The sequence below is a fragment of the Salmo salar genome, chromosome ssa22, assembly GCF_905237065.1.
Source record: "Salmo salar chromosome ssa22, Ssal_v3.1, whole genome shotgun sequence".
In the NCBI taxonomy this organism is placed as follows: domain Eukaryota; kingdom Metazoa; phylum Chordata; class Actinopteri; order Salmoniformes; family Salmonidae; genus Salmo; species Salmo salar.
Genome location: NC_059463.1, coordinates 51,180,494 through 51,242,080, shown reverse-complemented (window position 1 = coordinate 51,242,080; position 61,587 = coordinate 51,180,494). Strand labels below are relative to the sequence as shown.

Below are 61,587 nucleotides of genomic sequence, written 5' to 3'. Positions count from 1 at the left end.
ATGCTTCACCGTGAGGATGGTGCCAGGTTTCCTCCAGACATGACGATTAACTTTCAAGCCAAAGAGTTCAATCTTGGTTTCATCAAACCAGAGAATCTTGTTTCTCATGGTCTAAGAGTCCTTTAAGTACCTTTTGGAAAACTCCACGCAGGCTGTCATGTGCGTTTTACTGAGGTGTGGCTTCTGTCTGGCCACTCTACCATAAAGGCCTGATTGGTGGAGTGCTGCAGAAATGGTTGTCTTTCTGGAAGGTTCTCCCATCTCCACAGAGGAACTCTGGAGCTCTGTCAGAGTTCTTGGTCACCACCCAGGCCAAGGCCCTTCTACCCCAATTGCTCAGTTTGGCTGGGCGGCCAGCTTTAGGAAGTCTTGGTGGTTCCAAACTTCTTACATTTAAGAATGATGGAGGCCACTGTGTTCTTGGGGACCTTCAATTCTGCCGACATTTTTTGTTACCCTTCCCCAGATCTGTGCCTCGACACAATCCTGTCTCTGAGCTCTACGGACAATTCCTTCGACCTCATTGCTTGTTTTTTTGGTCTGACCTTTATAAGGTCCCACACTGTCAACTGTGGGACCTCTTAAAGACAGGTGTGTGCCTTTCCAAATCATGTCAAGTCAATTGAGTTTACTACAGGTGGACTCCAATCAAGTTGTGGACACATCTCAAGGATGATCAATGGAAACACAGGATGCACTTGAGCTCAATTTCGAGTTTCATAGTAAAGGGTCTGAATACTTACGTAAATAAGGTATTTCAGTTTTTTATTTTAATACATTGGCCTAAAATGTCTAAAAAACGCTTTGTCATTATGGGGTATTGTGTGTAGATTAATTAGGAAAATAATGAACTTTATCCAGTTTAGAATAAGGCTGTAACGTAACAACGTGGAAAAAGTAACGGGGTCTGAATACTTTACGAATGCACTGAATATCATTGGTTTATATATATCTTTGCGTAACACCCGTACCTATCATTACCGCAGATGTAGTATTCGCCCCGATGCCGTAGAGGGCGCTAAATATGTCAAGCACGATAAGGTAACCGGATGTAGATGACTATACACTTCCTATTTTGGTACGCACACGTGTTGGAACAGGCATAGATTCAACTGGTTAACACCCGCTAGCTAGCATTGGGTAGCCGAATCACTGTTTTCTGTGGAGCTCAAGCTAGTTAACACGAACCGAACCATGCTGTCAGATTTGGACCTGGTCGGGACAATTCAGGACCATGACGATGTTCCCGAGGAGACTGATTCAGAGTCTAACGACGAAGATGTAAGTTTGGAAACAAGCGTGCCAGACAGTCAGTTATACTGATCAAAGTGGCTAGCTTGCTGCATATCTCACGTTAGTAACCTGAGTGGTAGTTGTTCTATTGCATTTAGGCAATCATTCACTAGCTAGTTAATTTCCTCCAGGATAGAAGTGTCACTGCATAAGAAAAATAAATTAGACCCTGATTAACTTTCTGGTGTATTTCTCTTGAAAGTTAATGTAAGTTATAATACCAGACATTGTGTTTCATCCCTCCACTCTATGCTAACAGGAACAGCCAATAGTACTCAACAAGAAGAAGAAAACATTGAAGGGCCATGGCGCTGGAGACTTCAGCGCTGACTTTGAGTTTGGAGAGAGGGATGGACTCTACAGCGAGGACTGGGCTATGGCAGATGTGATGGCACAGCTGAAGAAGAGGGTAGGTTGCCAGTCTAAGAGTATGCAATTTGGCAAAAACTTGGTCAAGACTCAAAGCCTGGTTGCCAGTCTTGTGCTTCAGCCAGCTCCTTTGTCATTTTGTAGCAAACATAACTGTCAAATTAGTTGGCCTAAGCGGAGACAGGCTGACATCCAGGCTACTTGCTGATTCAACTCTGAAAAAGACTGAACTACTGTTACTCTGATTCTGCACCAACTCATACAACACTGAACTAAATGTGTTATTGTGCTGCAGAAAGCCCCCACCACCTTGGATGAAAAGATTGAGAAAGTACGCAAGAAGCGCAAAACAGAGGTAAGATGTCCTGTAGTTTGAAAAGGTAAATGAACATAGTTGTTGTATTATGGAACCTGCAGACAAGACACATGACATTTCCTGTGATGACTGCTTCAGTGTTTGTCAATAAGGGCACGTTCCCTTTCCTTCAATGTCTATATAGGAGAAGGCAAAGACGACAGAAAAAACAGAGATTCCCTCAGAGGACGCTGAAGAGGAAGATGACGACGATGATGAAGATGAGGAGGAAGAAGCTGAGAAACCTGATATCGCTGAAGATGGGGCTGAGGTATCCAATGACGAAGACCAGAGTGATGATGATGATGGGGAGGAGTTTACATCGGGGGATGAAGAGGTTCTCACCAAAGCAGGTGGGTAGAGCTTGAAGCATTCATTGTTTTACTTTCGGTATTGACACTCAGTAACTTTTAAACTTGGTTTTACTCTCACAGATACGGTGAGGGACAAAGGTAGAAAGAAGACAAAGGCAGAAGAGGTGAGCGTTGAACAGATGGATTGTAAGAAATACTTTTGAGTTTCCCACATTTATGCTGTAGAGGGATTATCCGTGGCACTGTTTCTATTGCTAGGACCCTGCTATTGCTGCTATAATAGCAGTATGTTTTACTCATTCTCTACCTACAGCCTCCAGAGGCCTTCTTTGAAGATGCCTCAAACTATGACGACAAACTCATGTTTCCCGACATGAACCTCTCCAGGCCTATTCTTAAGGTGGGTGAAGTTAACTTGGAAATTGGTTGGAAAATGAAATTGTACCAAGCAGAGCAGTAGTCCTGCATTTATTTGACTCGGACTATAGTTGAATAAAAAACAAAAAATAGCACTCTGTAATTAAAATGTTATCTAAATATCAGTTGTATGTGTAATTTATGACCGTGTTGGCCAGAAATTGAGAAGTCAGACAAGTTATTTCACAATGTGTGTCCTCAGGCTATCACTGCTATGGGTTTCAAGCAGCCCACTCCCATCCAGAAGGCCTGTGTACCTGTGGGGCTTCTGGGCAAAGACATCTGTGCCTGCGCTGCTACCGGCACTGGTAAACGAGACGTGTCAGGACACACACTCACACACAGATAGGCACATACGCACCGGAAGTGTCCATCAGACCTTTACTGCATTAACGACAGCAGTTACGTGTGTGTTATTTTATGTTAGTAGATTGCCGTGTTTTGGCACAGAGCTGCAGCACTCAAGTTTGCTCCCTGCAAGCGCACAGGCTCACACACACCATATTTACAATGGTATTGTGAAAAGGTCCACCTGTTAAACCTTCCTCTGCCTCTCCCCCTCCCATTCCCCTCTTTCTCCTTCTCTCTTTCTCCCTCGTCCCCCTTCCTCTCTCTTTCTTCGGCCCTCCTGTGCTTCCTCCTCTTCCTCCCTCTTCTTCTTTTAGGTAAGACGGCAGCGTTCATGCTTCCTGTGCTGGAGCGTCTCATCTACAAGCCCAAACAGGCAGCGGTGACCCGTGTGCTAGTCCTGGTGCCCACGCGTGAGCTGGGCATCCAGGTGCACGCCGTGGCCCGCCAGCTGGCCCAGTTCACAAGCATCACCACCTGCCTGGCTGTGGGTGAGTGAGAGAACCGGACCACTTGATCCAAAATGGCCCACGATTTTAGAGCCATATGGCCGACGTCTGTGATCTCGTCTCTGGTAGTATGAAGCTGGTTGGCAGCAGTTGTGCAGCATCCTATTCTGCTCCCAGACCATAGTAGTTGGCTGTTCGGTGCTAATTAATCGTGGATTCGTTTAATATACTTTTTGGTTTACTCCATGGCGTTATTCAACTGGAGATATTGTCATACATTAGTTGTGAATGCAAATATTTAGTTGCATGGAATATAACCAATGAATGTGTGACGTATTGATGTAAAGACAAAGGGTCAGGAATCTTTGTGTGTGTGTGTGTGTGTGTGTGTGTGTGTGTGTGTGTGTGTGTGTGTGTGTGTGTGTGTGTGTGTGTGTGTGTGTGTGTGTGTGTGTGTGTGTGTGTGTGTGTGTGTGTGTGTGTGTGCGCGGGGGATGCCTTGTAGGGGGTCTGGACCTCAAATCCCAGGAGGTGGCATTGCGGATGGGCCCTGACGTCCTGATCGCCACGCCAGGTCGACTGATTGACCACCTGCACAACACGCCCTCTTTTGAGCTCAGCCAGATTGAGATCCTCATCCTGGACGAGGCTGACCGGTAAGACGGTTAGGCTGATCCATCCATAGGAATGAATGAGACGCAGTTTTCATATGTTGGTCGAGTTGTTAATGCATTGGGAAAGTATTCAAACCTCTTGACTTCTTCCACATTTTGTTACGTTACAGCCTTATTCTAAAATGGATGAAATTGTTTTTCCCCTCATCAATCTACACACACTACCCATAATGACAAAGCAAAAACATTTATTTTTTTAAATTATAATTTGTATTTTTTTTTTTTTATATCATATTTACGATAGTATTTTGCCTCTTTACTCAGTACTCAGTACTCAGTACTTTACTCAGCAACTTTGGCAGCGATTACATCCTTGAGTCTTCTTGGGTATGTCGCTAGAAGCTTGGCACACCTGTATTTGGCGAGTTTCTCCCATTCTCTGCAGATCCTCTCCAGCTCTGTTAGGTTGGATGGGGAGCTAATTTTTCTGTCTCATAGCAAAGGAATATTTATGTAAATAAGATGTTTTTTTTATATACATTTGAAACATTTCTTAATCTTTTTTCACCTTATCATTATGGGTATTGTGTGTAGATTTAAGAAAAATATATATTTTATACATTTTAGAATAAGGCTGTTATGTAACAAAATGTGTAAGAAGGGGTCTGAATACTTTCTGAATGCACTGTCTATGGCCAAACCCCATACGTCTGGACCATCTCCCAAACAGATACAGTATTGAGAAGGCCTATCGTTTACAGGCTATATACATTTTCAACACAGGATAGTTATAATTATTTACACAGCAATTCAGGGTGGTGTTCATCAGTAGGCACCAAATGGACGAAAACAAACTTTAACGGGGAGCAACCTGGCCTTGTCTGATAAACAGTCATTTTCGTTTTTTGTTGCAAAACTTTTTAACCTCTCTGGGCTAGGCGGGACGAATTCGTCCCACCTACGTAACAGCCACTTGCAGCCTGTGGCGCGATTTTCAAAACCTTAAAAATCCTATTACTTCAATTTCTCAAACATATGACTATTTTACAGCTATTTAAAGACAAGACTCTCGTTAATCTAACCACACTGTCCGATTTCAAAAAGGCTTTACAACGAAAGCAAAACATTAGATTATGTCAGCAGAGTACCAAGCCAGAAATAATCAGACACCCATTTTTCAAGCCAGCATATAATGTCACCAAAACCCAGAAGACAGCTAAATGCAGCACTCACCTTTGATGATCTTCATCAGATGACAACCCTAGGACATTATGTTATACAATACATGCATGTTTTGTTCAATCAAGTTCATATTTATATCAAAAACCAGCTTTTTACATTAGCATGTGACGTTCAGAACTAGCATACCCCCCGCAAACTTCCGGGGAATTTACTAACAGTTTGCTAAATTACTCACTATAAACGTTCACAAAAAGCATAACAATTATTTTAAGAATTATAGATACATTACTCCTCTATGCACTCGATATGTCCGATTTTTAAAATAGCTTTTCGGATGAAGCACATTTTGCAATATTCTAAGTACATAGCCCGGCATCACAGGGCTAGTTATTTAGACACCCACGCAGTTCAGCCTTCACCAAAATCCTATTTCCTATAAGAAAAATGTTCTTACCTTTCTTGTTCTTCGTCAGAATGCAGTCCCAGGACTTCTTCTTCAATAACAAATGTAGGTTTGGTCCCAAATAATCCATCATTATATCCAAACAGCGACGTTTTGTTCGTGAGTTCTAGACACTATCAGAATGGTAATCCACGGTCACGAGCATAGCGCATGGCGTGACAAAAAATGTCTAAATATTCCATTACTGTACTTCGAAGCATGTCAACCGCTGTTTAAAACCAATTTTTATGCCATTTATCTCGTAGAAAAGCGATAATATTCCGACCGGGAATCTGCAATAAACTAAACAGCCGAATTAAAATACTCCACGGGGGCTAATCGCGCACGCGCCTCACTCCATTGTCACCTAATGGGACACTTGAATAAGATGATAATCTGTTTCAGCCTGAGGCTGCCTCGTCAACCTTCATGATTTTCCCGCGTCCTGAGAGCCTATTGGAGCCCTGGGAATTGTCACGTTACAGCTAAGATCCTTACTTTTCAATAAACAGATGCAAGACGCACGACTCCTTGTCAGACAGGCCACTTCCTGCATGAAACCTTGTCAGGTTTTTGCCTGCCATAGGAGTTCTGTTATACTCACAGACACCATTCAAACAGTTTTAGAAACTTTAGGGTGTTTTCTATCCAAACCTGAACAATAATATGCATATTCTAGCTTCTGAGTTGGTGTAGGAGGCAGTTAAAAATGGGCACATATTTTTTCCAAAATTCTCAATACTGCCCCCTAGCCCAAACAGGTTAACGCATTTTCCGTTGTGTGCCCTAATGAATACGGCCCAGATTTCACAGATTTTCCCTTATATACATTAATGTTCCCCTAAATTGCAGGATGCTGGACGAGTACTTTGAGGAGCAGATGAAGGAGATCATCAGGATGTGTGCCTACCAGAGACAGACCATGCTCTTCTCTGCCACCATGAGTGAAGAGGTGAGGACACAACCTGCATTCCTTTTTTAACCCATTGGTCACCAAACCTGGTCTAGGATAGATACAGGCTGTGTTCCAGTTCTGTGCTTACCCACCCGATTCCACTTGTCATCATGTATGATTGGCTGATAAATGGAGTCATGTGTTAGTGTCTGGTCACGGTTTGTGTTGACATACTGCTTATTATTCCATTCTCATCACTATTGCTTCGTTTTCCATTCCTTTTCTGTGTCGTTTATTGAAATAGTGTTCACTCACTCACACTCTCGCTATCTCTCTCTTTTTCTCCTCTCCAGGTGAAAGACTTGGCGTCGGTCTCTCTGAAGCAGCCGGTTCGTATCTTTGTGAACAGTAACACAGACGTGGCGCCCTACCTCAGACAGGAGTTTGTCAGGATCAGACCAGCCAGGGAAGGAGACAGGGAGGCTATTGTGGCCGGTGAGTGGTCTGGACGACTATCACAGTCCATTTGTTCTGTAGACTGTAAAGTATAGTACTACGTGTAGAAAAACGTTCACTGTGGTACGACATGTAGCAGAAGGTTCACTGTGAAGTATAGTACTACGTGTAGAAAAACGTTCACTGTGAAGTATAGTACCACATGTAGCAGAAGGTTCTCTGTGAAGTATAGTACGACATGTAGCAGAAGGTTCTCTGTGAAGTATAGTACGACATGTAGCAGAAGGTTCACTGTGAAGTATAGTACCACATGTAGCAGAAGGTTCTCTGTGGTACGACATGTAGCAGAAGGTTCTCTGTGAAGTATAGTACCACATGTAGCAGAAGGTTCACTGAAGTATAGTACCACATGTAGCAGAAGGTTCACTGTGGTACGACATGTAGCAGAAGGTTCACTGTGAAGTATAGTACCACATGTAGCAGAAGGTTCACTGTGAAGTATAGTACCACATGTAGCAGAAGGTTCTCTGTGAAGTATAGTACCACATGTAGCAGAAGGTTCACTGTGAAGTATAGTACCACATGTAGCAGAAGGTTCACTGTGAAGTATAGTACCACATGTAGCAGAAGGTTCACTGTGAAGTATAGTACCACATGTAGCAGAAGGTTCACTGAAGTATAGTACCACATGTAGCAGAAGGTTCTCTGTGAAGTATAGTACCACATGTAGCAGAAGGTTCACTGTGAAGTATAGTACCACATGTAGCAGAAGGTTCACTGAAGTATAGTACCACATGTAGCAGAAGGTTCACTGTGGTACCACATGTAGCAGAAGGTTCTCTGTGAAGTATAGTACGACATGTAGCAGAAGGTTCACTGTGAAGTATAGTACGACATGTAGCAGAAGGTTCACTGTGAAGTATAGTACGACATGTAGCAGAAGGTTCACTGTGAAGTATAGTACTTTTCCATTTCTCTTCCAATCTGGTGAATAACTTTGTGTGTTGTCTCCTGGGTCTGTGTCTCAGCCCTGCTGACACGGACCTTCCAGGACCATGTGATGCTGTTCACCCAGACCAAGAAGCAGGCCCACCGGATGCACATCCTCCTGGGCCTGATGGGGCTGAAGGTGGGAGAGCTGCACGGGAACCTGTCCCAGACCCAGAGACTGGAGAGCCTCAGGTATCTAGACTCATAAAAACAAACGTAGTGTAACAGAGCCCGGCTGTATGGTACTGACCTGGTTACACTTCCACACCATAGTTGCCCATAGTTGCTGGAATGGTGCTGTACAGGACAATGTGAAAGGGAACAATCTGAGCCAGCATAGTAGGATTTGGGTCGGCCCTACAGTGTGAATCAGACTTATTTAAAATAGTAACAAGTATAGTACATACCCAGCCATCACCATGCCTTGAGACGTCTTCAGACAGGTGATGACTGAGTATGCAAGTACCCTGTGACTCAATACAGTTGCTGGATTGATCTATTCATAAGAACAGAGATGTGCAGTATGAAGATGCATTAAAACCCAAACCAGGGTTATGTAACATGGAGTAAATAGTTTGTGTATCCATCATAGTAAATCGTTTCTTGTGTCTCATCATAGTAAATAGTTTGTGTCTCATCATAGTAAATAGTTTGTGTCTCATCATAGTAAATAGTTTGTGTCTCATCATAGTAAATAGTCTGTGTCTCATCATAGTAAATAGTCTGTGTCTCATCATAGTAAATAGTTTGTGTCTCATCATAGTAAATAGTTTGTGTCTCATCATAGTAAATAGTTTGTGTCTCATCATAGTAAATAGTTTGTGTCTCATCATAGTAAATAGTTTGTGTCTCATCATAGTAAATAGTTTGTGTCTCATCATAGTAAATAGTCTGTGTCATCATAGTAAATAGTTTGTGTGTCATCATAGTAAATAGTTTGTGTCTCATCATAGTAAATAGTTTGTGTCTCATCATAGTAAATAGTTTGTGTATCATCATAGTAAATAGTTTGTGTATCATCATAGTAAATAGTTTGTGTATCATCATAGTAAATAGTTTGTGTCTCATCATAGTAAATAGTTTGTGTCTCATCATAGTAAATAGTTTGTGTATCATCATAGTAAATAGTTTGTGTCTCATCATAGTAAATAGTTTGTGTCTCATCATAGTAAATAGTTTGTGTCTCATCATAGTAAATAGTTTGTGTCTCATCATAGTAAATAGTTTGTGTCTCATCATAGTAAATAGTTTGTGTATCCATCATAGTAAATAGTTTGTGTCTCATCATAGGCGGTTCAAAGATGAACAGATTGACATCCTTGTGGCCACAGATGTTGCGGCTAGAGGTCTGGATATCGATGGCGTGAAGACGGTAAGGGCTCTCTGTAAAGTGTTTATGTGCTAGGAAAATATGTTTCTAGGAAAAATGCTTTACAAGAACACTTGACATTATTGAACTGCTTTCATCACTGATTAGTTTGTTTATGTCACAGATTAGTTGGAAATATCACGATTTCGCAAGTGTGCACTTCTTACGAAGTTCTGAAAGGGAGGGGACATTTAGCCCAAAGACTTGGCTGAAACTTGCGGGGGGGGGGGTGGAGCTACCGCCTTGCAGAGAGAAGGGGGGTGGAGCTACCGCCTTGCAGAGTGGGGGCGGCGCTACTGCCTTGCAGAGTGGGGGGCGGCGCTACTGCCTTGCAGAGAGGGGGGGGGGGGGTGGAGCTACCGCCTTGCAGAGAGGGGGGGGGTGGAGCTACCGCCTTGCAGGGGGGGTGGAGCTACTGCCCTGCAGAGAGAGGGGGGGTGGAGCTAGCGCCCTGCTTCCACCATTTGTTCTAGTCTTTTCTCCTCCCTGAACTCAATCGAGTAGCTGGCAGAAGACTAGTAGAAATGAACACATTCTCCTCAGCTGGTCACCATGCCGAAGAAGCCATTTTGTGATTATTGAGATGCACCCGCTAACGTCCTCGTTCTCCTCCCCAGGTGATTAACTTCACCATGCCCAACACAGTGAAGCACTACGTCCACAGGGTGGGCCGCACGGCCCGTGCCGGCAAGGTCGGTCGCTCTGTGTCCCTGGTGGGCGAGACTGAGAGGAAGATGCTAAAGGACATCGTCAGGAAGGCCAAGACCCCCGTGAAGGCCCGCGTCCTGCCACAAGGTAAAAGCTCAATACCACGACCCTGTTGAAATACTGCAGAAATACATCCTTGTTTCCTTGAGGTGAGATCTTAGTGTTTGGATCGGTGTTAGCAAGGATATCACCCCGTTACTTTTACCAATCCAACCAATTCATATCGGCAATTAGTTCAAGGAAGGATTCATTTCTAAAATATTCAAAAGGCGATTAATATCTCAATGGGTATCACCTGGGTAAATGAAGAAGAAATAAAACATAAGGATATTCAGTGTGCTTACCACTCATTCAACATACTGTGTGTTGTTCATTTCAAGGGAGAGTCTAGTCCACCAAAATTATACAGTTGAATGTTAAATGATTTTATTCAATTTCATGGCCACTAGGTAAATGGTGTTAGGTTCTGAACAAACTAAGTAAAAACTCAAACGGACAACAAGAAAAAAATCTCAAACCATGTTTTTTCACCCACTAGGTTGTACAGCTGCAAAGTCAAGGCATGATTACACAAGCACATATATTTCTAACCTTCTGATAGGCGTGGTCAACTCCTTACACATCTAGACAACCAATACATCTCTGTTTCTAGGCAGGAATTTAATTGGTTCCTCTCACTGGTGTACTCACAGCCCTGCCTGTCACATTCCACGCCCATGAAGGTTTTAGTATGTGAGAGAGAGTACTGCAGCAGGAGAGGCATTGTGGTGGACCTCTCAGGCCCCTCTCTGAAAAGGTTTCTTCTCACTTCATCTATTGATTTGACTTCGTGACACATTCCTCACTCCTCCTTCAGAGGTGATGTTATTTGTCACATGCGCCGAATACAAGAGGTGAAGACCTTACTGTAAAATGCTTACTTACAAGCTCTTAACCAACAATGCAGTTTAAGAAAATATTTACTAAATATACTAAAGTAAAAAAAAAAGTAACAAGAAAATTAAATAACAATAATGAGGCTATATACAGTGGTTACTGGTACAGTGTGTGTGTGGGGGGGGGTCAATGTAAATTGTCCGGGTGGCCATTTGATGAGTTGTTCAGGAGGCCATAAGCCTGGGGGTAGACGCTGTTGAGGAGCTGTAGCAGAGCGAACAGTCTATGACTGGGGTGACTGGAGTCTTTGACAATTTCTCGGGGCCTTCCTCTGACACGCCTAGTATAGAGGTCCTAGATGGCAGGAAGCTTGGCCCCAGTGATGTACTGGGCTGTACGCACTACCCTCTGTAGCGCCTTACAGTCAGATGCCGAGCAGTTGCCATACCAGGCGGTGATGCAACCGGTCAGGATGCTTCTTGATGGTGCAGCTGTAGAACCTTTTGAGGATCTGAGGACCCATGCCAAATCTTTTCAGCCTCCTGAGGGGGAAAGGTGTTGTTGTGCCCTCTTCACGACTGTCTTGGTGTGTTTGGACCATAATAGTTTGTTCTTGATTTTCGCCCCAGAGGAACTTGAAACTCTCGACCTGCTCCACTTCAGCCCCGTTGATGTTAATGGGGGCGTGTTTGGCCCTCCTGTAGTCCACAATCAGCTCCTTTGTCTTGCGCACATTGAGGGAGAGGTTGTTGTCCTGGCACCACACGGCCAGGTCTCTGACCTCTTCCCTATAGGCTGTCTCATCGTTGTCTGTGATCAGGCCTACAACTTTTCTCTCCTCCAGAGGTGATTCTGAAGTTCAGAGACCTGATTGAGAAGCTGGAGAAGGACGTGTACGCCGTGATGCGTCTGGAGAGAGAGGAGAGGGCCATGTCTCACTCAGAGGCTCAGGTAAAAAGCTGCGTATTTTGTGTGTATGTGTGGGTACTAGTGTATTCCTATGCTTATGTGCACGTGTCATTCAGATCAGCGTGGCACAGAAGCGGCTGGCACAGAACGCAGACGAAACGGATCCCCAGAGGACGTGGTTCCAAACGCACGACGAGCGCAAAAAAGACCGCAGTGAGTAGCACAGACCAACACGCATTATAGGCCTGCCAACCTCCGTACTACGCTCCTCACTACTGCTAGGTGGCGTCTTCCTATCCCAGCATGCCTTAGATGGGAAACTACATAAAGTGCATTACCATGGACATAATATCTTCTCACTGCAACCAATGCACATGAGCTTGACTACAGCTCAACTAAAACAGGCCCTTGCCTAAGACCCAGCAAGGGTCAGAACTTTGTATGAAAATGAGCCTTTTGGGGCCAACTGTCTGTAATTGTTTTCCTTGATCTGCTTGTGAGCACATTGTAAAGGTGGGCATATGACCCCTAAAAGCACAGGGACAATTCAGCCCCATCTGCATCATTCATGATTTAACCCTTTCACCCTTGTCTCTGCCAGTGACCAAAGCGCTGGCTGACTTTGACTTGGCCCTGAGAGGAAAGAAGAAGAGAGAGAAGTTCATCAAAGAGGGGAAAAAGAAAGTGTTATCGGTATGTGTGCTCCTTTTCTGGTAGACTACGACTGTTTTTGATTTTGTCCGTTTTGTTTTCCTTGATCTTCTGTCTTTTCTCTGTGCACTGAAAAATGTTAACAGAATTCCCAATGTAGGCTGTTTCCACTCAGGAATCTTGATTTGATCATTTTCATATTTTATAGCATCACAACCATTACATTTGACAAGTCTGCCATTTATGACCTCTGTTCACTAATTATTATATTGAACTAGGTATAAACCCATGAGGCATGCTGAAAGTCCAACTCAGGCTAGCTGTCTCCAAGCTTAAAGCTGTCAGTCCTGTCATATATAGACATTTATGTTTACTTTGCATTCTTCTGCAATCATTCTTTGTAGTTCTCCGGGTCTACATCGGTCCATATAATCTGAGCTTTATTACTTTGACCATGCATTTAAAACTAGTGAGCTCTTTTCTTCCCTTAGTTTTCACCACTGAAATTAAATTAGCTGTGGTGACATTTATTGTGTTGTGAATGACCACATATCCCTATCATGTCTATGTAACTTATAATACATGGTCATATACATCTTAAATATACAGGATATCATGTATCAGGGTTGAGGTACATTTTTTGGAATAGGAAATTCAGTTATCTTCCTGAATTTATATGATTTGACCCCGACCCTGTTCTGCGTACACACATTATTCGTCATATTTTTGTTGAGCGCTATTCCGGTTAGCTATGTGTCTTTCCAGTCACTGTTTTCTCTCTGTGTTGTTCTCAGTCTGAGGATAGAGCAGAGTTTGAGATCCTCAAGTCCCAGATGTACGCTGAGCGAGCAGCCAAGAGGGACCGGAAACCCAAACGAGCCAGGGCCATGCCAGAGGACGAGCCTGTCCAGAAAGGTGGGACTCATATATAAAGAACTGGGCACATATTTACAAAAAGTGCTGATCTGGGATCAGTTTAGATCACAATGAATTGGATCATAATGAATAATGTTACATGGACAGCAGGTGGGGAGCCTGATCCCAGATCAGCACTCCGACTCTGAGACACTTTATGAATACAGGCCCTGGTCTTTAATTTTCTATGCTCCCAAGTGGCTTGTAAGACTTCCACGGCCACCACTATCATCCTGATGTGGACATGAACCAGAATAAGCACTTCTGGAGTTTCATATCTGATTGCAGTATGCAGGCTCACCTCTTCCTGTTTTAACCAGCAGCGAACAAAATACAATTGTTCATATTTTTGGTGTGTGAAGCAGTTTATTTAATTTTTTGCTGCATGCGTTGGAACCCTTGTTTCGTGCTCTGTGTGCTTTAAGATGTATAAAACAGTTTACAAGGTGCCCCTCCTTACAACTGTTAGGCCAATTCACCTCTGTTCTCCAGCCCCATACCACCCTGCTGGCTGCATAAATACTGGGTCCTACAACATAACTAAATACTGGGTCCTACAACATAACTAAATATGGGCCTCCCGAGTGGTCTTAGGCACTGCATCGCAGTGCTTGAGGCTTCACTACAGACCCTAGTTAGATCCCAGGATGTGTCGCAGCCTGCCGCGACCGTGAGGCCCATGAGGCGTCGCACAATTGGCCCAGCGTCATCCAGGTTAGGGGAGGGTTTGGCTGGCTGGGATGTCCTTGTCCCATCAAGCTCTAGCAACTCCTTGTGGCGGGCCGGGCGCATGCACGCTGACACGGTCGCCAGATGTACGGTGTTTCCTCCAACACATTAGTGAGGTTGGCTTCTGGGTTAAGCGAGCAGTGTGTCAAGAAGCAGAGCGGCTTGGCAGGGTCATGTTTCGAAGGACGCGTGGTTCTCGACCTTCGCCAATCCCGAGTCCGTACAGGAGTTGCAGCGATGAGACAAGACTGTAACTACCAATTGGATATCACGAAGTTGGGGAAAATTAGGATAAAAATACTTGACTAAATACTGGGTCCTACTAAACACTGGGTCCTACTAAACACTGGGTCCTACTAAACACTGGGTCCTACTAAACACTGGGTCCTACTAAACACTGGGTCCTACTAAACACTGGGTCCTACTAAACACTGGGTCCTACAGCACAACTAAATAAATCAAATCAAATTGTATTAGTCACATACACATATTTAGCAGATGTTATTAAATGTGTAGAGATGCGGGGTCCTACTACACAACTCATGGATTGTCTGTATTTCTTTGCGTTTAGGTACAAAACAGAAAGCTGGTAAACCAGCCAAGAAGTCTGTATTTGACAAAGAACTTACAAACACCAGTAAGAAAGCACTCAAGCAGTACAGAGCTGGGTAAGTGTCTTTCCTAAATGTAGTTAATACCCGTAACTGCATTGAAACGTTGACAACCACACAGGAAATGTGTCTGTATGGAGGTGACGTGTAATGTCTTTTATTTCACCCTCAGACCCTCCTTTGAGGATAAGAAGAGGCTTGGAATTCCAACGAACAAGAAAGGAGGCGGCGGCTTCAAGTCCAAGGCCAAGTAAGTGATGTCATATTTAGTGGGTTCCTCTTCAACGTAGTCTGGTGGATATTGTGCTATCAGCTCATGTTTATCCATGCTTTTCTGTAGATTTTTGCTGTGACACTTAAATTTGAAATATTACCAGTGGTATGATGAGTACAACCGCGACCCGTCATTATGACCAATGGATGTTCCCAGATTTTGGGTTTCCGGGGAGGGGCAGGTGTTTGAGTCACTGTTCAGATTACCATAACAGCTGCTCCAATGCCATCTCAATGTGTACTGCAATAATGTTTTGATATGTTGGTTCTGTTACAGGTTTAACTCCATGTGTACTGTAATAATGTTTTGATATGTTAGTTCTGTTACAGGTTTAACTCCATGTGTACTGTAATAATGTTTTGATATGTTAGTTCTGTTACAGGTTTAACTCCATGTGTACTGTAATAATGTTTTGATATGTTAGTTCTGTTACAGGTTTAACTCCATGTGTACTGCAATAATGTTTTGATATGTTAGTTCTGTTTCAGGTTTAACTCCATGTGTACTGTAATAATGTTTTGATATGTTAGTTCTGTTACAGGTTTAACTCCATGTGTACTGTAATAATGTTTTGATATGTTAGTTCTGTTTCAGGTTTAACTCCATGTGTACTGTAATAATGTTTTGATATGTTAGTTCTGTTACAGGTTTAACTCCATGTGTACTGTAATAATGTTTTGATATGTTAGTTCTGTTTCAGGTTTAACTCCATGTGTACTGTAATAATGTTTTGATATGTTAGTTCTGTTACAGGTTTAACTCCATGTGTACTGTAATAATGTTTTGATATGTTAGTTCTGTTACAGGTTTAACTCCATGTGTACTGTAATAATGTTTTGATATGTTAGTTCTGTTACAGGTTTAACTCCATGTGTACTGTAATAATGTTTTGATATGTTAGTTCTGTTTCAGGTTTAACTCCATGTGTACTGTAATAATGTTTTGATATGTTAGTTCTGTTTCAGGTTTAACTCCATGTGTACTGTAATAATGTTTTGATATGTTAGTTCTGTTACAGGTTTAACTCCATGTGTACTGTAATAATGTTTTGATATGTTGGTTCTGTTACAGGTTTAACTCCATGTGTACTGTAATAATGTTTTGATATGTTAGTTCTGTTTCAGGTTTAACTCCATGTGTACTGTAATAATGTTTTGATATGTTAGTTCTGTTACAGGTTTAACTCCATGTGTACTGTAATAATGTTTTGATATGTTAGTTCTGTTTCAGGTTTAACTCCATGTGTACTGTAATAATGTTTTGATATGTTAGTTCTGTTTCAGGTTTAACTCCATGTGTACTGTAATAATGTTTTGATATGTTAGTTCTGTTACAGGTTTAACTCCATGTGTACTGTAATAATGTTTTGATATGTTAGTTCTGTTTCAGGTTTAACTCCATGTGTACTGTAATAATGTTTTGATATGTTAGTTCTGTTTCAGGTTTAACTCCATGTGTACTGTAATAATGTTTTGATATGTTAGTTCTGTTACAGGTTTAACTCCATGTGTACTGTAATAATGTTTTGATATGTTAGTTCTGTTACAGGTTTAACTCCATGTGTACTGTAATAATGTTTTGATATGTTAGTTCTGTTACAGGTTTAACTCCATGTGTACTGTAATAATGTTTTGATATGTTAGTTCTGTTACAGGTTTAACTCCATGTGTACTGTAATAATGTTTTGATATGTTAGTTCTGTTTCAGGTTTAACTCCATGTGTACTGTAATAATGTTTTGATATGTTAGTTCTGTTACAGGTTTAACTCCATGTGTACTGTAATAATGTTTTGATATGTTAGTTCTGTTACAGGTTTAACTCCATGTGTACTGTAATAATGTTTTGATATGTTAGTTCTGTTACAGGTTTAACTCCATGTGTACTGTAATAATGTTTTGATATGTTAGTTCTGTTTCAGGTTTAACTCCATGTGTACTGTAATAATGTTTTGATATGTTAGTTCTGTTACAGGTTTAACTCCATGTGTACTGTAATAATGTTTTGATATGTTAGTTCTGTTTCAGGTTTAACTCCATGTGTACTGTAATAATGTTTTGATATGTTAGTTCTGTTTCAGGTTTAACTCCATGTGTACTGTAATAATGTTTTGATATGTTAGTTCTGTTACAGGTTTAACTCCATGTGTACTGTAATAATGTTTTGATATGTTAGTTCTGTTACAGGTTTAACTCCATGTGTACTGTAATAATGTTTTGATATGTTAGTTCTGTTACAGGTTTAACTCCATGTGTACTGTAATAATGTTTTGATATGTTAGTTCTGTTTCAGGTTTAACTCCATGTGTACTGTAATAATGTTTTGATATGTTGGTTCTGTTACAGGTTTAACTCCATGTGTACTGTAATAATGTTTTGATATGTTAGTTCTGTTACAGGTTTAACTCCATGTGTACTGTAATAATGTTTTGATATGTTAGTTCTGTTACAGGTTTAACTCCATGTGTACTGTAATAATGTTTTGATATGTTAGTTCTGTTACAGGTTTAACTCCATGTGTACTGTAATAATGTTTTGATATGTTAGTTCTGTTACAGGTTTAACTCCATGTGTACTGTAATAATGTTTTGATATGTTAGTTCTGTTACAGGTTTAACTCCATGTGTACTGTAATAATGTTTTGATATGTTAGTTCTGTTACAGGTTTAACTCCATGTGTACTGTAATAATGTTTTGATATGTTAGTTCTGTTTCAGGTTTAACTCCATGTGTACTGTAATAATGTTTTGATATGTTAGTTCTGTTACAGGTTTAACTCCATGTGTACTGTAATAATGTTTTGATATGTTAGTTCTGTTACAGGTTTAACTCCATGTGTACTGTAATAATGTTTTGATATGTTAGTTCTGTTTCAGGTTTAACTCCATGTGTACTGTAATAATGTTTTGATATGTTAGTTCTGTTACAGGTTTAACTCCATGTGTACTGTAATAATGTTTTGATATGTTGGTTCTGTTACAGGTTTAACTCCATGTGTACTGTAATAATGTTTTGATATGTTAGTTCTGTTACAGGTTTAACTCCATGTGTACTGTAATAATGTTTTGATATGTTAGTTCTGTTACAGGTTTAACTCCATGTGTACTGTAATAATGTTTTGATATGTTAGTTCTGTTACAGGTTTAACTCCATGTGTACTGTAATAATGTTTTGATATGTTGGTTCTGTTACAGGTTTAACTCCATGTGTACTGTAATAATGTTTTGATATGTTAGTTCTGTTTCAGGTTTAACTCCATGTGTACTGTAATAATGTTTTGATATGTTAGTTCTGTTACAGGTTTAACTCCATGTGTACTGTAATAATGTTTTGATATGTTAGTTCTGTTACAGGTTTAACTCCATGTGTACTGTAATAATGTTTTGATATGTTAGTTCTGTTACAGGTTTAACTCCATGTGTACTGTAATAATGTTTTGATATGTTAGTTCTGTTACAGGTTTAACTCCATGTGTACTGTAATAATGTTTTGATATGTTAGTTCTGTTACAGGTTTAACTCCATGTGTACTGTAATAATGTTTTGATATGTTAGTTCTGTTACAGGTTTAACTCCATGTGTACTGTAATAATGTTTTGATATGTTAGTTCTGTTACAGGTTTAACTCCATGTGTACTGTAATAATGTTTTGATATGTTAGTTCTGTTTCAGGTTTAACTCCATGTGTACTGTAATAATGTTTTGATATGTTAGTTCTGTTTCAGGTTTAACTCCATGTGTACTGTAATAATGTTTTGATATGTTAGTTCTGTTACAGGTTTAACTCCATGTGTACTGTAATAATGTTTTGATATGTTAGTTCTGTTTCAGGTTTAACTCCATGTGTACTGTAATAATGTTTTGATATGTTAGTTCTGTTACAGGTTTAACTCCATGTGTACTGTAATAATGTTTTGATATGTTAGTTCTGTTACAGGTTTAACTCCATGTGTACTGTAATAATGTTTTGATATGTTAGTTCTGTTTCAGGTTTAACTCCATGTGTACTGTAATAATGTTTTGATATGTTAGTTCTGTTACAGGTTTAACTCCATGTGTACTGTAATAATGTTTTGATATGTTAGTTCTGTTTCAGGTTTAACTCCATGTGTACTGTAATAATGTTTTGATATGTTAGTTCTGTTACAGGTTTAACTCCATGTGTACTGTAATAATGTTTTGATATGTTAGTTCTGTTACAGGTTTAACTCCATGTGTACTGTAATAATGTTTTGATATGTTAGTTCTGTTACAGGTTTAACTCCATGTGTACTGTAATAATGTTTTGATATGTTAGTTCTCTTTCAGGTTTAACTCCATGTGTACTGTAATAATGTTTTGATATGTTAGTTCTGTTACAGGTTTAACTCCATGTGTACTGTAATAATGTTTTGATATGTTAGTTCTGTTACAGGTTTAACTCCATGTGTACTGTAATAATGTTTTGATATGTTAGTTCTGTTACAGGTTTAACTCCATGTGTACTGTAATAATGTTTTGATATGTTAGTTCTGTTACAGGTTTAACTCCATGTGTACTGTAATAATGTTTTGATATGTTAGTTCTGTTACAGGTTTAACTCCATGTGTACTGTAATAATGTTTTGATATGTTAGTTCTGTTTCAGGTTTAACTCCATGTGTACTGTAATAATGTTTTGATATGTTAGTTCTGTTTCAGGTTTAACTCCATGTGTACTGTAATAATGTTTTGATATGTTAGTTCTGTTACAGGTTTAACTCCATGTGTACTGTAATAATGTTTTGATATGTTAGTTCTGTTACAGGTTTAACTCCATGTGTACTGTAATAATGTTTTGATATGTTAGTTCTGTTACAGGTTTAACTCCATGTGTACTGTAATAATGTTTTGATATGTTAGTTCTGTTACAGGTTTAACTCCATGTGTACTGTAATAATGTTTTGATATGTTAGTTCTGTTACAGGTTTAACTCCATGTGTACTGTAATAATGTTTTGATATGTTAGTTCTGTTACATGTTTAACTCCATGTGTACTGTAATAATGTTTTGATATGTTAGTTCTGTTACAGGTTTAACTCCATGTGTACTGTAATAATGTTTTGATATGTTAGTTCTGTTACAGGTTTAACTCCATGTGTACTGTAATAATGTTTTGATATGTTAGTTCTGTTTCAGGTTTAACTCCATGTGTACTGTAATAATGTTTTGATATGTTAGTTCTGTTACAGGTTTAACTCCATGTGTACTGTAATAATGTTTTGATATGTTAGTTCTGTTTCAGGTTTAACTCCATGTGTACTGTAATAATGTTTTGATATGTTAGTTCTGTTTCAGGTTTAACTCCATGTGTACTGTAATAATGTTTTGATATGTTAGTTCTGTTACAGGTTTAACTCCATGTGTACTGTAATAATGTTTTGATATGTTAGTTCTGTTTCAGGTTTAACTCCATGTGTACTGTAATAATGTTTTGATATGTTAGTTCTGTTTCATGTTTAACTCCATGTGTACTGTAATAATGTTTTGATATGTTAGTTCTGTTACAGGTTTAACTCCATGTGTACTGTAATAATGTTTTGATATGTTAGTTCTGTTTCAGGTTTAACTCCATGTGTACTGTAATAATGTTTTGATATGTTAGTTCTGTTACAGGTTTAACTCCATGTGTACTGTAATAATGTTTTGATATGTTAGTTCTGTTACAGGTTTAACTCCATGTGTACTGTAATAATGTTTTGATATGTTGGTTCTGTTTCATGTTTAACTCCATGTGTACTGTAATAATGTTTTGATATGTTAGTTCTGTTACAGGTTTAACTCCATGTGTACTGTAATAATGTTTTGATATGTTAGTTCTGTTACAGGTTTAACTCCATGTGTACTGTAATAATGTTTTGATATGTTAGTTCTGTTTCATGTTTAACTCCATGTGTACTGTAATAATGTTTTGATATGTTAGTTCTGTTACAGGTTTAACTCCATGTGTACTGTAATAATGTTTTGATATGTTAGTTCTGTTACAGGTTTAACTCCATGTGTACTGTAATAATGTTTTGATATGTTAGTTCTGTTACAGGTTTAACTCCATGTGTACTGTAATAATGTTTTGATATGTTAGTTCTGTTACAGGTTTAACTCCATGTGTACTGTAATAATGTTTTGATATGTTAGTTCTGTTTCAGGTTTAACTCCATGTGTACTGTAATAATGTTTTGATATGTTAGTTCTGTTACAGGTTTAACTCCATGTGTACTGTAATAATGTTTTGATATGTTAGTTCTGTTACAGGTTTAACTCCATGTGTACTGTAATAATGTTTTGATATGTTGGTTCTGTTACAGGTTTAACTCCATGTGTACTGTAATAATGTTTTGATATGTTAGTTCTGTTTCAGGTTTAACTCCATGTGTACTGTAATAATGTTTTGATATGTTAGTTCTGTTTCATGTTTAACTCCATGTGTACTGTAATAATGTTTTGATATGTTGGTTCTGTTTCAGGTTTAACTCCATGTGTACTGTAATAATGTTTTGATATGTTAGTTCTGTTACAGGTTTAACTCCATGTGTACTGTAATAATGTTTTGATATGTTAGTTCTGTTTCAGGTTTAACTCCATGTGTACTGTAATAATGTTTTGATATGTTAGTTCTGTTACAGGTTTAACTCCATGTGTACTGTAATAATGTTTTGATATGTTAGTTCTGTTACAGGTTTAACTCCATGTGTACTGTAATAATGTTTTGATATGTTAGTTCTGTTTCAGGTTTAACTCCATGTGTACTGTAATAATGTTTTGATATGTTAGTTCTGTTACAGGTTTAACTCCATGTGTACTGTAATAATGTTTTGATATGTTAGTTCTGTTACAGGTTTAACTCCATGTGTACTGTAATAATGTTTTGATATGTTAGTTCTGTTTCAGGTTTAACTCCATGTGTACTGTAATAATGTTTTGATATGTTAGTTCTGTTACAGGTTTAACTCCATGTGTACTGTAATAATGTTTTGATATGTTAGTTCTGTTTCAGGTTTAACTCCATGTGTACTGTAATAATGTTTTGATATGTTAGTTCTGTTACAGGTTTAACTCCATGTGTACTGTAATAATGTTTTGATATGTTAGTTCTGTTACAGGTTTAACTCCATGTGTACTGTAATAATGTTTTGATATGTTAGTTCTGTTACAGGTTTAACTCCATGTGTACTGTAATAATGTTTTGATATGTTAGTTCTGTTACAGGTTTAACTCCATGTGTACTGTAATAATGTTTTGATATGTTAGTTCTGTTTACAGGTTTAACTCCATGTGTACTGTAATAATGTTTTGATATGTTAGTTCTGTTACAGGTTTAACTCCATGTGTACTGTAATAATGTTTTGATATGTTAGTTCTGTTACAGGTTTAACTCCATGTGTACTGTAATAATGTTTTGATATGTTAGTTCTGTTACAGGTTTAACTCCATGTGTACTGTAATAATGTTTTGATATGTTAGTTCTGTTACAGGTTTAACTCCATGTGTACTGTAATAATGTTTTGATATGTTAGTTCTGTTACAGGTTTAACTCCATGTGTACTGTAATAATGTTTTGATATGTTGGTTCTGTTACAGGTTTAACTCCATGTGTACTGTAATAATGTTTTGATATGTTAGTTCTGTTTCATGTTTAACTCCATGTGTACTGTAATAATGTTTTGATATGTTAGTTCTGTTTCAGGTTTAACTCCATGTGTACTGTAATAATGTTTTGATATGTTAGTTCTGTTTCAGGTTTAACTCCATGTGTACTGTAATAATGTTTTGATATGTTAGTTCTGTTTCAGGTTTAACTCCATGTGTACTGTAATAATGTTTTGATATGTTAGTTCTGTTACAGGTTTAACTCCATGTGTACTGTAATAATGTTTTGACACGTTGGTTCTGTTTCAGGTTTAGGAGAAAGTAAGAGCTGCCTTGATGGGAAAAAGACAAGATATGCAATTTGGATGGATGGATTCACCGGTCTTTTTGTTTTAAGTGTCTGTCTTCCTAAATCAGTGCTTTCCCACTTTTCAGTGGGGGCATAATGGAAATTGACTGGAAAGGATTTGGCTGAAATCATTTTATTAGTCTCAGATTGCACTATGCACCCTCTCTTAGTTTTTATATCAGACATACAGGTTGCAGTGTGTAACCATACTGTGGTTTTATGTAACCTGTTGTAGCTTCACTTAAAAATATGTAATGCTAAGAAACATATGTTCTTTTGAAGATAATAAAAGTTTAATATGTATTATTCTGAGCGATGGGTTTTTCATGAGTCTCGAATGGCCATCATCGTCCTTGCAATAGTGAAATCCATGTAGGGATTATGTTGGTTTTTGTTGCAATAGTGTATCAATAAAGTTACAAAATGGTGACGCATGGCCTGTTTTCATAAGACCGCTAGTTAGCCCACTATAAATCCTCATCCCCAGGCTCAATTGCTACAACAGAGAAGTCTGAAGTTTACATAGACCTTAGCCAAATGCAATTAAACTCAGTTTTTCACAATTCCTGACATTTAATCCTAGTAAAAATTCCCTGTCTTAGGTCAGTTGGGATCACCACTTTATTTTAAGAATGTGAAATGTCAGAATAATTGTAGAGAGAATGATTTCTTTCATCACATTCCCAGTGGGTCAGAAGTTTACATACACTCAATTAGTATTTGGCAGCATTGCCTTTAAATTGTTTAACTTGGGTTAAACGTTCTGGGTAGCCTTCCACAAGCTTCCCACAATAAGTTGGGTGAATTTTGGCCCATTCCTCCTGACAGAGCTGGTGTAACTGAGTCAGGTTTGTAGGCCTCCTTGCTCGCACATGCTTTTTCAGGTCTGCCAGAAATGTTCTATAGGATTGAGGTCAGGGCTTTGTGATGGCCACTCCAATACCTTGACTTTGTTGTCCTTAAGCCATTTTGCCACAACTTTGGGTCATTGTCCATTTGGAAGACCCACTTGTGACCAAGCTTTAACTTCCTGACTGCTGTCTTGAGATGTTGCTTCAATATATCCACACAATTTTCCTCATGATGCCATCTATTTTGTGAAATGCACCAGGCCCTCCTGCAGCAAAGCACCCCCACAACATGCTGCCACCCCCGTGCTTCACGTTTGGGATGGTGTTCTTCAGCTTGCAAGCCTCCCCCTTTTTCCTCCAAACATAACGATGGTCATTATGACCAAACAGTTCTATTTTTCTTTCATCAGACCAGAGGACATTTCTCCAAAAAGTACGATCTTTGTCCCCATGTGCAGTTGCAAACCATAGTCTGGCTTTTTTATGGCGGTTTTGGAGCAGTGTCTTCTTCCTTGCTGAGCGGCCTTTCAGGTTGTCGATATAGGACTCGTTTTACTGTGGATATAGATACTTTTGTACCCGTTTCCTCCAGCATCTTCAAGGTCCTTTGCTGTTGTTCTGGGATTTATTTGCACTTTTCCTACCAAAGTACGTTCATCTCTAGGAGACAGAATGCGTCTCCTTCCGAGCGGTATGACGGCTGCGTGGTCCCATGGTGTTTATACTTGCGTACTATTGTTTGTACAGATGAATGTGGTACCTTCAGGCGTTTGGAAATTGCTCCCAAGGATGAACCAGACTTGTGTAGGTCTAAAAATAAATTCTGATGTCTTGGCTGAGTTCTTTCGATTTTCCCATGATGTCAAGCAAAGAGGGCACTGAGTTCGAAGGTAGGCCTTGAAATACATCCACAGGTACACCTCCAATTGACTCAAATTATGTCAATTAGCCTATCAGAAGCTTCTAAAGCCATGACATAATTTTCTGGAATTTTCCAAGCTGTTTAAAGACACAGTCAACTTAGTGTATGAAACTTCTGACCCACTGGAATTGTGAATTATAGGTAAAATAATCTGTAAAAAAAATTTGAAAAATGACTTGTCATGCACAAAGTAGATGTCCTAACCGACTTGCCAAACTATAGTTCGTTAACAAGAAATTTGTGGGGTGGTTGAAAAACGAGTTTTAATGACTCCAACCTAAGTGTATGTAAACTTCCTACTTCAACTGTTCATAGGCAGTGCAGCGGTATCTTTTAAGTTCCGAAGTGTTAATGATAAGCCATACTGACAAAAAAGAGCACCTTTGTGTGGCTCAATATACACTACCAGCCAAGTTTTAGAACACCTACTTATTCAGTCCCTAGCCCCTACTCCATTGCTGTGGTGGAAAAAGTACCCAATTGTTGTACTTAGGAGTAAAAGTAAAGATATCTTCATAGAAAATGACTCAAGTAAAAGTGAGTCACCCAGTAAAATTCTACTTGAGCAAAAGTCAAAGTATTTGGTTTTTAATATACTTATGTATCAAAAGTAAACCCCACCTCTTTAAGGAATACCTAGGATAGGATAAAGTAATCCTTCCAACCCCCCCCCTAAAAGATTTAGATGCACTATTGTAAAGTGGTTGTTCCACTGGATATCATAAGGTGAATGCACCAATTTGTAAGTCGCTCTGGATAAGAGTGTCTGCTAAATGACTTAAATGTAAATGTAAAAGTAAATGTAATTTGCTAAAATATACTTAAGTAATTTCAATCATCTTATAATGCAAACCAGAGCATAGTTTTCTTGTTTTTTTGTGTGGAAAGCCAGGGGCACACTCCAACACTCAGACATAATTAACAAACAAAGCATGTGTTTAGTGAGTCCGCCAGATCAGAGGCAGTAGGGATGACCAGGGATGTTCTCTTGATAAGTGTGGGAATAAGGCATTTTCCTGTCCTGCTAAGCATTCAGAACTTTTGGGTGTCAGGTAAAAAGTAAATGATTTTCTTTAGGAATGTAGTGAAGTAAAAGTTGGCAATAATATAAATTGTACAGATACACAAAAAAAACTACTTAAGTCAAAATACTTGAAAGTACTTAAGTTTTTGCACAACTGCTCAATTGCTACAACAGAGAGAGAGAGAGAGCCAGTGCAGCGGTATGTGTATCTTGTGTGTGTTTGATTATCCATGCAGACAAAAAGAGCACCGTATTATTGCTCAATATGTATTTTCGTAAACATAAATGATGACTCTCCAAAATATTGTACCAACAAGTAGGGCGTGTAGTTTCATTTCTGACTCACTTGCACTTCATATCATTTTGGAACGCGAAACTGGCAGCAGATCACTCTAAAGTATTGTCAACGTGATATTTTATAAACAGTAGGGCGTGTGGTTTCATTTCTGACTCACTTGCACTTCATATCATTTTGGAAAGCGAAACTGGCAGCGAACAGGCCTGGGCCCATTTTAAAGAGCAGCTCACGGAATTCCCCGACACTGATCCGCAGAGACGAGGACTGTAACACAGCGAATCATTACTGTCAACCAGACAACAAGGACTACAGAAATACGCGTATGTAAAAGTTTTATGTAATCTGCAATTGGACCCTAAATCCCATCAAAAATATTCACACGTTCAGCAAAGGTAAGCAATTCTATTTTACTATGTAGAATAAGAATGTATCACATATGAACACCCTATTTCGACAAGTAAATACAATACTGGATAGGATGTCACGTCTGTCACACTGCTTGGTTTATATACACTTGGGGAACAGGTCAAATCGATTTCCTTGTTTCAAAATGTGCACTGCTTGTCTTTGTGAGAGGTACTGACATGTTTAAATCATTGACCTATCTGTTTTAAGCGACTAGCGCACAGCTCAGACGTCCATACATACCCCCACAATACATGCCACCAGATCTCTTCACAGTCCCCAAATCCAGAACAGACAACGGGAAACGCACAGTACTACATAGCGCCATGGCTATTTGGAACTCAGTCAAGCAGTAGAATCAGATAAAAAAAAACGGATAAAACTACACTTTATGGATCAGCGCGGATTGTGAAGAGACAAACACATGCTAACACACGCACTCTACACACATTTGAATATTGTTATTTTTTCTGTGTTATTGAGTTTGTATTGTAGATATGTTATAGTTGTTTTATTGTATGTAATTGTGATTGGACCCTTAGGAAGAGTAGCTGCAGATCCGGAATAAAATACAAATTATTCACTATTCATTTACATCATTCAATGACTGTCCTAAAACACTGACATTTTGGGGTGAAATATTCACCTTTGGTTTCGAGGGATCCAGATTGATTTCGATACATTGTAACAGTCATATATATAATTTATTCACAGTATCCAAGTGACGTAATTTTAGTAGAAATGAAACCTACACCATTTCCGCATAATAAAACATTTATAAAAAAAATGTCCACGTAATAATTGTCTGTGTCCAATAGATGGCGCACGGCATCCACCACAATGTACAATAGTCACGCATCAAGATTAAGTTTGCCTCTGTTTTGGAATAATTTTTAACAAATTGATTATTGCCATTGTTATAAAAATTAATTATGTGTTTTGCTGGGTTTCATTTCTTGTCCTATTGGACCAATAGTAATTCAGCCTGAATGGAAAACCCAAACAGGGGCAGGAGATGGAGAGGTAGAGGAGCCAACCATGTCGATCACAGAATAGGTAAGGAGATTCATTTTTTGTTTTGTATAAGTAAGACATGATTGGCATTTCCTCCATTAAATTGATATACATTTCCTATGTTTGCCTCTCAGGTGCTGAGGCTGGTCAGAGAGAAGAGGAAGGGATAGCCAACCGAGGGAGAGGGGGAAGAGGTAGGGGGGCCAGGGGAGAGAGGAGAGGTGTTAATGGGGGGAACCCAAGGGAGGATAGGAGAGCACGAGATGCAGGGGGAGGAAGAGGAGGGGAGGGTGCGAGGGGTTGGGGAGGAAGAGGAGGAGGAGGAGGAGGAGAAAGAGTGGAAGGCAGAGGAGGAGGGAGAGGAGGAGGGAGAGGAAGAGATGGAGAGAGAGGGGGAGGGAGAGGGAGAGGAAGAGCTGCAGACGGTGACGCTCCTCATGTTCGTCCAATGGGGTACAAAACATTGGAGGAGCTCTCAGGGAAAGACCCTTCAGAAATAGCCATTACTCTTGCCTCCAGTTATGGACTGCAAGCTCTACTCGACGAGAGAGAGATGCGAAAGGACCTCGTTCAGCTCCTCTGCCAAGTCCTCTGCAAGGCGTTCTTGTCCAAAACTGACCGTCAAACTTTACAGCACTTGGCTGGCTTAATCAAGCATTCTGGATTCCTCCGAACCATCCTGCCCCATTATGTGATGGGAATGGGGTCAGAGTTCGACCTCACTCGCCGGGAACAGTACCCCCAGCACTTGGACAACATCATGACCCTTCTCGCTTCGGTGCTCCGGATATTCCCGGCTAGCTCGATCCAGGCCGTGTCCATGATAGTGGCCCTCTTCAGACCAGTCATCAACAGCCTGCGAGCCGTGGGGGTGGATGTCCTGGAGCAGACGGAGGAGAGCCTGGAGAGGATCCAGGTCCTGGTGGAGCACCTCCAGGAGAGAGCCAGGGAGGGCACCCTGAAGTCGGACAACTACTCCTTCATCACCCCCCAGGAGGACGCCCAACCTGGGGAGGCCGACTTCAGGACCCTGCCCATCTACCCCACCCCCGAGGAGTTCCACCAGGAACAGAGGCCCTTCCTCAGGCCCAATCTCATCTTCAAACGCTATGCCAGCGGACTGCTGTACCTGGACACGCACTTCCGGCTCATGCGAGAGGACTTTGTGAGACCTCTTCGAGAGGGCATCCAGCAGCTGCTTCAGAGCCAGCAGGACCTGGGCAATAAAGACGTCCCTTTGAGGAAGAGGCGCTTCGATGACATCACAGTGTACTTTGACACGCGACTAGTGGTTCCAATGTGCACCCGGTCTGGCTTGGCCTATAAGGTCCAGTTTGACTCCAAACCTCTTAAGGTCAGTCAGTTCTATTGAGTATTTGAACAGAAAAAATATAACTTACCAAGACTTGCCAACATTGTGTAGTAGAGTGCATTCAATATATGTTCGTTATTCTCTGTCCCACACAGTTTGTCCGCTGGCAGAACTCCAAGCGGCTGATATACGGGTCCCTGGTCTGCATGTCCTGTGACAACTTTGAGACCTTCCTGTTTGCCACTGTGTCAGACCGGGACCCCAAGGAGCTAGAGAAGGGCTTTGTCCAGATAATTTTCTCAACGGAGAGCAGGCGAGCCCTAGCCGGAGTGGAGGCCCACCAGTCCTTCCTCATGGTGGAGACAACCGCCTACTTTGAGGCCTACCGCTACGTCCTCGAGGGACTGCAGGACCTGGAAGTAGAGGATCTGCCCTTCCAGAGGTCGGTGTACTGTCTGTCGTTGTTCAATTCAATCATTAGTCAGCCCTACGTATGTACTGGCTATCGCACCGGGGATGTTGATGCTATGAGAGAGAGTTGGCAAAATATTTTTTTCCACCATGTTTTTTTGATATTGAGAATCGCAGATTGCGTTCATACAGTTCCATACTTCTGATCTTAAAGTGCTTAACATGGTTTGAGGGTGACTTACCTCTTCCACCAGCTGCTAGATGATATTTAGCAGATATTTTGTGACAGAACATTTACCGCATATCAATTATTGTAATGAAGAATGAGAACTTTCTGACTAACAAAAATTATATTTTTGATTTATGACAACATGTAAATTGCAGGTATATAGTGGAATGTAGCTCAGAAGTCCACCCTCCTGCCTACCTGCCAATGGGGGATACGTATGACCTGTCTGCTATTGCGGTGCCTGAGTTTAAGAGCAGCCGCTTCCACACCCTGGATCCTGAAGCCTGGCCCCCCATGGAGCAGCTGGGATTGGACGAGTCCCAGATGAGAGCCCTTCAGCTCGCCCTCACCAAGGAGCTGGCAATCATCCAGGGACCCCCAGGCACAGGTGGAATACATATAGAAAAAATCATACATATTGAATTAGATCATGTTTATGTACACTACCATTCAAAAGTTTGGGGTTAATTAGAAATGTCCTTGTTTTTGAAAGAAAAGCAAATTCTTTGTCCATTAAAATAACATCACATTGATCAGAAATACAGTGTAGACATTGTTAATGTTGTAAATGACTATTGTAGCTGGAAATTGCATATTTTTTTATGGAATACAGTTGAAGTCGGAAGTTTACATACACTTAGGTTGGAGTCATTAACCTCTCAACAACCAGTGAAATAGCAGGGCGCCAAATTCAAAACAACAAAAATCTCATAATTCAAATTTCTCAAACATACAACTAATTTACACCATTTTAAAGATGAACTTCTCGTTAATCCAACCACATTGTCCGATTTCAAAAAGGCTTTACGGCGAAAGCATAGCATTAGATTATGTTAGGACAGTGCCGAGACAAGAAAAACCACACAGCCATTTTCCAAGCAAGGAGAGGCGTCACAAAAACCAGAAATACAGCTAAAATGAATCACTAACCTTTGATGATCTTCAACAGATGGCACTCATAGGACTTCATGTTACACAATACATGTATGTTTTGCTCGATAAAGTTCATATTTATATCCAAAAACCCCATTTTACATTGGCGTGTAATGTTCAGAAATGTTTTGGCTCCCAAAACTTCCGGTGAATGAGCACATCAATTTACACATCAATATTCATCATAAACGTTGATAAAATATTAAACTGTTCTTCAAAGAATTATAGATACACTTCTCCTTAATGCAACCGCTGTGTCAGATTTCAAAAAAACTTTACAGCGAAAGCACACTTTGCAATAATCTGAGTACAGCACTCAGAAACCAAACCAAACCCGCCATTTTGTGGAGTCAACAAAACTGTTATAAATATTCACTTACCTTTGATGATCTTCGTCGGAATGCACTCCCAGGAATCCCAGTTCCCCAATAAATGTTCATTTGTTTCGATAAAGTCCATATATATGTCCAAATACTTCCTTTTTGTTTGCGCGTTCGGTAGAGTACTGCAAATGCACTGTGCTCGCGCAGTTAAGTTCAGACGAAAAGTCAAAAAAGTTATATTACAGACGATGTATAGAATCAATCTTTTGGATGTTTTTATCATAAATCTTCCATAATATTCCAACCGGACGATTCCTTTGTCTTCAAAAAAGAAAAGGAACACAGCTAACTCTCACGGGAGTGCGCGCCACTGAACTCATGTCATTCTCTCAGTCATCTGACTCCAGGACCTCTTATTCTCTCCCCAGTCACAGTAGAAGCATGAAACAACGTTCTAAAGACGGTTGACATCTAGTGGAAGCCTTAGGAAGTGCAAAATGAACCCCAAAATGAACCCTAAGTCACTGTATACTGGATAGGGAATCACTTGAAAAACTACAAACCTCAGATTTCCACACTTCCTGGTTGGATTCTTCTCAGGTTTTTGCCTGCCATATGAGTTCTGTTATACTCACAGACATCTTTCAAACAATTTTAGAAACTTCAGAGTGTTTTCTATCCAATATGCATATCCTACCTTCTGGGCCCGAGTAGCAGGCAGTGTAATTTGGGCACGTCATTCATCTGAATTTCCGAATACTGCCCCCGTCACTAAAAAGTTAAAACTTGTTTTTCAACCACTCCACAAATTTCTTGTTAACAAACTATAGTTTTGACAAGTCGGTTAGGACATCTACTTTGTGCATGACACAAGTAATTTTCCCAACAATTGTTTACAGACATATTATTTCACCAATTCCAGTGGGTCAGAAGTTTACATACACTAAGTTGACTGTGCCTTCAAAGCTTGGAAAATTCCAGAAAATGATGTCATGGCTTTAGAAGCTTCTGATAGGCTAATTGACATCATTTGAGTCAATTGGAGGGGTACCTGTGGATATATTTCAAGGCCTACCTTCAATCTCAGTGCCTTTTTGCTTGACATCATTGGAAAATCAAAAGAAAATCAGCCAAGACCTCAGAAAAGTCTGGTTCATCCTTGGGAGAAATTTCCAAACGCCTGAAGGTACCACGTTCATCTGTACAAACAATTGTATGTAAGTTTAAACACCATGGGACCACGCAGCCGTCATACCGCTCAGGAAGGAGACGTGTTCTGTCTCCTAGAGATGAATTTACTTTGGTGCGAAAAGTGCAAATCAATCCCAGAACAACAGCAAAGGACCTTCTGAAGATGCTGGAGGAAACGGCTACAAAAGTATCTATATCCACAGTAAAACGAGTCCTATATCGACATAACCTGAAAGGCTATGGAAGAAGACACTGCTCCAAAACCGCCATAAAAAAGCCAGACTCTGGTTTGCAACTGCACATGGGGACAAAGATCGTACTTTTTGGAGAAATGTCCTCTGGTCTGATGAAACAAAAATATAACTGTTTGGCCTTAATGACCATTGTTATGTTTGGAGGGAAAAGGGGGATGCTTGCAAGCCGAAGAACACCATCCCTGACTCCGTTACACCAGCTCTGTCAGGAGGAATGGGGCAGAATTCTCCCAGCTCATTGTGGGAAGCTTGTTCTGTGAAGGGAGTAGTACACAGCGTTGTACGAGATCATCAGTTTTATTGCTTCTTTAATCAGAACAACAGTTTTCAGCTGTGCTAACATAATTGCAAAAGGGTTTTCTAATGATCAATTAGCCCTTTAAAATTATAAACTTGGATTACCTAACACAACGTGCCATTGGAACACAGGAGTGATGGTTGCTGATAATGAGCCTCTGTACGCCTATGTAGATATTCCATAAAAAATCTGCCGTTTCCAGCTGCAATAGTCATTTACAACGTTAACAATGTCTACATTGTATTTCTGATCAATTTGATGTTATTTTAATGGACAAAAATGTGATTTTCTTTGAAAAACAAGGACTTTTATAAGTGACCCCAAACTTTTGAACGGTCGTGTACATGTACAATTTCTAGGCTGAAAGTTTGACATTTGTATGCCATGCTGCTTCATGTGTTGGTGGACTTGCAGGAGTATAATACTTTTGGACATTTGTTTTCTCTCCTTACTCATCATCTCAGGGAAGACCTACACAGGACTAAAGATCGCCCAAGCTCTTTTGACCAATCAGGATGTGTGGAAAGGTGGCACCTCCCCAATGCTGGTGGTTTGTTATACCAACCACGCTCTAGACCAGTTCCTGGAAGGTATGGCTCTTGCTGCCCGACATACTGAACTATGGATGTATGGTATATGAATGCATGATTGTCCCACACTACTTTTGCTTCTTGAATTCAGTTATTTTCCACCTCAAGCCATTCTTGAAAAATGTCATAATTTGTGTTTTACCAGATATAATTCTGAAGGGCACTTTAGTCATCATATGTATCAGCAGCTTTTTCATTTGTTTAACATGCACCATATGCATCCCCAAGTAAATTTGTTTAACATTATGCATCATAGGCATCCCCAAGTAAATTTGTTTAACATTATGCATCATAGGCATCCCCAAGTAAATTTGTTTAACATTATGCATCATAGGCATCCCCAAGTTAATTTGTTTAACATTATGCATCATAGGCATCCCCAAGTTAATTTGTTTAACATTGTGCACCAAAGGCATCCACAAGTTTTTACCAGACGGTATTGTAAGAGTGGGTGGGCGAAGCAACAGTGAGGCCCTGAAGCGTTTCACTCTGGGGGAGCTGAAAAGGTCCCATGACTTCCGCCGCAGACTACCGCAACATCTTCGCCGTGCCAACAGTGAGGTGAGAGTTAGTGTGGGAAACCTGAAAGTTACGCTAACATTTGAGAAATAGTCTTAAAATGTAAATGAGCACTCCTATTGAAGTCAATGTAGCTCAGCTTCCTTATGTGTCAGGAATGTAACAACCAGGTTGGATATCTTTTGGGGAAATAGTCATTTAGGGAAACAACACCACATACTGATGCTCAGAATATTGTTTCCTCTCAGATCTATGATGCACTGCGGACCGAAGAGACTAAGATCCAGACTCAGTCTGTGCAGCTGGAGTGCAGTCTGCGAGGCGTTCTAAGGGAACAGTTCCTTCAAAGGTTCATCTCGGAGGGGCACTGGGATAGCCTGTCCCTCCAGCCTGTGAGTCGTTGATACTACTGTCAAATATAAAGATCAATTAGTAGATTATTAGCCGTCTGTCCGAACTGCTACAGTTACCACTATCAGACTGGTGACTACTGCTATGGCTATAACTCATAGTCCACCACCTCTGCTACTTCTAGAACTATGTTGATGCCATATAGGATAACTACAATGAGGACGATAACCCCTACTGCTTAAACAAGGCTTAAGATTCATGTAAACAAAATAGACATTCTCAGAAAAGCTTTATGATACGATCTTGAATGGTGATAATCTGCTATTGGCCAGAGAGGAGACAATACTTACTCTTGATATGTACTTTTCCTCAGGCACTGGATGGTTTTGAGAGCTATGGTGGGAAGAAGCCGTCTATGATAATGGAGTGGCTGGGGTTAGGTTTCACTGCCTTCCAGCAGAGGACACCACATCCTCAAAATGACAATGCAGGTGAGAAGCCACTACAGTACCACCTAACGCAGACATAGGGCTGGAACAGTTATTGTATAATCTCGTAACTGACAATTATGGACAATAACCCTGAACTATAAAACAATTATTGTCATAATCTTCTTACTACGTTATTTTCAGGAGAAGGGGGATTCACCTTTATATTTAAGTAGATATAGTTTACAAAATAGCAGTATTTTCTTTTATTACATGAAGTGGGTAAAGTTGGTAATCATTATATGAACAGAACGGCACAGTCGGGAGGAGAAGCTTAATTTCCAAAAGTTCCAAGCGACAGGGGTGTCCCCAAAGCTATGTTGTAACTTGTTTTCAAAGATGGGTTATAATGCATTATAAGCTTTTTTTTTTTTTAAACAATGTTTAATAATAACCGTGCATGACAATTCATTGTTACCCAAAATTCCATAATCATCACAGTAGACAAGACACATGATCAGACAGATATAACAACTGGAACAGGTGCAGAGCAAATCAAAATCAAATTGTATTTGTCACATGCTCTGAATACAACCGGTGTAGACTTTACCGTGAAATGCTTGCTTTACGAGCCCTTTCTCAACAATGCAGAGTTAAAAAAAAGTGCTTCTCCTTCTGGGCTTGTATTTGTCAACATTGCTTGTGAATATATTATGGCTGTAATTCACATAGCTAGCTATTAGTCTGCTGTATCTTTTGAACTCTTTATGTTTTCTTTAAAACTCCCTTTGATCCTGAAACTATATTGGGTGAAGCAGAGTTCAGAGTTCATCGAATCAAATGTTATTTGTCACATTCACGTGTTCAGCAGATGTTATTGTGGGTGTAGCGAAATGCTTGTGTTTCTAGCTCCGACAGTGCAGTAATATCTAACAATTTCACAACAATACACACAAATATAAAGTAAAATAATAGAATTAAGAATATATAAATATTTGGGCGAGCAATGTCAGAGCGGCATAGACTAAGATACAGTAGAATAGTATAGAATACAGTACATACATATGAGATGGGTAATGCAAGATATGTAAACATTATTAAAGTGACTGTTGAGAGAACTACTAGGAATAGAAGTTAGAAACTCTGGTCCTCACTCCTCACCCATTTTACCCTCTCTGTTTTGTGATAGATGAGGAAATGGACGAAGATGATGAGGAGGAGGACCTGATCGAGATAGCGGAGGAGGCAGACCTGATCCAGGCGGAACGCTTTGTAGAAGTCTCAGACATGCATCATAGTCGCGATGATGATCGAAGAAAGATGGAGGAGACAGTCAGGGATATGGCGGAAATGATGCTGGCCATGAACCTGGAGAACACTCAGATACATGCAGAGCAGAGTGATGAAGGCTGGGAGGTGAGAACCTACAACGTCCAAACTAATTGTATAACAATATAGCCAAAACACATTGCATCATACAATATGTGAATCACAAACCAATTTAGCTGCTTATTGATTTAAAATGACATCTCCTGCTTCATATTCACAGTATTTAGCTCAGGAGTATGGTAGAAAGACAGGTGCTGAGTTAAAGGTATAATTCATGTTATTTAAAAAGTCTGACGTGTCTCTCTCTGTGTGCGCAGATACAGCGGGTGCAGAAGAAGAAGATGAAACATCGTATTAGGAGAGAGCTTGGCAGCAGCTCAGCCATGAGTGAAGATGAGGAAGACACCATTCTGGATGTGTGGACTCTTAGTCTGCCAGACAGATGGAGACTGTACCGGTAATAGTCCCTCTCATCCCCTAGGCAACGCCAGACTGCGAGAGCGTATATTCCCATTGTGCATAATTATGTCAACTAATTACAGAGAAAATGTATCTCAATAGATGCATGCACCGAACCCTTCACCTCTACATGTTTCTGTCACCCTGGCAATGTAACTGTGCTTAGTTTGTGCAAAGTGCACAGTCGTCATGACCACACAAACCACACAGGTGTGCGATTGACTGTGCCACCTTAAGTGACGCAGGTTTTGATCTGACTGGGGAAATGACCAGTGTAAGCCTCAGTTGTGTGCCAGCCAAAAAGCAATTTGGGATTATGCAATAAAGAAATTGTCACAGCTCCAGCGTGTTGGATTGACTCAGTAAATCAAACAAGGTATAAAGGATTCTGCTCTATGCATTATCTACGAATCTCAGATATTCAGAATTTGATTGTGACAGGGTTATGTCAGGTAAACACAACTTTGCTATAGGAAGTATGTTCGTTTTATGACCTGCGTATGTAGACTCTATTAGTGGCCTTACCGTCAAATGCTACCAATGACCTCATCTGATGCTGCTCTGTGTCCGCAGGTTATGGGTGGGGCGTTATCGGACGGAGCTGCGTATGCGAGCCCAGCAGGCAGAACAGGACTATCAGGACGCTGCCGAGCGTCTGGCTGAGATTCGTCTCCGTGAGGACTTATGTGTCCTGAAGGACGCCAAGGTCATCGGCATGACGACCACAGGGGCTGCTAGATGGCGCAAAGCTTTGCAGGAAGTGCGCCCCCGCCTAGTAATCGTGGAAGAGGCAGCAGAGGTACTGGAGGCCCACACCATCACCACTCTGAGCCAGGCCTGCCAGCACCTCATTCTCATTGGAGACCACCAACAGGTACTGGACACTCATTGGTCAGGCATGGTCAACTTCCCTACTGTTATGCCACTAAATCCAGGGATTGAATTGGACATGAAAATTGCCCCTAATGTACAATTGTCTTGAAAATTGCTCCTAATGTAAAATTGACTTGAAAATAGCTCCTAATGTAAAATTGACTTGAACATTGCTCCTAATGTAAACTGGGCATTTGTCGATTGAAAGTCCATGGTCATTTTAATTTCTTATTGAAATGCAATCAACTTCCAACTCTGCTTGGGGCTAAACGGAGAGTTCACCCAGCTATAAGGTCTTACGTAACTTGACTTGTTTAGCTCTCTCCTTTTAGCTCTTGAGTGAAAAAGCTAAGGCACTCTGGGAATATCACATATTTTACTCAGTTCAATATAATCCACTTTTATTCAAAGCTGGTATTCTTGAGATGTGCACTTTGCTTTCGTGTAGGTGGATCACACTTTCGATGAGAAAAAAAGCTTTGGCTTTGAAGTGCTATTAATCAAAAGTTAGTGGTTGAAATCTAACACAGTCAGGCAGAAACAAACTGAGTACAATAACTCACATTATTTGAGAATGTTTTGTATCTTTCCCACACCCCCTCCCACATACATTCTTACCCTGTCCCCTAAATAAAGCAGACACATATTAACAACTGAAAAGAAGCAGGAAAACAAGATAGGATAGCAAAACTGTGAGTTTTTATTTTCAAATAATGTATATTCTGCATACTCTTTATTTTACTTTATTACATTGATTTGAGAGGGCCAATGCACATTAATCAACATTTCTGTAAATGTGATTTAGTCAAACGGCAAATGTTCATCTTTAGTGGGCAGGTTCTGGAAAAACAGTGTTCAACAACAAATAATAGAGTTGAGATGTTGTCTAAAAGTGTTGAAATGAGGTGGTCCATTCCTCCTCTCTTGGGCTTCAGCGGTACTTATGTAGCTCATTGTGTCCCTAGCTCCGGCCCAGTGCAACCGTGTTCGAACTGGCCAAGAACTTCAATCTTGAAGTTTCCATGTTTGAGAGGCTGATCAAGATGGACTTTCCATACGTCAGACTTAACTACCAGGTATGTGTGGGGAATCTAAAGGGAAAGTGTATATGGATAAACCAATTACCCATGTTCTTCATTGTCCATTGACCAATCCTCTAACTCTGGGTCTATACCCGCACAGCATCGCATGAGGCCAGACATCGCCCGTCTTCTGGTCCCGCACATCTACTCTGAGCTAGAGAACCACCCCTCAGTGATGGACTATGACAATGTTAAGGTTCGTCAATGCTTTCAGAGACTTTTTACATGGTAGTTACCCTCCTAGCAGGAATGCATTTAAAGTGTACTGTATACTGAATATCAATCCATTTCAGCATGTGGTCAATTCAATGAACCATTAATAAAGCACAATACACAGTCCATGTGTAGGCTTTAGAAGTTAGTTGCGGTCCAATAACCGTTGTATTCACCTCCCTGTTGTCTTGTAGGGTCTTCTCTCCAACATGTTCTTTGTGGAGCATAACTACCTGGAGGAGGAGATCAGGGATGGAAAGAGTCGCCAGAACCTCCACGAGGCCCTCTTCGTGGTAGCGTTGTGTCGCTACCTCCTGTTACAGGAATACCAGCCGTCCCAGATCACCATCCTCACCACTTACACTGGCCAACTCCACTGTCTGCGCAAACTCATGCCAGCCAAAGAGTTCAATGGGGTCAAAGTTCATGTTGTTGACAAATACCAAGGAGAGGAGAATGATATTGTCCTGCTGTCGCTGGTTCGAAGTAACAAAGAGGGGAAGGTGGGCTTCTTGAACATCCCCAACCGTGTCTGTGTGGCCCTGTCACGGGCTAAGAAGGGTCTCTACTGCATTGGAAACATGGCCATGTTGGGAAAGGTCAAGCTTTGGAGCAACATCCTGCACACACTGCGAGAGAAAGACCAAGTGGGCCCTGCCCTGACCCTGTGCTGCCAGAACCACCCTGAGCGACACATTAAAGCATTCTGCGGAGACGACTTCAAACATGCTCCTGAGGGAGGCTGCAACCTGCCCTGCGAGTTCCGCTTGAACTGTGGTCACGTGTGCTCCAGTGCTTGCCACCCGTACGACCAAGAGCACAAGAAGTACACATGTAACAAGAAGTGCCAGAAGGTCCTCTGTGAGCTGGGGCATCGATGCCAACTTCTGTGCTACCAGAAATGCCCTACAAACTGCCTTATGCGGGTAGAGAAAATCGTACCGCGGTGCCAGCACAAGCAGATGGTGCCCTGTCACCAGGCTCCAGAGCGATTTGTGTGCCAGGAGCCCTGTCAGAAGAAGCTGGTGTGTGGCCATCTATGTGCCACGGTGTGTGGGGAGTCCTGCACCACCACCTGCATGGCAACAGTCACCTTGGAGCTCAAGTGTGGACACAAGCAAGAAGGTCCCTGTCATTATAGGAGATCTACAGAACAGCCGGACTGCAGGGCACCTTGCAAACAGATTCTGAAGTGTGGCCACCCCTGTCCTGGTTCCTGCCAGAGGTGCCACCAGGGCCGCTTCCACGTGGGCTGTGTCCACCGATGTGATAAGCTCCTAGTCTGCTCCCACAAGTGTCGGGAGCCCTGTACACGTGACTGCCCTCCCTGTCCAATTCTCTGTGAGAATCGCTGCATCCACAGTGCCTGTATGAAGCCCTGCGGCCAGCCCTGTGCCCCCTGCATAGAGCCCTGTGCCTGGCAGTGTCCTCACCAGGGCTGCAGCAAGCTCTGCCATGAGCCTTGTGACCGTCCACCATGCACCCAACCCTGCACCAAAACCTTGCAGTGTGGGCACCCCTGCATCGGCCTGTGTGGAGACCTTTGCCCCAACAAGTGCCGTGTTTGCCACCACGAGGATGTTATGGAGATCTTCTTTGGTACGGAGGACGATGCTGAGGCCTGCTTTATTCAGCTGGAGGACTGCGGACACATCTTTGAGTCCACGTCCATGGACAAATACATGGGGATGGATGACAACCAGCAGGCTACCGAGGAGCAGCTCGCAGTAAAGTTGAAGGAGTGCCCCAGGTGCCGCACTCCCATCCGCAGGAATCTCCGGTACGGGGCTTACGTCAACCGGAGTCTGGCGGTAATTGAGAAAGTGAAGGAGAAGATTAATGGAGCACAGTCAGATATTGAGGCGCAAAAGGCGGTCCTTAAGCAGCAATGGATTGACAAGGAGGACTTGCAAAGGTATCTACCGGTGGAGTACATACAGATCAGGAAAAAACTAAGTGCCTCCCACCTCACAGCTAAGGAACTGTGGATCACGGAAAACAAGATGGCCTCCCTTGAGAAAGTTGGCAAGTTGCTGAAGATTAGTAGGCAGCACATGTCAAGTGGGGAAGCTTTCCACTTTGATGAGAAAGTCCAAGAGTTCCTGAGGTGGCTGATGGATTGTTACCAGAAGTTTTCGGAGCAGCAGGCTTCTGATCTGCAGAGCGAGCTACAAAGGCTGTCCTTTTTGGCCGAGCTCAACGCCCGCTGCAAGATGGCTAAGGACACAGGTCGTGGGGTCAAAGTTCAGGCTGAGGTCACAGCCATAAGGGAGGTTCTGGAGAGAATGCAACCATTCACTCTGCAAGACGAGGACTTGGTAAAGCAGGCAATGAAAGACTTGGCTGAAAAGCTACCAAGCTCTGGCCTGGGGATCAGTGATGATGAACGAAAGATGATACTCTCAGCCATGAGTTTGCCTAAAGGCCACTGGTACTCCTGCCCCAACGGTCACGTCTATGCCATCGGAGATTGTGGAGGCGCCATGATGAGCCGTAACTGCCCAGAGTGCAATGCTACGATCGGTGGAGCAAACCATGCTCTGGCAAGTGGCAACAGAGTGGCATCAGAGATGGATGGGGCACAACACGCTGCGTGGTCCGAAGCTAACAATATGCTGAACTTTGGTCCGATGAACCTTGCTGATTAAAAACAGATTATTTTCTCTGTTTAATTGTGACTTCATGACCGATGTGACAGTTATCATAATTTGCACTCCAGAAAGCGTTGCTGTATCAATTTATATATTTAAATGCTGAAATTACTGTAAATGATTCATTGAATGTGATGAAATCAATCTGCTTTGAGAATATACTATTTCTTGTTAATATTAATATTTTTTTTAAATGATATCGCTCCAGAGTACAATACTGTATTTTCAACCCAATGTACAATTATGAATTATGCAAATGTTTAGGCAGGATTGTTGGGCCTCAACATTTAGACACCTGTGCGTATTTTTCCAGTCATACCAATAGATGGCAGCAGTGTATTGTTAATTTAACAAAGAGTTGGCTTGATATGTGTTTTTTCTAATAAAATGTATCTGAGATGATCCCATATATTTGCAAATGGATTTTCTAACACACACATACATACACAATTGTGATTCAGCTAACTGAGAAACTCAAAATAAATGAATATGATAAAGGGGCTGAAAAACAACACAAACTCTGGTATGATAAGAAAACACTGTAAACATAACTAATATACACAAATATATTTGGAGGGATAAACTGAAACTCCACATTGTGTCTTTGACATTGCCCATTTATATGAGTATAGGCCTACTTTATGTATCAGTTGAATACATTTTCTGAGCATTTTGTGAACTACAGTGTAGTTGGCCCTAAGCTGTAAGTGCCAGGGCGGAGGTGTTTGACTTGGTGTGGCTAGTCCTATGGCCCTGTCCAGAGATGTTCCTTCTCCTTAACTCAATACAAATTCTAGGTGTAAGCAGTATGGTAGTAGCTTTACCTTGCCCTCTGATAGGTTGGGAGGATTTTGTCCCACATTTCTTATACTTATCTAATGCTCTCAGATCTACGCAGGTGCTTGGTTTAGGTACTAAGGGTTATTTCTGGACAGGGTTCTGTCATCTTATCACAAGCTGCAGGTGTAGGGAACATCAGGACCGTGAGTCGGATAGATGTGAGAGACACACACACACACACACACACACCGTACACCTAAACATCTGAAGTTATAAAGATGACAAACACCCTTTATGCATCATCTAGATAGGTGCCCAAGGCTGCATGGATTTGCAGTATTATAAGCTGCATGGATTTGCAGTATTATAAACTGCATGGCAGGATCAGCAAGTTTCTTGCACTTAGTCAAAACATGACACACGGCTAGCTGGCCAATAATAAAACATCACTGGAATTTCAAACATAACATTCTTGGCCGTGAAGCAGCAAGACCCTAAACAACCTCAAATTCGTGGAATTCGGGGCTGACATCCATTTAGGGCTTTTTGCAGCAGTTTGCATCACTTTATTAGATGATGAATGTAGCCTTGTCACAAACCCAGCTCTAATGCAAACTGTGCTCTCTGCAGTAAGAAAAGAAAACTGTAGTGTCAGGATAGGGGGACAAAAAAGAGCAAATTTGAAACCATGAATGTCATGCTGTCAGTATTTATGGTGTTTCGGTTTCAGAGACAGACTTGGACTGAAGGAGGCACTGCAGAAAAATGGTAACATCCTAAGGGGCCTGCAGGCTCATCTGTCACGTCAAATTCCCTTAAAAAAAATCTGTCTGACTTCCTTAGCTGATTGGACTGTCTTTCAAGGACGATCGAGATTAGAGGAGGATTCAATTGAAGCACATGAGTTAGAGAGGCCAAAATCAGTATTTTTCATGACAATGAATCACTGTCATTGTGCTTAATGGGGAGAACAGAGCCACTTAAGTGGCATAGATGTAACCGTTACTTCAGTGAGAGACGGATTCTAGTGCGCGCCTTTGAGCGTTAACTAAATTAAGGCATGGTTACGGTTGGGTTGAGGAGACGCTGATCATGCAGCGACAGCGGGAGAGGTGGATTAATTCAGTCTTATACATGTCTTTCAGTGGTTAGGCTACCCATTATATGAAAGTGATTTTGTATAGATTTTTCCATAGACCTAATCTGTTGTCTTGGAATGTCGTGTTCAACACCTTACTATCCTGTATAATATTGTGTAGTGAAGACAGAGTTTGAGGCAGTGCTTGACTTGGACAGGAGCCCACCTGAGCTGAGTGCCGACACCTCAAATGTTCTACTGCTTGAGTTCCCATTTATAGAATATTAGCTCAAAAGTATTGTGGAGCTCCTGCACCTAAATATAAATAGTACCGGCACCCAAAATGAGTACCGAGTCTATGTCAGTCCAAGTCAAGTACTGGTTTGAGGCATCAAACCAGTGCTGAGAATGAGAATCCACCGCAGGCTAGGAACAGACAGTTGGTTTGAGGCATCAAACCAGTGCTGAGAATGAGAATCCACCGCAGGCTAGGAACAGACAGTTGCTAGCTATGTTGCATCCTCATCTCATGTTCTTGGCAGGTGTGATTAATGAAGAAGCAAGATCAGATCTAAATCACTGAATCTGTGCAAACATGTGACATGCATGCAGACTGAGGAGGAGACATGTATGATAACCTGTAATTCATTGTCAGCAGGCCTACTGTCATTCAAATGACTCCCTTATCTATTGTACTTGTGCAGCACGGTTCCCATTTGATGATAGACACAGACAGTTTGCTTAAAGTATCATCTAATATCATCATAAAGTGATGCAAGGTGCTGCAAAACACCCTAAATGGATGTTTTGAAAGAAAAGCGAGAAAAGCGCCATATAAAATCCATGTATTACAGTGGGCCCTCAGAACAGAGGTTGTTGGAGGTCGTTCGGAACACTGAAAGGTCCGTAACTTTGAAATTCACTTAAAAATTGCATCAAACCTTTATAGAAAATGTTAATTGCATATTTACAATGCGTTTTCTAATCCTTTTAACCAGATACTGTAAATATCTGATGTATTTTTAGCACATGCCTTAGTTTTTGCATTGAGTACATGGTTTGATATTGCCTGTTTGTTATTATAATGTTATTGTAATCATAATCATCCCTTAACTCGTATCTGGGCCGTATCAAACATCACAGAGGAGTGCTGATACGTTCAGGTTTCTCCTGTCCATTCGTTACTTTACAAATCACAAAACTGATCCTAGATCAGCACTCTTACTTTGAGACTTCCATCAATGTCTTACCTGTGGATCGTAACACGCTGAAATGTATTCACACAAGCACTGTTCAGATTGGCTGTGAACTGAAAGATTGACATTTATAATCAACTAAAGCAATATAAATAGTCTTTGACAAACCCCATTTGCTGAAATATAAGAACGGGTCGACCATACAGGAGGGCAATTGTTGGGGCATGGACGATTGGTACTGTGTATGCTGTAATCTTTATGAGCCCACATTATGAGTAAATCGTTCATTAAGGCTCCCATGGCTGCATTTATCAGCACTACTTCACTTTAAGTGAGAGAGCTTTTGATATTGTAATAAAGCCTGGTATAGCTAGCTACTACTGTGTACTGTCCCGATGTATATATTGTAGCTAGCTACTACTGTGTACTGTCCTGGAGATAGGTGCACAGGGATGTTAACATGTGTACTTACGAGATTACATACGTTTGGAAGGGAAGGTGTTTATATGTATGTGTAATAATTTAAGATACTGAATATATCAAGAGTTTTCACCCCAGAATTACGTAAGGTGAAAAGCTGTTTTTGCTGAAAGTACCCAGGGCCTCTTGGGTCGTATTCTCCCCAAACAAAGTGGTTAGTGATCAGAGGCCCCAATTCTCCCCATCACTCTGGGTCCATGTTCACCATGCAGCTCAGCTCCTAGCGGAGATGTAGAGAGCTAGAGTTTAGGAGTGGGGAAGGAGTGAGCCCACTGACTTAATCAACTATCATTCTCCCCTCTCCATTGGATAACCGCTGAAATAGGCATCACCGCCCTCCTCTGCAGTTTCTCTGATTTAATTTTACCCCTCATTTTACTGTCTGTATGGTCCTCTTTGTAACTGACCATTCTCTTCCGCTCCAGATTCCAATATATAATCTTCTTCTCTTTCTTTAGCCCTTACTGTTTCGGCTCAGTATCATTTGTTAATAAGCCACATTAGAATTCAATAGACATGCAGCAACATGTTTTTTTGCTGTTCTCTGGGGGAGAAGAGATGTTAGTAAATTATGACAGCAGCAATTAAAACTTATGACGCTACAAAGTGCAATAACTGTCTGTCCAGATGTAGGGTATTATGTCCATCTAATTGTAACACCCCTTGGTACGGCTCTGAGGGAAAGAATTGAGGGAAAATTCTCATAATTTGTCCTTTCCAAAAAGGGAATATTAGAAAACACAGCCCAAACTGTAATTTAAATGTGAATCTTGGGAGGTTAAGTTCTGAAATTTCAACACCAATCTTGTTAGTCGCTCTTCTCAGAATGAAAGTACACTTTCTTCTCTGTTGAAAGATCCGTTATTGATTTTTTTTATTTTGTCACCATAGTTAGACCATTCTTAGATCATTCTTAGATCATTCTTAGATCATTCTTACAATTGACTCTGGTGGCTTAATTTCTCTTACCAAAATAGTGTAGTAGCCTCAGGGTAACAAAGAATATACCTTGATAATCTATAATCTCAGAGTTCATAAATTCTGATAAAAAAGAATGTCTATCTCAAATTCGCTTGCTGCTTTTGAATTAACAGAAGTCATAATGTTGTTTCTACATGCTCTGTGTCTTAACCTGTTAAGATATAGCGTAGTTATCCTACATCTTCTCTGTGGTTCACTAACTAGAAAACGGCAAATAAAGGTTCGGAGCTTGGAAGGGGCACAGATATGATCGGTTAAGTGGGCTGGAGCATTGCATGAACATGAAGTCAATGTTTTTTTGCAACCTAATTAAAGGGTGGTAGTATATTAACAACTGATTACCTTCTCTGTCTCTTGAGATCCATGTCAACACCCCGTGGAACATATGTCACTGCATATCAAAACTTTGATTAAGGCTGAGAGAAACACCGACTCAAACCAGGTTTAGCCCTTGATTCAGTTTCCAGGCTATTTTAAATGTAAATTTATTTTTATTTCAACAAGCCCTCTACGGGATGCGTTCTGCCCAGGTAAGCATATTTACTTTGGTGTGATTCTAAACTAATTTGAATAAATCTGTGAAACCCAATTTGGTGTAATTGAGCCTTAATTTCGGAACACCTGCAACTGGATTAGTGACTGACATTAAGTTGTTTTGCTGCACTGGGCCTCCAAGTGCTCCATAACTTTGGATTATAATTTTTTTTAAAATTGCATAACACCATATGTGCTTGACAGAATATGCAATGAGTTTGGCTGGTGTTTAAATTGACTGAGATATGGCCAAGAAACTGGAATAAAATACGCATCTAATCCATTTTACTCTCCCTGTCCTGGATACCGTGACAAAGGTTGTTTATTACCATTACGATCGCTGTATGATTATCAATACATATTAGAGTCCACCTCATAGACTAACAGGTCCATCAGGCTGTGACAGCTATGTAAACAAACTACGTCCCCAGCTTTAACCAGAGAAAACATTCAGGAAGGATGAGCCTACTTCACTCCAGCTGAAATCTGCCAGATAAGTTGAATGGCTGATTGTGTTAGTGGGAAGCCCAGCCCCTTGGCCATCAGCTTTTTGTGTGCTTATGCAGCAGCGTGATTTGTGCAATGCCAAACCCATCGATCCACTCCAAATTTGAACAATTACTGCCGCCTGGCATCCTCTTTCACTGCCTTTCATTGAGAATGGCTCTGTCGATAGTGCTGTTTATGACAAGATTAATGTGATCTGCCACTGACAGGATGTCATTAGGTGATTATTTCATTCAGAGATGGATACCAAAAGGAGGAGAGGAGGGTGGTGGTTAAAGGTAGGAGGAGAGGAAAAGGAGGAGGGAGGGAGGGAGGTAAAGTAAAACCAATGTTTGTAACCTGATTCAAAGATGCGCTGGTTACTCTTACACCTGTATAGTAACAATGTAACCACTCAAGTAGTAACACAATTGTATTACCATGTTGTTACATTACCACTCTATTAATTGCATAGTAATGGAGTGTGTTTATTTATTTACTACTGCCTGTTCCAGCTAGTGTAGAGGAGATTACTACTGCCTGCTCCAGCTAGTGTAGAGGAGATTACTACTGCCTGCTCCAGCTAGTGTAGAGGAGATTACTACTGCCTGCTCCAGCTAGTGTAGAGGAGATTACCACTGCCTGCTCCAGCTAGTGTAGAGGAGATTACTACTGCCTGCTCCAGCTAGTGTAGAGGAGATTACTACTGCCTGCTCCAGCTAGTGTAGAGGAGATTACTACTGCCTGCTCCAGCTAGTGTAGAGGAGATTACCACTGCCTGCTCCAGCTAGTGTAGAGGCGATTACTACTGCCTGCTCCAGCTAGTGTAGAGGAGATTACCACTGCCTGCTCCAGCTAGTGTAGAGGAGATTACTACTGCCTGCTCCAGCTAGTGTAGAGGAGATTACTACTGCCTGCTCCAGCTAGTGTAGAGGAGATTACTACTGCCTGCTCCAGCTAGTGTAGAGGAGATTACTACTGCCTGCTCCAGCTAGTGTAGAGGAGATTACCACTGCCTGCTCCAGCTAGTGTAGAGGAGATTACCACTGCCTGCTCCAGCTAGTGTAGAGGAGATTACCACTGCCTGCTCCAGCTCGTGTAGAGGAGATTACCACTGCCTGCTCCAGCTAGTGTAGAGGAGATTACCACTGCCTGCTCCAGCTAGTGTAGAGGAGATTACTACTGCCTGTTCCAGCTAGTGTAGAGGAGATTACCACTGCCTGCTCCAGCTAGTGTAGAGGAGATTACTACTGCCTGCTCCAGCTAGTGTAGAGGAGATTACCACTACCTGCTCCAGCTAGTGTAGAGGAGATTACTACTGCCTGCTCCAGCTAGTGTAGAGGAGATTACCACTGCCTGCTCCAGCTAGTGTAGAGGAGATTACCACTGCCTGCTCCAGCTAGTGTAGAGGAGATTACTACTGCCTGCTCCAGCTAGTGTAGAGGAGATTACTACTGCCTGCTCCAGCTCGTGTAGAGGAGATTACCACTGCTTGCTCCAGCTAGTGTAGAGGAGATTACTACTGCCTGCTCCAGCTAGTGTAGAGGAGATTACCACTGCCTGCTCCAGCTAGTGTAGAGGAGATTACTACTGCCTGCTCCAGCTAGTGTAGAGGAGATTACCACTGCCTGCTCCAGCTAGTGTAGAGGAAATTACCACTACCTGCTCCAGCTAGTGTAGAGGAGATTACCACTGCCTGCTCCAGCTAGTGTAGAGGAGATTACCACTGCCTGCTCCAGCTAGTGTAGAGGAGATTACTACTGCCTGCTCCAGCTAGTGTAGAGGAGATTACCACTGCCTGCTCCAGCTCGTGTAGAGGAGATTACTACTGCCTGCTCCAGCTAGTGTAGAGGAGATTACTACTGCCTGCTCCAGCTAGTGTAGAGGAGATTACTACTGCCTCCAACTAGTGTAGAGGAGATTACTACTGCCTGCTCCAGCTAGTGTAGAGGAGATTACTACTGCCTGCTCCAGCTAGTGTAGAGGAGATTACCACTGCCTGCTCCAGCTAGTGTAGAGGAGATTACTACTGCCTGCTCCAGCTCGTGTAGAGGAGATTACCACTACCTGCTCCAGCTAGTGTAGAGGAGATTACTACTGCCTGCTCCAGCTAGTGTAGAGGAGATTACTACTGCCTGCTCCAGCTAGTGTAGAGGAGATTACTACTGCCTGCTCCAGCTAGTGTAGAGGAGATTACTACTGCCTGCTCCAGCTAGTGTAGAGGAAATTACCACTACCTGCTCCAGCTAGTGTAGAGGAGATTACCACTGCCTGCTCCAGCTAGTGTAGAGGAGATTACCACTGCCTGCTCCAGCTAGTGTAGAGGAGATTACTACTGCCTGCTCCAGCTAGTGTAGAGGAGATTACCACTGCCTGCTCCAGCTAGTGTAGAGGAGATTACTACTGCCTGCTCCAGCTAGTGTAGAGGAGATTACTACTGCCTGTTCCAGCTAGTGTAGAGGAGATTACTACTGCCTCCAGCTAGTGTAGAGGAGATTACTACTGCCTGCTCCAGCTAGTGTAGAGGAGATTACTACTGCCTGCTCCAGCTAGTGTAGAGGAGATTACTACTGCCTGCTCCAGCTAGTGTAGAGGAGATTACTACTGCCTGTTCCAGCTAGTGTAGAGGAGATTACTACTGCCTGCTCCAGCTAGTGTAGAGGAGATTACTACTGCCTGTTCCAGCTAGTGTAGAGGAAATTGCTACTGCCTGCTCCAGCTCGTGAGTTTGGTGTCAGTTCCCTCCGGTGTTGGGAAATGGCGAGAGTGGTGTAGACCTTGGATACTGACTGTCAGAGACTATTAGAAATGATCTTGGACCATGTGGTGAACAAACCTAAACTGGAAGCAAATTACGTTATAATGATAAAAGGCATTATGGACTCCATGCTACCCCTATTCTTCAGTTTGTTGTTAGAAGTAGGCTACAGTGGCGAAGAATGCAAGACAGACACTCTGACTGGGAAAGATGTGATATTAGCATTGTAGTTACAGTACTAGTCAAAAGTTTGGACACACTTACTCATTCAAGGGTTTTTCTTTATTTTTACTATTTTCTACACTATTTTCTGCAAACAATGAAATAACACATATATAATCATGTAGTAACCAAAAAAAGTGTTAAACAAATCAAAATATATTTATATTTTGCCTTGATGACAGCTTTGCACACTCTTGGTATTCTCTCAACCAGCTTCATGAGGTAGTCACCTGGAATGCATTTCAATTAACAGGTGTGTCTTGTTAAAAGTTCATTTGTGACCTCCCGAGTGGCGCAGTGGTCTAATGCTGTACCACTAGAGATCCTGGTTTGAGTCCAGGCTCTGTCACAGCCTTGTCCCCTTCGTGCTCTAGTGACTCCTGTGGTGGGCCGGGCGCGTGCATGCTGACACGGTTGCCAGGTGAACGGTATTTCCTCCGACACATTGGTGCGGCTGGCTTCTGGGTTAAGCGGGCATTGTGTCAAGAAGCAGTGCGGCTTGGCTGGATCGTGTTTCGGAGGATGCACATTTGCAGCGATGGGGCAAGACTGTAACCACCAATTGATACCACGAAATTGGGGAGAATTTTTTTTTCATAAAATAATAAAAAGTATGAAAAATTAGGAGACACATTTTTTTAAGAAAGGTAAATTGTGGAATTCCTTGTGTTGTGTTGTGACAAGGTAGGGATGGTATACAGAAGATAGCCCTATTTGCTAAAATACCAAGTCCATATTATGGCAAGAACAGCTCAAATAAGCAAAGAGAAATGAGAGTCCCTCATTACTTTAAGACATGAAGGTCAGTCAATCTGGAACATTTGAAAAACTTTCAAAGTTTCTTCAAGTGCAGTTGCAAAAAACATCAAGTGCTATGATGAAACTGGCTCTCATGAGGACCGCCACATCCTCTGCTGCAGAGGATAGGTTCATTAGAGTTAACTGCACCTCAGATTGCTGCCCAAATAAATGCTTCACAGAGTTCAAGTAACAGACACATCTCAAACATCAACTGTTCAGAGGAGACTGTGTAAATCAGGACTTCATGGTTGAATTGCTGCAAAGAAACCACTACTTAAGGACACCAATAATAAGAAGAGACTTGCTTGGGCCAAGAAACACGAGCAATGGACATTACACCGGTGAAAATCTGTCCTTTAGTCTGATGAGTCCAAATTTGAGATTTTTGTTTCAACCGCCATGTCTTTGTGAGATGCAGAGTAGGTGAACGGATGATCTCCACATGTGTGGTTCCCACCATGAAGCATGGAGGAGGAGGTGTGATGGTGTGGGGGTGCTTTGCTGGTGACACTGTCAGTGAGTTATTTAGAATTAATGCATACTTAACCAGCTTGGCTACCACAGCATTCTGCAGCAATACACCATCCCATCTGGTTTGCGCTTTGTGGGACTATCATTTGTTTTTCAACAGGACAATGACCCAACACACCTCCAGGCTGAGTAAGGGCTATTTGACCAAGAAGGAGAGTGATGGAGTGCTGCATCAGATAAACTGGCCTCCACAATCACCCAAACTCAACCCAATTGAGATGGTTTGGGATGAGTTGGACCGCAGAGTTAAGGAAAAGCAGCCAACAAGTGCTCAGAATATGTGGGAACTCCTTCAAGACTGTTGGAAAAGCATTCCAAGTGAAGCAGGTTGAGAGAATGCCAAGAGTGTGCAAAGCTGTCATCAAGGCAAACGGTGGCTACTTTGATGAATCTCAAATCTATTTTGATTTGTTTAACACTTTTTTTGGTTACTACGTGATTCCATATGTGTTATTTCATAGCTCTGATGTCTTCACTATTATTATACAATGTAGAAAATAGTAAAATAAAGAAAAACCCTTGAATGAGTAGGTGTGTCCAAACTTTGACTGGTACTGATTGTAGAAGTACATTGAAATACAATGACAAGGCAATATGCAGGGAGACTTCAAAGAGGCTAGAGGGCTGGGCTAGAGAATTAAAAGAGAAACATATAACTCTATGATTGTGTGATGGCATTTCGCTCAGGGACTTCTACAGGAGACTATATTTTCCCACTGAATTAAACGGAGCAAGAAAAACATTTCTGGACTCAAGTCACTCGGCAACCGTAGAGAATGAATTGCGACAGCTGCACAGTCACAGATAGTGGCATTGTGCCACGACAGCAAAAGAGCCCCTGGGAGTGCAGGATCTGAGGATCCAGGAAGAGGGCACAGCGAGCCCTGTGTCAGACCTTTTACTGCGACAACAATGTTCCTGCACTTTCGTGGGCAGACAAGGGGCCTGTCACGGCCTTGTCAGGTTGATCGCCACGACAACGACGTGCTGCTAGCAACACCGTCTGCTTCCACCCGGGTGACAATTAGCAGCTGCAGACAGGCTGGTCAGACAGCTCTTGCCTGCTTACAGGGTAATGAGAGAGAGAGAGAGACAGGAAGAGAGAGGGAACATAGCAAATGAGCAAAGACAGAGGTTTGAGTGTGTTAGCATTGAAGTTTCAGATAGATGCAATAGCAGCTTAGTAGCATTGGATTATGAGTATCAATGTATTTTCAGGTGTACGGCACTGTGCTGGTCAGAAGTTGTGATTCTGATCCTAGACCCTGCCCATGGCTGTTCTTTAGGCTTGGTCTGAGACTGAGTAATATTCAATTTAATAGAGTATGCATATAATATATAATGCTGTCTTTTAATGTAGGATTCTAAGGAGAGACATTTGGAGGACACAGCATTGAAATGGATTATTAAACAATTTTGAGAATGGGTAGGATATAAATAAATCCAAAAATGAAGAAAAAGAGCCAAAACCCATGGAAAGCATCCAAGTGTCCGTGTGCCGTGAACAGCTTCAAGTTTACAGCTTCAATAAACAACTGAATTCTCCAGTCATTTGCATCATCGCCCTCTCCTTGATAAAGCTTACTTGGAAAAAACTCAAGACTCTAGTAATTCATTTTGTCCTTTATTTTCCTTTTGAACTCCTGTTCCTTGCCTTAGGTTATGTATGCATGAATCCACCACTCGCTCAGTGTTCAGTATGATTGAGCCAAAACAAGGGGCAATAGCATTTCAGCATTAAGAGTTCAGCGTTGTCATCATTCCGGAGTTACGAAAATTACTTTTTGACTGTCGCATGTTTTCGGCTTCTGCCTGACCCGTGGCTGCTCGAGGTTAATTGCAATGTGCTTAGACAAAGGGACAGGTTTGTGCGGTGTCAGGGATGGAAATGAAAGTGAAGTGCTTTGTGTACTGCATAACCCACTGCAATTCTCTTTTCAACTAATCTCCCACTCAAAGAGACAGGCCTCTTGTAATATGTGCTTGAGCAAAGAACTGCAATTAATTGCCTCCAATTTCTTTATGTTATTTATCTATATCTGTAGTTATTTATTTTTATGCGTAGACATGTTGATGCATTTATACATTATTTAACTCAAAGCAAACTTGTTTGATATGGAGCAGTATTAGTAGGTAGATAACAGCTACATTTTAGCACCAGTGCTACAGCTGCCAAAAGGACATACCAACAGAAATGTAATCGACTTCTCTTATAAGAATTAGACTTTGACCCCAGAGGTGTTATAACATGCATGACATGCACAGGAGGTTGCTGGAACCTTAATTGGGTTCAAACGGTCTTGTGGTAATGGCTTGAGCGGAATCTGTGGAATGGTATCAAATACATCAAACATTCTTTCCATGTGTTTGATGCCATTCCATTTGATCCATTCCAGCCATTATTTTGAGCCATCCTGCCCTCGGCCTCCACCGGTGACATGTTATGGCAACTTGATTCTTCAACTGACATCAACATTGTCTATTTTGTGACACTGTCACAAGGGTGACGTGATAGGCACATGCAAATGTTTATACGACTGTTTTAAAGTTATAAAACATTGCAATGTTAAACCATTCAGTTTTTTTTTACTTTTCATTTTCATGCTGTTTGTGTAATGGATCTGTCAGGTTTGACTGCATTTTTTTCATTGGCAATCAAAGATGGCCGCCATTGCCGTTCCTGTGGCTGATCCCTTTAAGACAGCATGTCCCTTTAAGAGAGCATGTCCCTTAACTTTTTGCTTGACTTATTGCAATTTTGCTATTGAAATTGACTTCTTAATCTTCAACTGAACTTTGAAGGGGCAATAGCGTTTCAGCATTAAGAGTTCAGCGTTGTCATCATCCCGGAGTTACGGAAATTACTTTTTGACTGTTGCATGTTTTCGGCTTCTGCCGGACCCGTGGCTGCTCGAGGTTAATTGGAATGTGCTTAGGAAAAGGGACAGGTTTGTGCGGTGTCAGTTAGCAGATTTTGGTTAGAACTGTGGTTAAAGAAAGTGATTTATTTATTTATTTGAAACTGAAACTGATTGGTGACAATATCCTTATTTTGCTCACTTCCCATTCCTTTGTCCATTGTGCTTCTGGTGCTCTCATATTGACACAGTATTTCTCTGAACATTAAAAGTGTAACTTAGATTGAAATCCAAGCTGATTGTTGCAACGCAACATTGACAATGACATAATGAAACCGTCTCTTGACAGCTAGAATAAACACAAATAATACTCATGTTTATGTCAGGTGTCATGTAACCATTATGTCAACCTTATGTACAGTATAAGGTTTCAAATAAATGACCCACTTTTTTCTGAGAAAGATAATGTTCATTTAATAGCAGGGCCCATCATTGGCACTTTTCTGATTTACACACACACCCATGATGTGACCGTTCTCTAATTGGCTTGCACCCGTCAGTTAGTTTTTCTTTCACAAACATGTAAGCTCCTTCCGAACTAGCATATTATTTCTGATTGGACATGCCTGCTGCAGTTCAGCCATGTGTGAGGAGAGAAGAAGACAAGACAGGGCTTACAGACTTATTAGTGCTTTGACCACTGCTGAGAAGAAGTCAATTTTTCAATTTTCTCTTATCCAGAGCGACTTACAGAAACAATTAGGGTTAAGTGCCTTGCTCAAGAGCACAATGACAGATTTTCACCTAGCCGGCTCGAGGATTCAAACCAGCGACCTTTCGGTTACTAGCCCAACGCTCTTAACCACTAGGCTACCTGCCACCCTATTACTTAGGTCTGGCAGGTGTTGTTCTGTAAGTCTTTGATGCCCATGGTGTGATGGTGTGAAAGTGTACAAAACTGAATTCTAGGGTCAACCTGCCAGAACCTCTTATAAGATTCTTTGTTGGGTAACCTATGGGCCTTATTTTTTCGGACGTACTAGTCACAATTATGAAATTATCTGCCGGCAGCAATAAGGTTAGGTGTATTCTTTGTAACAATGTCGTAACTAACTGGCTAACTGTGAAGAGGAATATGGAAACAGTTATGGGAAATCATAGCATTTCAGTTTTTCAAATAGCTATTTGAATCATTGTACGTGCGAAGGTTACTAAAGTACTACGTTATTCACACCCCATTCCACTCCCACTGTATCCCATCTAGTTTCCTGAAAAAAACCTAAAGACATCTCAACTGACTCAGCAGTAAACTGCCAAACGTGTAAAAATATTAAATAAAAAGTTAAAGCATGCAACAGATTAAAACCTGCAGCCGGGGAAGTTTTCCATTTCATTTTTCATTTTCATTATCTACCAGCCGGTGAAAGTAAAAATGTCAGAAGGATTAGAGAAATGACATGGGCTCTCACCTTGCCTGCCCCACTGCTCATCCACCTTGCGTAGGCTACTGCTCTCCTCTCCTGTTGCGGCTTGGTTCTGGCCGCTAGCGGCATTCCCCATTCGGATCACGGTGGCGGTGGGCCTGCAACGGCACCCTCGGCACACTCAGCTGGCTCTCGAGTGGCAGCCTCAGTGTCTTAAGAATTCATCCTAATCCCTGAGATCTATTACAGATAGCAGGCCTGACACAGGCGACAGAGATTAGAAGGGGCAGATACTGACTGTATTGATTGTCCCTCTCATCCCAGGTCCAAACTGCTTGGCCCTGTAATGGAACGCAGTAATGAATTTCAGCAGCCAGTCAGAGCGAGGAAGAACTGAACTGATCTATACTACAGAGCAGGAGGAGGGCTGCTTGGCTGGGATAGCGGGGTCGTACCACTTTAAATGGGTTGAGCACCCTCCTAAATGTGTATTGGTCAGGCCAGTTATGGCCCCATTTCATAAAGTAGAGGAGGACCTCTTTAAAATATTTCAATGTAATGTGGTGAACTTGTGTTTAATTTTTTTGCTGTAATTTTTTTGGCAGTGTTTGGTGCCAAAATGTAGAACCAGGCATTTATTTGACACTCAATTCTGCACTGAATTCTCAAGGTCAAGTGATTTTGCTCTCACACACGCCAGCTTTTCTAAGTGAAGGGACTTTTCAAGTGGCTGAAGTTGATCTGAAATTGTACTTTGAATTGGAATCAACTCACAATCATAATTTTATGGTGGAGGACCATTTTAGGTCCCGCTTTAAATGATGTGTGGCTTATAAAGGCTTCATTTATCCTTCATAAACATTACATAAATGTGTTACAAATCATCTATAAACATATGTCATGCTTTATAAAGGGTTCATAAATGTGGCATAACTGTGTGACATAACCACCAATGTCAAATGTGACATAACCCATTATGCCAAATATGACATAAACCTATGGTTTATAAAGAGTGGCATAAGCACCGCTTAATAAAGGCCTTGTAAATCATATTAAATTGAGGCTGTCATGCATCTTGGTACAGCATTGCAACTCCAGGATATTGGGTTTGATTCCCGTGACCACCCATATGTAAAAAATGTATTCACGCAGGACTCTAATTCGCTTTGGATAAAAGTGTCTGCTAAATTGTCTATATTATACTACATTTCACTAAAACATTTCTAGGATGGCCCAAACTCTTTCCCTCTTGGGTGCAATATTGGACCTGACCTCAACTTCCTCCTAAATGCAGTTCTGCAGGATGACACACACTCTAAAGTGCAGTCATGCACAGCAAAAAAACATTGGTAGGGCCTTTTAAAATTCCTTTTATGCCTACATCGTTTTTTTTCCCAAATTCTGTTTTCTTGGTTTTGTTTTTCTAGGTTTCGGATTTCCTCAATTTTTTCTCTCACACTTGTTGAATAGAAAAACAATACTTAAACCACATCAGGGGATGACATTTGAGGTCTGGGAAAACTCTAAGAAATGTAGATTTTGGAGTGTAGTTGCCCTTTAATTCAGTGAGCATGCCCAAAACTGTTTTTTTGGTTAGCAGATTTTCTGTTGTGCAGTAAGCGCATGTGATGTGATTCGGACGCCAATGGAATGGGTGGAGTAAAAGGTCAGCAACACTGCGTATTATTCAGAGCCCCAGGAAACCATAATATACAGTACCAGTCAAAAGTTTGGACACACCTACTCATTCAAGGGTTTGTTTATTTTTACTATTTTCTACATTGCAGAATAATAGTGAAGACATCAAAACTATGAAATTACACATATGGAAACACGTAGTAACCAGATTATTCAAAGTAGCCACCATTTGCCTTGATGACAGCTTTGCTCACTCTTGGCATTCTCTCAACCTGCTTCACCTGGAATGCTTTTCCAACAGTCTTGAAGGAGTTCCCACATATTCTGAGCACTTGTTGGCTGCTTTTCCTTAACTCTGCGGTCCAACTCATCCCAAACCATCTCAATTGGGTTGAGGTCGGGTGATTGTGGAGGCTCAATCACTCTCCTTCTTGGTCAAATAGCCCTTACTCAGTGTTACGAACCCCTCTGGCCCTGCAGTCTAGGGGGGATGGAAACGAGACCTGTAACATATCTCATGCAAATAATAATAGTGAAAAGGAACAGCGAGAACTAATAACAACAGACAACTTAAATCTACCGTCAAACACTTATGATTTATTTATTAAACACACGGGGGGGGCTGAGCTGGACCCAAGGAAAGAAATAATAAATATCCAAAAACCCCTAAGCTAGTCTTACTTGCTTCAATAACCGCTAGCTAACTAACCAATAAAATACAGTGGGTGGTCCGCCCAGTTCTAACTAGGGTTCTTAGACAATGTTTTCCTACGGGTAATGTATGCCCATGGGCGACTTGTCTTGGTATCCCCTTTTCCCACCAACAAACAAACAGTCATACACCATAACAATACATAGTCACATAATAACGGACAAATGTGACATGTAGGTGCAAAAACAAAAGAGAGAACTGCCTAAGCAACTGATTGGGATTATTTTAAACCAAGGGAAAGGGGATGTGATTGGGTAAGGGAAAAGGAGCAGATGTGTCTTCTGATTGGCGTCTGATGAGTGACACCTGTGACTAGGGCAGAAGGAAAGAAAATACACACACAGGATACCTGTATCCGTAACACTCAGCCTGGAGGTGTGTTGGGTCACTGTCCTGTTGAAAAACAAATGATAGTCCCACTAAGCCCAAACCAGATGGGATGGTGTATCGCTGCAGAATGCTGTGGTAGCCATGCTGGTTAAGTGTGCCTTGAATTCTAAATAATCACTGACAGTGTCACCAGAAAAGCACCCCCACATAATCACACCTCCTCCTCCATGCTTCATGGTGGGAACTACACATGCGGAGATCATCCGTTCACCTACTCTACGTCTCACAAAGACATGGCAGTTGGAACCAAAAATCTCAAATTTGGACTCATCAGACCAAAGGACAGATTTCCACCGGTCTAATGTCCATTGCTTGTGTTTCTTGGCCCAAGCAAGTCTCTTCTTATTGGTGTCCTTAAGTAGTGGTTTCTTTGCCGCAATTCGACCATGAAGGCCTGATTCACGCAGTTGCCTCTGAACAGTTGATGTTGAGATGTGTCTGTTACTTGAACTCTGTGAGGTGCAATGTGAGATGCAGTTAATTGACGATTTCTGAGGCTGGTAACTCTAATGAACTTATTCCCTTCAGCAGAGGTAACTCTGGGTCTTCCTTTCCTGTGGCGGTCTTGATGAGAATCAGTTTCATCATAGTGCTTGATGGTTTTTGTGACTGCACTTGAAGAAACGTTCAAAGTTCTTGAAATGTTCCAGATTGACTGACCTTCATGTCTTAAAGTAATGATGGACTGTCGTTTCTCTTTGCTTATTTGAGCTGTTCTTGCCATAATATGGACTTGGTCTTTTACCAAATAGGGCTATCTTCTGTATACCACCCCACGACCTTGTCACAACACACCTGATTGGCTCAAACGCATTAAGAAGGAAAGAAATTCCACAAATTAACTTTTAACAAGGCACACCTGTTAATTAAAATGCATTCCAGGTGACTACCTCATGAAGCTGATTGAAAGAATGCCAAGAGTGTGCAAAGCTGTCATCAAGGCAAAGGGTGGCTACTGTGAAGAATCATAAATATAAAATGTTTTTCATTTGTTTAACACTTTTTTTAGTTACTACATGATCCCATATGTGTTATTTCATAGTTTTGATGTCTTCACTATTATTCTACAATGTAGAAAATAGAACAAATAAAGAAAAACCCTTGAATGAGTAGATGTGTCCACATTTTTGACTGGTACTGTACATTCTACAGACCCTACTGAGTATTCCCTACAATACTGCGGCACCCAGAATAGTTCTTGCTCTAAGCCAATATGTATTCCATATGCAGTGATTTGCATTGGGGCATTTTTTTGACCATGGAACATGTTTTAAAACCCAAATGATATATTATTTTTCATATATCATGAATGGTTATTGACACTTTCCTACTATTACATGGGGGACTTTGATTTGGAATATTTTCGAAATTTCCGTGACTTGGAAGTACTTTTTCAGTGTTGCAGATGAGAAGCGGATCATGTGATGAGTTCACAAAACAAATGCCCCACTTGTGCTGCCACTGGACAGAGAAAAACATTTAAGTTAACCTTTATTTATTGTAATTTAAATTCGTTTGTAGTAAAGTGTTGAGCAAAATTACATACTGTAGTTACCTTAATCGTTATTTCAAGTAATTTCGGTGACTTCACAGCAATTGCTAGCTAGACAACATTTTGCTAGCTAGCAGGCTCAGCTAAATGCAAATCCTCCTAGATACAGCCATTTCTCATAGTCACATCATGAGATTTATAAATGCAAGAGGAATATAATAATACGAATTGAATGGAGTTTCCCCATCTTCCCATTTAGAGTTTCTGGTGCAGCACAGAAATACCCTTATCCAGATGGTGGGACAAAGACATTTCCTAACAGACCTGCTAACTTTCTTTGTTGTTACCTTTAAGGTTGGAACCAACATTGTCCGCCAGCTCAGGGACAAGCTATACTGTTCACAGCCCTGTATAATGTTCAATGTAATTGCATTGCTGGACTTTTTGAAACTTAATGTATATGTATTGTTTTAAAAATGTACAAATAAAAGGAAATGTATGGTTTAAGTTTGTTTTAGCTGTTAGTGATAATTCCCTAAGTGTTAATACATTTGTATTAAGCCTTTATGTATGTGTTACGAATGACCAAAGGTGTCTGACTTTATAGTAAGTACAGCGTCATATGATACAAGGCATTTATTATGTATTTGTTTTTGTATTTGTCCTGGGTGGCTCAGTTGGTAGAGGATGGTGCTTACAATGGCAGGGTTGTGGGTTTTATTCCCACGGGGGACAAGTACGAGAAAATGTATGAACTCATTACTGTAAGTTATTCTGGATAAGAGCGTTTGCTAAATTACTAAAATGTATTTATTATGCCAAGGCAGCAGCTACTCTTCCTGGGATCCAGCAGCATTAAGGCAGTTGTTTACAATTTAAAATATTACATGACATTACCTTTCATAACACTTTTCACAACACATTAAGTGTGTGCCCTCATGCCACTACTCTACTACCACATATCTACAATACAAAATCCATGTGTACGTGTGTGTAGAGTGCGTGTCTAATCATGTGTGTCTATGCCTGTTTGTGTGTCTCTTCACAGTCCCCTCTGTTCCATATGGTGTATTTCTATCAGTTTTTTTGCTTGTATCAGTTGCCTGATGTGGAATAGAGTTCCATGTAGCCATGGCTCTATGTAGTACTGTGCACCTCCCATAGTCTGTTTTTAACTTGGGGATTGTGAAGAGTCCTTTGGTAGCATGTCATGTGGGGTATGCATGGGTGTCCGAGCTGTGTGCTAGCAGTTTAAACGGACACCTCTGTGAATTCAGCATGTCAACACTTCTTTCAAAAACAAGTAGTGATGAAGTCAATCTCTCCTCCACTTTGAGCCATGAGAGATTGACATGTATATCATTAATGTTAGCTTTCTGTGTACATTTAAGTGCCAGCCGTGCTGCCCTGTTCTGAGCCAATTGAAATTTTCCTAAGTCCCTCTTTGTGGCACCTGACCACACGACTGAACAGTAGTCCAGGTGTGACAAAATTAGGGCCTGTAGGACCTGCCTTGTTGATAGTGTTGTTAAGAAGGCAGAACTGCGCTTTATTGTGGACAGACTTCTCCCCATCTTAGCTACTGTTGTATCAACATGTTTTGACCATGACAGTTTTGAATCCTGGGTTATTCTAAGCAGTTTAGTCACCTGAACTTGCTCAATTTCCACATTATTTATTACAAGATTTAATTGAGGTTTAGGGTTGTCACGACTTCTACCGAAGTCGGTCCCTCTCCTTGTTCGGACGGTGTTCGGCGGTCGACGTCACCGGTCTTCTAGCCATCGCCGCTCCACCTTTCATTTTCCATTTGTTTTGTCTTGTTTTCCTGCACACCTGGTTTACATCTCCTCTTAATTACTATGTGTATTTAGCCCTCTGTTCCCTCCATGTCTGTGTGGGGTATTGTTTATTGTCAAGGATGGCACGCTTCCGGCTGGTTGCGCCGGGTTTTGTTTTGTACCCAGGCTTTGTGGCAGCCGGTACTTTGTACTTGGTTTTTGTTCTTTGTGCTGCCTCACTTATTCTTTGGGCATTTGTTTTTGTGACGCAATCAAATGATTGCCAAGTAAAGTGCTTTGTCCACTCATCTCTGCTCTCCTGCACCTGACTTCCATGCACCAGCTACACCCACCGTTGACAAGGGTTTAG

General features: G+C 41.3%; 2 protein-coding genes across 2 annotated transcripts; both read left to right on the top strand.

Moving 5' to 3' along the window:
• Window positions 1-1,035: 1,035 nt before the first annotated feature.
• Window positions 1,036-23,421, top strand: ddx27 (DEAD (Asp-Glu-Ala-Asp) box polypeptide 27). The gene is made up of 21 exons (XM_014168159.2): window positions 1,036-1,281; window positions 1,553-1,702; window positions 1,958-2,017; window positions 2,163-2,370; window positions 2,452-2,495; window positions 2,645-2,731; window positions 2,951-3,056; window positions 3,414-3,587; window positions 4,051-4,201; window positions 6,636-6,735; window positions 7,032-7,173; window positions 8,163-8,316; window positions 9,415-9,496; window positions 10,111-10,288; window positions 11,922-12,028; window positions 12,103-12,199; window positions 12,588-12,679; window positions 13,432-13,552; window positions 14,853-14,949; window positions 15,065-15,142; window positions 23,076-23,421. Exons 1-21 carry the CDS (start codon window positions 1,195-1,197, stop codon window positions 23,089-23,091), a joined length of 2,331 nt encoding a protein of 776 aa, XP_014023634.1. The 5' UTR covers window positions 1,036-1,194; the 3' UTR covers window positions 23,092-23,421.
• A 2,798-nt stretch (window positions 23,422-26,219) lies between these two features.
• LOC106583673 (NFX1-type zinc finger-containing protein 1) lies at window positions 26,220-41,482 on the top strand. The gene is made up of 15 exons (XM_014168158.2): window positions 26,220-26,602; window positions 27,592-27,671; window positions 27,764-28,983; window positions 29,097-29,383; window positions 29,737-29,969; window positions 33,045-33,170; window positions 33,583-33,731; window positions 33,938-34,081; window positions 34,414-34,531; window positions 35,658-35,884; window positions 36,115-36,254; window positions 36,830-37,130; window positions 38,095-38,205; window positions 38,312-38,407; window positions 38,619-41,482. Exons 2-15 carry the CDS (start codon window positions 27,605-27,607, stop codon window positions 41,070-41,072), a joined length of 5,673 nt encoding a protein of 1,890 aa, XP_014023633.2. The 5' UTR covers window positions 26,220-26,602; window positions 27,592-27,604; the 3' UTR covers window positions 41,073-41,482.
• Window positions 41,483-61,587: the final 20,105 nt, after the last annotated feature.

What these genes read in the sequence shown, in the direction of transcription:
- ddx27 (XM_014168159.2), top strand. Translation starts at nt 1,195, where the DNA reads ATGCTGTCAGATTTGGACCTGGTCGGGACAATTCAGGACCATGACGAT. An exon ending in GCAAGAAGCGCAAAACAGAG is followed by an intron (nt 2,018 to 2,162) that starts GTAAGATGTCCT and finishes ATGTCTATATAG; the next exon opens with GAGAAGGCAAAGACGACAGA. An exon ending in CTCAAGCAGTACAGAGCTGG is followed by an intron (nt 14,950 to 15,064) that starts GTAAGTGTCTTT and finishes TTTCACCCTCAG; the next exon opens with ACCCTCCTTTGAGGATAAGA.
- LOC106583673 (XM_014168158.2), top strand. Translation starts at nt 27,605, where the DNA reads ATGGAAAACCCAAACAGGGGCAGGAGATGGAGAGGTAGAGGAGCCAAC. An exon ending in CCATGTCGATCACAGAATAG is followed by an intron (nt 27,672 to 27,763) that starts GTAAGGAGATTC and finishes TTTGCCTCTCAG; the next exon opens with GTGCTGAGGCTGGTCAGAGA. An exon ending in ATAGCCTGTCCCTCCAGCCT is followed by an intron (nt 34,082 to 34,413) that starts GTGAGTCGTTGA and finishes ACTTTTCCTCAG; the next exon opens with GCACTGGATGGTTTTGAGAG.